This window comes from Vigna angularis, chromosome 7 (assembly GCF_016808095.1).
Source record: "Vigna angularis cultivar LongXiaoDou No.4 chromosome 7, ASM1680809v1, whole genome shotgun sequence".
Classification (NCBI taxonomy): Eukaryota; Viridiplantae; Streptophyta; class Magnoliopsida; order Fabales; family Fabaceae; genus Vigna; species Vigna angularis.
In genome coordinates, this window is record NC_068976.1 from 1284442 (window position 1) to 1356530 (window position 72089).

General features: G+C 35.2%; 4 protein-coding genes across 4 annotated transcripts in view; all 4 read left to right on the forward strand.

Moving 5' to 3' along the window:
• The window catches only part of LOC108336864 (uncharacterized), a 2083-nt gene extending 290 nt beyond the window's left edge, over window positions 1-1793 (forward strand). Inside the window, exons 1-3 of the mRNA XM_052880092.1 lie at window positions 1-933; window positions 1039-1141; window positions 1212-1793. The exon at window positions 1-933 is cut by the window's left edge and continues 290 nt beyond it. Coding sequence (XP_052736052.1) covers window positions 1-933; window positions 1039-1141; window positions 1212-1793 — 1618 coding nt within the window. The remainder of the gene's footprint in view (window positions 934-1038; window positions 1142-1211) is intronic.
• Window positions 1794-42449: 40656 nt separating this feature from the next.
• LOC108337434 (protein PHOSPHATE-INDUCED 1) lies at window positions 42450-43604 on the forward strand. Its single transcript, XM_017573963.2, has one exon. The coding sequence runs from the start codon at window positions 42525-42527 to the stop codon at window positions 43455-43457; it is 933 nt and encodes a 310-aa protein (XP_017429452.1). The 5' UTR covers window positions 42450-42524; the 3' UTR covers window positions 43458-43604.
• A 1234-nt stretch (window positions 43605-44838) lies between these two features.
• LOC128197712 (uncharacterized) lies at window positions 44839-47227 on the forward strand (the record flags this gene model as incomplete). Its single annotated transcript, XM_052880099.1, has 1 exon — window positions 44839-47227. A coding segment is annotated over exon 1 (969 nt), but the record flags the coding sequence as incomplete, so codon positions are not given.
• Window positions 47228-70139: 22912 nt separating this feature from the next.
• Window positions 70140-71283, forward strand: LOC108337528 (protein EXORDIUM-like 2). The gene has a single exon (XM_017574078.2). The coding sequence runs from the start codon at window positions 70236-70238 to the stop codon at window positions 71172-71174; it is 939 nt and encodes a 312-aa protein (XP_017429567.1). The 5' UTR covers window positions 70140-70235; the 3' UTR covers window positions 71175-71283.
• Window positions 71284-72089: the final 806 nt, after the last annotated feature.

Consider the following 72089-nt stretch of genomic DNA (forward strand, 5'->3'; position numbering starts at 1 on the left):
TGACCTTCCACCCTTCTATGGAAGAGACAATGTAGAAGAATACTTTGAGTGGGAGATGAAGGTCGAACAGATTTTTGAGTGCTACCACATAGATGATAGGAGGCGAGTGACCTTAGCTACTTTGACCTTTCAAGGAGCAGCCCTCTATTGGTGGACATCCATCATAAGAGATCAAAAGATGCATGGCGACTACACCATCCAATACTGGAATAAATTGAAAGCAGCCTTACACAGAAGGCATGTCCCAGCCTATTATGCTAGAGAAGTCATGGACAAGCTCCATCGACTTCAACAAAGAAACATGAGTGTTGAGGAATACTGGCAAAAGTTAGAATTACTCATGTTAAGAGCTGGGATAAAAGAAGAGGAGCAATTCACCATAGCTAGATTCCAGAGTGGATTAAACTATGAGATTAGAGATAAGGTAGAACTCTTACCTTACTTAGATCTAAATGACTTTGTCCAGCTATGTGTGCGAGTGGAAGAACAAAATAGAAGAAAAGCTTCCACAAATAGATCCTACCCTACCACATCTTCATATAGGAGAGATCTTAAGAGGGAGGGTAGTTTTCCAAGATATGAAGAATCAAAAGAGAGAGAGCGAGAACGAGAGAAAGATAAGATCAAAAGCAAGGATAGATATCTAAGAAAAGAAAAAGAGAACTCTAAAGGAATGGAACAACGACCTCCAAGAGAGCAAAAAAGAGATACCAAGGGTAGGGAGACTAGATGTTTTAAATGTGGGGCAGGAGGACACTATTCAAATGAGTGTCACTTCAAAAAGTCAACCTATATCCTTGAGCATGAAAATCATAGTGAGGTATCAACCTCCAGTGCATCTGAGTTGTCCTCATCTGAAGAGGAACATGAAGCTCCACCTTTTGATGGACATCTTGTTATGGTTAGGAGACTCCTTGAAGCAAAGCATGTTGAGTTAGAACAATCTCAGCGAGAAAACCTATTCCACACACGCTGCAAAGTTCTTGATAAAACTTGTTCTATGATTGTGGATAATGGTTCTTGTTGTAATTGTTGTAGCTGTAGAATGGTGGAAAAGCTAGGCTTAACTCCTACTCCTCATCCTAACCCTTACAAAGTTCAATGGATAAAAGAGGATGAAGGAATAGTTGTTAAGGAACAAGTAAGTGTACCCATTTCCATAGGCAAGTATGAAGATCAAATCATTTGTGATATTGTTCCAATGGAAGCAGGTCACATCTTACTTGGGCGACCCTGACAATTTGCATGATGGGGTCACCAACAAGATCACCATCCAACACAAAGGCAAAAAGTTTATCTTGAGCCCTCTTACACCATCACAAGTGCGAGAGGATCAAATAATACTTAAGAAAAAGTTTGATGGTGAGAAAAAGCTCAAAAATAAAACAATTTACAAAGAGAAGAATTTGAGTTTGGTAGAAAGTGCCTCAACCAATATAGTTGTCCCAACAAAACATTCTAAAAATCTTTTTTTTGGACAACCTCATTTTCTTCTCTATTGCAAAGAGGAACTTGTTTCCATAAATCATCCACTTGATTCTCTTCCAAAAGGGTTACAAAAGCTTTTGAAAGAATTTAATGATTTATTTCCTAAAGAGGTTCCAAGTGGTTTACCACCTCTTAGAGGAAATGAACATCAGATTGATTTGATCCCTGGAGCTAGTCTTCCCAATAGGCCAGCTTATAGGACTAACCCTACTGAATCCAAAGAGATAGAGAGGCAAGTCCATGATTTATTGGACAAAGGGTGGATACAAAAAAGTCTTAGCCCTTGTGCAGTGCCAGTGTTGTAAGTCCCAAAGAAAGATGGTTCTTGGCGAATGTGTACAGATTGTAGGGCTATCAACAACATTACACTCAAGTATCGGCACCCTATTCCTAGGTTGGACGATATGTTAGATGAGTTACATGGAGCAAACATGTTCACCAAGATTGATCTTAAAATTGGATATCATCAAATAAGAATTAAAGAAGGAGATGAATGGAAAACCGCTTTTAAGACCAAATTTGGCCTCTATGAATGGTTAGTCATGCCTTTTGGCTTAACCAATGCTCCTAGTACATTCATGCGACTAATGAATCATGTCCTTCAGGAATACATAGGCAGCTTTGTTGTAGTCTACTTTGATGACATCCTAATCTATAGCAAAGGTCTTAAAGAACATCTTCACCATGTAAGGAAAGTTTTGATTTTACTTAGACAACATCACTTATTTGCCAACTTTGACAAATGTACCTTTTGTCAAGAGAGTGTCATTTTTCTGGGATTCAAAGTTGGGAAAGAAGGTGTACATGTTGATCCTAGCAAAATCAACGCTATCCAAAAGTGGCCTGTCTTGAAAACAGTGGGAGAAGTAAGAAGTTTCTTAAGTCTAGTAGGTTTCTATAGACGATTTGTAGAAAATTTCTCTACTATTGTTGCTCCCCTCAATGAACTTTTAAAGAAAGATGTGCCATTCAAGTGGAATGAAAAGCAAAGTCTAGCCTTTGAGACCTTAAAGCATAAGTTAACACATGCACCCATTCTACATTTACCTGATTTTTCCAAAGCTTTTCAAGTAGAATGTGATGCATCTGGGGTAGGAATAGGAGCTGTCCTTATACAAGAAGGTCACCCCATAGCATATTTTAGTGAAAAACTCAGGGGACCTACATTGAATTATCCTACCTATGACAAAGAACTATATGCCTTTATTCGAGCATTAAAAACTTGGGAGCATTACTTGGTGTCTAGAGAATTTATTATCAATATTGACCATGAATCTCTCAAGTATATTAAAGGGCAAGGAAAGCTGAACCAAAGACATGCCAAGTGGATAGAATATCTCGAGCAGTTTCAATATGTCATCAAACATAAAAAGGGGAGTACTAATGTTGTTACGGATGCTCTGTCTAGACGTCATGCATCTTGTCTTAAGAAGCCATTCGACGGATTCTATATTTCTGAGGGGTATCTTTTTAATAAAGGAAAACTATGCATACCCCAAGGATCCATTCAAAAGCTTCTTATCAAGGAAAGTCATGGAGGATGACTCATGGGCCATCATGGAGTTGATAAAACTCTTCATACTTTAAAAAGTAAATTTTATTGGCCACACATGAGAATAGATGTCCAAAAGCATTGTTCTAGTTGCATAGCTTTTTTACAAGCTAAATCTAAAGTCATGCCTCATGGACTCTACCTTCGTCTTCCAATAGCTAGCGCCCCTTGGGAGGACATTAGTATGGACTTTGTCCTAGGTCTACCGAGAACTCAAAAGGGGTTTGATTCAATCTTTGTGGTGGTTGATAGATTTAGTAAAATTGCTCATTTCATACCTTGCCACAAAGTAGATGATGCTAGCTATATAGCAAGACTTTTGTTCAAAGAAGTAGTCAAATTACATGGCTTACCCAAAAATATAGTTTCTGATAGAGATGTTAAGTCCCTTAGCTACTTTTGGAAAACACTTTGGGCCAAGCTAGGAACTAAACTACTATTTTCTACTACATGTCACCCACAAACTGATGGGCAAACAGAAGTAGTAAATAGATCTCTATCCACTCTATTAAGGGTAATGTTAAAGGGCAATATTAAAAATAGGGATGATCATCTACCTCATATAGAGTTTGCTTATAATAGAGTAGTTCACAAGACTACTAAACTTTCTCCTTTTGAGGTTGTTTATGGTTTTAACCCTATCACACCTCTTGATTTACTTCCTCTTCCAGAATCATCTTCTTTTCTTCATAAAGAAGGTATTTTTAAAGCGAAATTTATCAAAAAGTTACATGAAAAGGTTAAAACCCATAATGAAAAACAAACTCAAAAATATTCTGACTACAACAACAAAGGGAGAAAAACAAGTAATCCTTAAAGAGGGAGACTCAGTTTGGCTTCACTTGAGAAAGGAAATATTTCCTTCTCAACGTAAATCCAAATTAAGCCCAAGAGGTGATGGTCCTTTCAAAGTGGTCAAGAAAATAAATGATAATGCATATCAATTAGACCTTCCTGAAAGTTATGGCGTCAGTCCTGCTTTTAACATTTGTGATTTAATTCCCTTCACAGGAGATGCCCAACAGGATTCCCAAGATCTGAGGACAAATCGTTTTCAAGAGGGAGGGATTGATGGAGGACCATCTAAGCTTAACATATGACCTTTAACAAGAGCCATGTCCAAGAGAATCCAAGAGGAAGAGGGAGCACTCACTACCTTACTCTTATGGAATATTACTTACTAAGTCCTCTTTCTCTTTGCTAAATACTTTTACATTGCTTTTTGTAGAATATTAATAAAAGGAAGGAACCATGTCTATGCAACTCAAGAAGGCTGCCACGTAAGAAAACCAAAGAAGCACAAATGGACGGTTGGTGCCCAGCGGCCTCTACACTACGTTCAGCGCCTAAAGACAACAATTCCATCTTCTTCAATTGCTTTGCTGAGTTGGCAACTATAGCTTGCTTCCCAAGCTTCTTCCATCTGTTTTACAGTATGTGCACCTTTATAATAACTTGCACAATACGTTTTAGAAGCTCTCCTTCTTCTATAAGTAGAGAGCTTCATCACTTGTAAATGTAACTTGAATTGAAGTAAAGAAATACTGCCAATTTCCAGCTATTACTCTCAAGTTCACCTCTTTGCTTTGTTATCTAGCACCTCCTCTAGCTCCTTTCCCCTTTGGAAATCCTACTGAGTTAGAAATCTACCAAAACACTCATCCAAACACCACCAGACAATTTCACGAACACCTTGAGTGCATTCAGACATCCACTGTCATCTTCCATCCGCTGCCATTATCTGCGTCTTGAATCATCCTTCTACGCGTCACGAAGCTGCTTCCATCAATTCTGAAGCGTTCACCCACGCTTTCCTCTAATTCAACTTGCACCTGTTGCCTGATGCTACTAACCATTTCCTCAGTCACGACTTTTGTGCTTCTTGGTTTAGGGCCAAAGTAGTCCCTTAATCCAATAGCTCCTCCAACAGCACACACACGACCTGGACGGTCTAGCCGACCTGTGGCTGCTACTAGGAGGTTGTATGGAAGTAAAACATCTTAAACATACCAAAATATCCTGCCTTAGTAGATTTTTGTCAACCTGTGGGACATCATCCTAACAGGTAGCGACAATAGGGACATGTGCTTTTGCCATCACACCCAAGTAACTTTTAAATGATGCTCCATGTGCCCTAATAGGCACAAATGTTCAGGGATCAAACTCCACCGTCACTAGTTTCTCATTAACCCGACGCGATGTGACATCAGGCATCCGAGTCACAGATCTACCCCCTCCTCCTATCGGACCTGATCTAGAGCTCGTCATACCTGTTTACAAAGTGTTAAAACATTATAGTTAGAATAAACAAAATAAATAAATTGTACAAGTAATTAAAACGATGTTAAGACACCTATTTATCTCATATGCCTTCTTCGTGATCACATCGAGTTGCATATATTTCATCGGGTACATCATTGATGACAAATTTATGAACACCGAAATACGGCGCCACAAACTTGTTGAACAATCGGAGAGTTTCACAAGACTACATTGATTCCCCAACAACAATACAAGGTTTAGTTCACCATATTCATGGTGAAACTAGATGAATAATAATGGAAGAATGAAAGATAAAACCCTAGAAAGGTGAAGAGGTAGCCTGAGCATCCAAGATCCTCCTTGAACAATCGGCAAGTGTGACCGAATCGTTTCAAGTAATAAACTCGGTAAGACCAAGTATCGTTCTCCCAAAGGACTCACGGCCTAGTTTAGTTATGTGATTCGTTGATTATTTAAGACTTAAGTACGAAATAAGTGGAATTTAATATGCAAAACAGAAAATAAACATGTATGCATGAGTTTTGATCAATGGCTAAAACAAAATACAACACTTTCAATGGAATATATGGATGAGTATGTTGTTGGGGTTATCAATTTCATCTTATCCACTCTCATATATTTTAGGAATTCAACATTCTTATCATCATTGTTAATGCCACTCTCTAAATTACCTTGCAAGAAGGCCTATCCCTAATTACGAGTTCATACAATTCCTAGCATTCCTAATAATTAGTTCTTTTAGTGCAGGAGCTTAACGACAACCAATATACTATTGGGAGAAATTCCCTGGATCTAGACTTCCCCGTACGTTTCCGTATCGACAAAATCAATAATCATGCATTGAATGAGTTAAACAAAGCAAGCATTGAGCAAACAGGAAAAACCCTAACTAATGATGAAAGAAAGCATAGGTCTTAAATATAAGATGTAAAAACAAATTCCATATACGAGAGTTTCACAAGACTACATTGATTCCCCAACAACAATACAAGGTTTAGTTCACCATATTCATGGTGAAACTAGATGAATAATAATGGAAGAATGAAAGATAAAACCCTAGAAAGGTGAAGAGGTAGCCTGAGCATCCAAGATCCTCCTTCAAAGGGGTGGAAGAGAGAGTGTTTGCTTCGTTTCTGCCAAAGATACAAACCCTAGGACGTCCTAAAGCTTATATACTATTCGTAATAATACAGAAAATTAGGCCCAAGCCCATAAGTGTGCCGCTCAGTGGTAAAGTGCCGCTCAGCGGTAAGTGCGTGAGTTATTTTCTCCCCTCAGCGGCCATTTTGCCCCTCAGCGGATCCACCGTGATCTCTTGAGTGCCGCTCAGCGGTAAACTGCCGCTGAGCGGAAGTTGCAGCTTCTCCTTTTTCACTTTTTGATGTCTTTTCTGATTCCATCTCTCTCCTTCTTCACTTCTTTCACCAAATTCACCTTAAAACCTGCACAAAAACACTGAAATCAAGCATAAACCTGTCCAGCTCTCTTATTTCTGAAAATATGAGCAAAAGCATGATTTCAAGCTAGTTTCTAAGTGTTAAAGGTTGCTTTTAGTATCAATTTTAAGCATGAAAATAACAGTTTTTCAACTGTTATCACAACCCCAAACTTAGAACTTTTCTTGTCCTCAAGCAAACAAGATGTAACTCAATCTTCTACCAATTCATATAATGGTTCACTCATTCAAAGATCTTCTTTTCAAGATAAGTAAAGGCTTCAATCAAACTTATGACCAAGATTTCAATCAAGACGTGCACATGCTTTGGTGTTCACAAAGTCACTTAATATCCAACAAATGCTATTTTTTTTTGAATGATCAATCAATTAAGCATGGATGTTCATGTGCTCATGGAATATTTCCTCACTAGGTAAAGTGTTTCACTCAAACACAAGTGTATAAGAGGTAATCACTCATTCAATCCACTATCACAATGTCACCTGAATCAACTTTGCCTTTCATTTAACCACAATCAAAAAAACATTCACAAGCATGCATCATCACAAGGACTTTTCAATGGCTTATAACGTGGTTGGGCTAACAAGAAAATTGGTTTTTCTGGATCACAAAATCCTTGAGTTAAGAGAATCATAACAACACAATTATTCTTATTTTTCCCAACTTGCCTTTGCATTGAGCTTTGCCTTTCTTTTCTTTTCTTTCTCTTTTTCTTTTCACTTTCTTATTTTTTAGCTTCTTAGCTCAATGCTTTTCCCTTTTTCTTTTTCATGCTTTCCCAACAACCCCAAACTTGAACATTTATTAATACCACATAAGATTTTCTACTTAACTCAAGGTAAAGCTTTTCAACAAGGTTTTTCAATTTATGTTCAAGGCTAAGGGTTCAAAGGATAGAACAAAAAGTGTTCTCTTTTAGTGGGCTAACTTCATGAATTTGGCCAATAAAAAGGGTTCCAACAAATGGCCTTGATCATATGATGCAAAACAAGCAATTGATTCAATCATAGAAAACCTGGGCAAAATCATTCATGCTTTCAAAGTAATAGCATTCAATCAATAAAAACTCTGGAGCTCAAAACCTCACATATAAGCTCATTCACATTTGACATACACATCCTGCTTAATCTCACAATCACAATCATAATATCCTGCATTTGTTCACAAAGCTTGTGAATCACCTGTATAAGCATTTTATGTGCACATCTCAACATCAATCAATCTCAAATCATCATCAAGCATTACTTATCACACAATCACAGTCAATAGCAAACCATCATAACAAACCAGGTTTCCAATAGAGTACATCAACCCTAATCTAAAACAAAAGTAAATAAGTTCAGAACACTAAACCAAACAAAAGCATAAGTTCTGCTCTAATTATGATAGCATTCATCAGTAAATGCTATCTCAATTTCCTCATCAATCTGAGCTATTCTCTGTATCCTCCTCTTCTTGGATCTTATAGTCTTGATTCTTTTTGCCCGATGAGGAGGCCATCCCTGCATCAAACATAATTCACAAAACCAAAAGATACATTGTTAAGCATTAGTAAACCACAATGAAGAAATCAGCCCCTTCAATGATGCTCTCTCCCAACCCCAAACTTAGATGGAAAACTAGTGAGAAAGTGAGTGAAAGGGAGATTTTCTCAAGAGGGAAGAGGGAAAAGATGTGGAGAACCTTTGAAAAGGTATGTAGGAGTGTGTGTGCAAAGAAGATTCTGAAAAGAAAACTAAAACGCAGCTTGGGGTATAAAAATACCCTAATGGGCTCGGGTTCCGCTAAGGGGCAACCTAAGCCCAGTTTGCGATACTACCGCTCAGCGGCACTTTCGGGAAGTTTTCTTCTTCTTTCTAGCTTAACCTAGGTGCCTCCTACTCATGCCCCTCACTGGTTCCCTGCAATTAAATTCTCATATCACTCATGCAAATTCCTATCATGCAACTAAAGCAGAACAAACAAAAATATAATCAATCAACTGGGTTGCCTCCCAGGTAGCGCTTGTTTAACGTCACGAGCCTGACCCAAAATCCACCAACACCTATCAGTAGGTGTTACAAACTTACCAACACCCATCAGTAGGTGCAAAATTTTCTCACCAACACCCATCAGTAAGTGTTACAATCTTACCAACACCCATCAATAGGTGTTACAAACTTAGCATCCTTCAGTAGATGCTATATCCAACTAACATCCTTCAGTAGATGCTATGTTCAACAAAATATTTACAAAATAATGTTCAACAGATTAAAAATTACAAACCAAAATAAAATTAAAAGTTTTTAAATCACTGGGTTGCCTCCCAGCAAGCGCTCTTTTAACGTCATTAGCTTGACCCAGTAAAGCTCAAGTTCCTTCTTCATAGTTGATGTTGTTATCCCACCAACTCCTCAGCTGTTTCCTGTGCACTGTTTTGAATCTTCTAAAATGTGAAGATTCAATCTCTATCATCTCCTTCTCTTTATAGCCTTTCACAACCCACAACTTGTTTTTGATTCTCACAGGTGTACCAAGTTGGGGTCTTCCTTTCTTCCAGTCATCAGGAACCTTTCCTCCTTTTCCAATCTTTTTTTCTTTATGCACCTGAAACAACAAACAATGGTTACCTGTGACCTTGGGCTTTTCCTCTTGATGGCTAGTCATTTGTGCATCTTGAAATGCAGCTTTATAACTAGCTTCTTCCTCTTGTGTTTGCCTCTCATCTTTAAAGACATCTACAACAACTCTTTCCTCTCGCTCCTGGAGCACCACTATACCTTCGTTAACATCAATAATGGCTTTGGCCGTTTTCATAAACGGTCTTCCAAGAATGATAGGTATCCTTTCTGTCTCCATCTTCATCACCACAAAGTCTGCCAAGAACTGGAGTTTACCCACACAAACTATAATGTCCTCTGCAATCCCACATGGTTCCTTTGAAGATCCATCGGCCATCACCAAATTAACCTTTACAGGTTTCACATTAACATTGTCGATTAACTCCAGTAAAGAGTAAGGTATCAAGTTAACACTTGAACCTAAATCAAGAAGAGCTTTTTTAATCCTTTTCTTCCCTATGGTACAAGGGATAGAAAAACCTCCTGGATCTGTCGCTTTAGGAGGGAATGGCTCCTTTTTAACAGTTTTACACTTCTTTGCCTCATCATCTCTACGTCTTTTCTTTGTAGAGACTTCTTCATCAGATTTAGTGTAAACTGTAATTTGTTGTAGAATCTGCTCCCAAGGTGCATCATTATCCACCATCTTGAATAATTCTGTGAAATCCAGTTGTTTCCCTTGATTTATTGGAAAAGGAAACGTATTTTTGCTTTCTATTTTTCTTTTCTCTTCTGTTTCTCCTCCTTCTAACTCAACTATCTCTTCATTAGTACTCTCTACCACCTTGCATTCTTCTCTGGGGTTAACCTCAGTATTAGCCCCAAAGTTTTTACCTGGCCTCTCTTCCACCTGCTTAGTAATCTGCGCCATCTGAATCTCCAAATTCTTTATAGCAGCTTCAGTGCTCTTTTGGGTAGACACAGTTTTCTGTATGAAGTTATTAAGAATTTCTTCCATCCTCATGGACCTTTCATTAAGCATAGAAATCTGCTGCCATAAGGTGGGTTGCTGCTGCTGCTTATTAAATTGACCAGCTTGCCCAGTTTGCCCTTGACCAATACTTGGGTGTGGTTTCCACCCTTGATTGTAGTTCCCTTGACGGTATTGATTGGTCATGTAGTTCACATCCTCTACGGCTTCTGCTGGAAAGGCACATTGACCATTGATATGGTCGCCTCCACATAATTCACACAACTGAGATTGTACCTGTGCAGCAGTTTTCAACTCTTTAGGCAATTGTGCAAGTGTTTTAGTAAGAGTCTCCAGCTGTTGAGTTAAAATTTTATTTTGTGCTAGCAAGGCATCATGCGTCTGTAATTGTAGAACTCCTTTCTGTTGCGTAGGAGCTCCTCTTTCACTGTGGAGCTCATTATCACTAGTAGCCATATTTTCAATAATTTCTGTTGCTTCCTCTGGAGTCTTCCATTTAATGTTTCCTCCTGCTGAGGCATCAAGCATCATCTTGGTTTGTGAACCAAGACCTCCAAGGAAGGTAAGGACTACTTCCACTTCATCGAATCCATGCGTGGGTGTTTTTCGTAGCAAGCTTTTGTATCTATCCCATGCATGACCCAGTGATTCTTCCATGCCTGCCTGAATGAAGAAATCTCTTGCTTGCCTTTGTTCACCTTTGATTGTGGGAAGTATTTATTTAGAAACTTGGTTACCACTACTTCCCACTCTGTGAAGCTTCCCTCTGGAAAAGAATTTAACCAAAGCTTAGCATTGCCTCCTAATGAGAAAGGAAACAAGCTAAGTTTGACCGCTTCATCTGGCACCCCATTGATTTTCACTGTGTTGCAGATCTCATTAAATGTAGTGAGGTGCTCATATGGGCTTTCATGAGATAACCCATTAAATTGATTGCTCTTCACCAATTGAATCAATGCTGGTTTGACCTCCATGTTAGCTGCATTGACTCTAGGTCTAGCTATATTGTTAAAGTGCTGAGGTCCAGCTGTATTGGTGTAATCAGCAAGAGTTCTTCTGATATTATTGTTCTCCATATTTTCTGTGCTATGGTCAGAACCTTGTGGTGATGGTTGCAACAGAGTTTCCGGAGGAGGGAAAAGTTCTCTAGATGTTCGGATTCTTCTCCTCCGTCTACTCTCGTCTAAACCTTCAAGAAGAGGTTCTGCAGTTATCTTGCTCCTTGTTCGAATTGCCTCCTGCATACACAAGAGAACAAAACCCTAGAATATTTGGTTAGCACAAAAAGATATAGGAGAAGATATAAGATTCAGAGAATAAAATAAAATAAAATAAAAAATAAAATAAAATAAAAACCGAAAAATTAAAACAGAAAAATAAAAACAGAAATTCAAAATTAAAGTCAAAGATAATCAATAATCAAACAAATTAACCAGTTAAACCACGAGTCCCCGACAACAGCGCCAAAAACTTGATGACAAATTTATGAACACCGAAATACGGCGCCACAAACTTGTTGAACAATCGGTAAGTGTGACCGAATCGTTTCAAGTAATAAACTCGGTAAGACCAAGTATCGTTCTCCCAAAGGACTCACGGCCTAGTTTAGTTATGTGATTCGTTGATTATTTAAGACTTAAGAACGAAATAAGTGGAATTTAATATGCAAAACAGAAAATAAACATGTATGCATGAGTTTTGATCAATGGCTAAAACAAAATACAACACTTTCAATGGAATATATGGATGAGTATGTTGTTGGGGTTATCAATTTCATCTTATCCACTCTCATATATTTTAGGAATTCAACATTCTTATCATCATTGTTAATGCCACTCTCTAAATTACCTTGCAAGAAGGCCTATCCCTAATTACGAGTTCATACAATTCCTAGCATTCCTAATCATTAGTTCTTTTAGTGCAGGAGCTTAACGACAACCAATATACTATTGGGAGAAATTCCCCGGATCTAGACTTCCCCGTACGTTTCCGTATCGACAAAATCAATAATCATGCATTGAATGAGTTAAACAAAGCAAGCATTGAGCAAAGAGGAAAAACCCTAACTAATGATGAAAGAAAGCATAGGTCTTAAATATAAGATGTAAAAACAAATTCCATATATGAGAGTTTCACAAGACTACATTGATTCCCCAACAACAATACAAGGTTTAATTCACCATATTCATGGTGAAACTAGATGAATAATAATGGAAGAATGAAAGATAAAACCCTAGAAAGGTGAAGAGGTAGCCTGAGCATCCAAGATCCTCCTTCAAAGGGGTGGAAGAGAGAGTGTTTGCTTCGTTTCTGCCAAAGATACAAACCCTAGGACGTCCTAAAGCTTATATATTATTCGTAATAATACAGAAAATTAGGCCCAAGCCCATAAGTGTGTCGCTCAGCGGTAAAGTGCCGCTCAGCGGTAAGTGCGTGAGTTATTTTCTCCCCTCAGCGGCCATTTTCCCCCTCAGCGGATCCACCGTGATCTCTTGAGTGTCGCTCAGCGGTAAACTGTCGCTGAGCAGCAGTTGCAGCTTCTCCTTTTGCACTTTTTGATGTCTTTTCTGATTCCATCTCTCTCCTTCTTCACTTCTTTCACCAAATTCACCTTAAAACCTGCACAAAAACACTGAAATCAAGCATAAACCTGTCCAGCTCTCTTATTTCTGAAAATATGAACAAAAGCATAATTTCAAGCTAGTTTCTAAGTGTTAAAGGTTGCTTTTAGTATCAATTTTAAGCATGAAAATAACAGTTTTTCAACTGTTATCAATCATCAACCTTATTTTCAATGGTTCTTGATGAGAAGGAGTTTGTCTCAAGCATATCTAGAGAGTCTTCATCATCAGTTGTGTGCATGGCTCTGCCGTCCAATACCACTGACCATTTATGATTCACTGGGTCAGTGACATAGAATATTTGTCTTGCTTGACTAGCCATAATAAATGGTTCATCTGTGTAACTCATTTTGTTAAGATCCACCAAGGTGAATCCGAGGTCTTGTGTCATCACACCAGAATTATTGTCAACCCATTTACACTTGAAAACTGGAACTCTAAAAGTGACAATCAATTTCCCAAATTTCATGTATTATTCCAAAATAACTAATTGATGTTGTAATTGGATTCTTATCCTTGGAACTGGAAAAGTGTACAGCCTCAGCTTGTAGGGTAACTCCACTATTTTGAACTCTACTTTTATCGTCTTCCTCCTTTGAATAGAACAAGTAATTGTTTATGTAATAGCCGCCGAAAGTGATCACATCAGTGTTAGGTCCACGAGCTAGTCTCAATAGATTTTCAGAAACATTCGGAGTCGCATAAATCTTTTTCTTAAACCAAGCTAAAAAGGATTTGTTATGTTCATTAAGTGTCCACTTTTCACTCATACGTGGATGTGCTGACTTAATTTCATCAATGTGTTGTGAAATGTAAGGAATAACATCCTCTGTGTTGTTTAAAATATACAAATGTGCTTGATTAACTTCTTTTCCACTAACACTTTCAATCCTTACTCCTCGGACTCCCTTTCCTTCACGTCTATTCTCATGTCTTTTCTTTGGAAGTCCTATTGGGTCACAACTTGGCATATAACTTGAGCAGAATTCAATGGCTTCCTCTGCAATGTAGCGCTCTATAATCGAAGCTTCCGGTCTCAATTGATTCTTAACATATCCCTTTAAGATCTTCATGTATCTTTCAACCGGGTACGTCCACCTCAAGAAAACCGGCCCACATATTCGAATGTCTCTCACTAGATGGACAATCAAATGAACCATGATATCAAAACATGAGGGTGGGAAATACATTTCCAATTGGCACAATAGTCTGATGGCCTCATTTTGCAAATCATCTAACTGTCGAGGATCAACAACTTTCTTGCAAATGACATTGAAAAACAAACTCAAACGTGTGAGAATACCTCTAACAGAGGCATGTAATATGGCTCGAATTAAGACATGACAATCATGAGACTTTAAACCAACCAACTTCAAATCTTTCATAGAAACAAGGCTACTAATATTCGACGAATAACCATGTGGAACCTTCACACCATGTAAACATTGACAAAAAAAATGTTTTTCTTTTGTTGAAAGAGTGTGACAAGCTGGAGGAAGATAGGTGTGTCTTCTTATGGATTGCAGATGTAACTCAGAACGGATTCCCATGTCGACCAACTGTTGTCGTGCTTTCACTCCATCTTTTGTCTTTCCTTTAACGTTTAGTAAAGTCCCAACAACACTATCACATACATTTTATTCAACATGCATCACGTCTATGCAATGTCGCACATGAAGTTTACACCAATATGGAAGATTGAAGAATATTGATCGCTTTTTCCAAATGTTTTTCTCAACGGTCTTCTTTTTATGTTTTCCGAAGACAACATCAATATTCCTCACCTGGTCGTATACTTCTTCCCCATTACGTGGTCTGCACACTACATCATCCTCACGACTTCCATCAAACGCTTTTTTCAATCTACGGTAAGGGTGATTTCGAGGAAGGAATCTTCGGTGTCTTGTGTACATAGTTTTCTACCCATGCTTCAATTGAAGATAACTAGTATTTTCTTCACAAATCAGACATGCAAAATGACCGTTAACATTGTAACCAATCAAGTTCCCATATGCTAGGAAATCATTTATGGTGCAAAACAACATTGCACGCAAACAAAAGTTTTCTTCTGAATATGAATCAAAGACCTCGACGCCCTCTTCCCACAACATTTTTAAATCGTCAATTAATGGTGTTAGATAAACATCAATGTCATTTCCAGGTTGTCTAGGACCCGATATCATCATAGACAACATCATGTATTTTCTCTTCATGCACAACATAGGAGATAGATTGTAAATCATCAAAATAACTGGCCATGAACTATGTTTGCTACTTAAGTTGCCATAAGGATTCATACCATCGGTAGCAAGTGCAAGTCTTAAGTTTCTCGGCTCTGCACTAAATTCAGGAAATGTGCCATCGATGTTCTTCCATTGTGGGGAATCAGCTAGGTGTCGAAGAAGATTATCACATTTTCTTCCATCAACGTGCCACATAAGATTCTTCGCATCTTCTTTAACAGAAAACAATCGTTTAAACCTAGGTATTATAGGTAAATACCACATGACCTTAGTCGGTGGACCTTCATTGTGTTCATCGTTATTTCAATCAAGTTTCTTCTTAAATCGTGACGAACCACACATCGGACACACCTTCATTGAAGCATACTGATCTCTATACAATACACAATCATTGGGACATGCATGTATCTTTTGGTATTCCAAACCCATTGGACATAGAATTTTCTTCGCATCGTAATTACGAATATGTAACGTGTTATTTTCTAGTAGCATCTCCTTCAGCAACTCCAACAATTCTGTGAAACTTTTATCAGTCCATCCGTTTCTTGCTTTCAAACAAAACAATTTCAAAGTAGCCGATAACCTTGTAAAATTGATGCATCCTGGATACAACTCTTGCTTCGAATTATTCTTAAGACTATCGCATAAATGAGCTCTTCCAATATTTTCTTCGCCAATGTCACGTACCATTTCGTCTAAATGATCACTCATTCATTCGTCGACGTAATCCGAACCTCTTAAAGTTGTTGGCTTATATAATACTTCCACATGCCAAGTCCAAATTGTATAACTTCTCATTATTCCATAGATGAACAGATGATCACGGATGTTGTGCAAGTCTTCATATACTTGATTGAGACAACAAACACAAGGGCAAAAATATGCCCCGTTCACTGGTTTTGCGTGTTCTTTAACATATTGTATGAACTTAGAAACCCCTCGCTCATACTCTTCACTAATACAACGCTGATGAATCCAGCTTCGATCCATACTACTACACCAAACGAAAAGAATCATAGAAAAAATAAAAACTAACTTGCGTAGAGAAACAAAAACAAATACCTATCATACGGTGAAGAAAGCCTACTCCTAATCACTAGTTTACAATGTCTTGTCTCCCTAGCAATTATTCATGCATTACATTCGCACAGAAGCTTAAAGGCAACCAATCCTCCTATCCCTATGTCTAGGCAATATTACTATTGGGAGAATTTCTTCATGTCTAGATTTATCTATATGTGTCCATACAAATAAAATCAATGATCATGCAATTGAATGAGTTAAACAAAGCATGCAAGAAAACCTTAACAATTAATGAAAGAAAGCATATAGATTAAAGAACCAATTCAATACATGAGAGTTTCAAAGGATTGCAACAGTTCCCCAACAACAATGAAGGTTTAGTTCACCATAGACATGGTGAAACTAGATGAAAAATAATGAAAGAATGAAAGATAGAACCCTAGAATTTGAAGAGTGGAGCTTGAGCATCCAAAATCCTCCTCCAAAGGGTGAAGAAAGTGTGATTTTTGCTTCGTTCTGGCCAAAGATACTAACCCTAATTCGGCCAAAACCTTATATAGCTTCCTAAAAATTATAGAAAATTGGCCCAAGGCACAATAAAATGGCGCTCAGCGGTAAGTGCGGTTCTTCTATTTGACGCTCAACTGCAGTTTTTCCCCTCAGCGTTGACTGCGAGACTTCAAAGTGCCGCTCAGCGGTAAAAGTGGTGTTGAGCGGTACTTGCGGCTCTTCTTTTGTGCACTTTTTCTTCCTTTTCTGAATCCAACTTCTGGCTACTTCACTTATTTCATTCAGTTCATCTTAAAATCTGCAAAAACAAGGAAAACCAAGCATAAAACTCATCCAACTCTCTTATTTCCAAAACATAAGCAAAAGCATGATTCCAAGCTAGTTTCTAAGTCATAAAGGTTGTTTTTGATATCAAAATTAAGTATAAAAATAACAGTTTTTCAACTGTTATCAATATCATACGTCCAGAATCGACAAACACGAACACATATATCATACGTAAGAGTTTGAAGGAAAAAAAACAAACTTGAAATGGTGTCACTAGAGAAGATAACGAAGTTCGCTGACAACGAACGAACACAAATATCATACGTTGGAGGAAAAAAAACTATCATAGTATCGTTATACATATAGATATCATACGTCAAGAATCGAAAAACACAACATAACACGAGCACATACAACATCCGTAAGAGTATTTTAAGAAAAAAAAACATACTTCAAATGGTGTCACTTGAGAAGATGATGAAGTTCGCTGACCCCGTACGAAAAACAGCCTAAAGATAAACCAAAAACAATCGGTGAAGCTTAGAAATGAGAACCAAATGAACTTACTAAGACAGAAACGACTTAAAAATAACCTTCTTTCTTTATCGCAGTCGTCCACCAAGAAGAAAGTTCAAGCAGAATTGGAACCGCGAACAAACAGTGAGACTGTGTTTTGTTTTTACATTCAACAAAAAAATTTCACGTCGAATACAACAAAAATTTACCGTTATGTTTAAAAACAACGCCGAAGTCCCAAACCAGTCGACGTTTTCTCTTAAAACAGCGCACCTTTTTTATTAATTTTTTCTTATAAATTGCAAAGGTTACGTCGAATTTGAAGGGGCTTAGACGTAGTATTGGAAGCCAAAAGTTAAAGTTTCTACCTTTTTAATTCTTTTTAGTTTTTTATTTTAAACACGAGAGCATTAATAGAACGTCGAGTTCTGTTGAAATTCGACGTTTTGTTCTTCCGCCAAAAAGTACCATACTTTCATATCTTTTTTCTTTTCTACCCTCCCATAAAACGTTGTAGGCTGTCGGGCTGGGACGTGAAGGGAATTGAAGTACTTGGAAGTATTAATTGTGTGCTTAATAGAACGGCGTATTTGATGGGTTTCTTATGATTCTTTTTTCTTTAAAATCACACATGAAATTTTTTTCTTTTTACTTCTTCCTTAATCGATTCAAGTTAGAAATGTACTGAAATTTGCACTTTTAAACCAGTGATAAGTTTTTGATCAATATAAGAACTGCATAATCTTATCTTCTCAACTAGATTGAGGGTTAGTCCACATACAATGCAATCAACATTCACAATTCACATATCGTTTACTAACATAAATCTTCAATTCATTTCAAAATAAAACCGAAGCAGTACATAAAACCAGAGGTGACTTAATGCCATGATTACAAAATATAAAAAATAAAATCCACATAGAAAAGTAGTCCCTATTCTTATGAAGAAGATTCCATTCAATCTTCATTAGTTGACTCATCATCAGAATCTTCAGTTTCAAAGCCAATGCCATTCTTGTTTCCTTTCTTCTCCCATCTGAAAAGAGTATCTTCAACTCTCTCATCCCTTTCAGACTTCTTCCTAAATTGATCAACAACATATTTCTCAAAATCAATTTGTGGAATGAAGGCAATATGATCTGCAGCAGGAGTAGGTGTACTTCCAACAGTTAGCTCATCTTTGAAGAACCATCCATTCACAATCCTTTCCAGCCCAATAGAAAACAAACTTCGTATACCAATTTCTTGTGACTTGTTGCACACAAGTCTGTCTTCTTGAGATACATCTACTCCTTGGAGTATCAACACCTGACTGATAAATACTCCATATGGCAATTTGTGTGCATATTTATCTCCTAAATCGATCATGTGGTCTTTTAGTACCGCAACCCAGTTGGTTGGGATTATAGTCTTGATAGCATTCAACAGAAATACATCTTCTGTTGACATTCTCTCCTTGAAAAATCTTCCAGGCAGCAGTAGCCAGGTCAGGACATAAGCAATCAGTTTCTCCTCCTTGTTTAAGCCATCATGTAGGTACTGTTTATCCACCGTGTACCTTCATGGATATCTTAAGCAGTTTATATATATAGCTCTCTTTGTTAGCCATCTGTTTGACTCAGAATCACGGATATGAGAATCCAAACCTTCAGCTTTCAGTCCCGCAATATCTAACCAAACATTATCGTCAATAGTAATGTTAACACCTTTGACCCTTGAGTGAATGACCCCATTTACAACCCTCAAGTTTGTGTAGAAAACCTCTACCAAATCTGGATAGCAATCTCCTTTCATCTGGACAAAATCAGTAAGCCCTTGATATGCAATCCATTCTTGAAAAAGGAACCCTTCTTTCTTGAACAATTGCAGGTCCAGATACTTGTGAGGAACTACATATTTTATTACTCTCAAGAATAAAAACTTTCCTCGGATCTCTTCATCACTTATCCATCCAGATGGGTTTGCGTTTCTTGTAACCCGGGCAACCTTCTCTTTTCTTCTAGATGATGATGATGAAGAATCCATGTCTGGATAGAATTCTTGGAACCTCTTTCACAATCTAGTAGTTTTTAACTTCTCAACTTCAAAGCTTAAACAATGGTTACGTCGAATTTTATTAGGCTTTGACGTACTAATTGTCAGCCAAAAGACAAAGAGTTTGACAAAAGAAAAAGGATACATCGTATTCTGCGGATATATGACGTTTTCTTCTTCATCCTCGTGCCTCTTTTTTCCTTTTTAAAACCTCTCATAATCTCCAAGTACCATTATATTTTCATATAAGATTTACATTTTAAGATAACCTCCCATTAGAAATGCAACGTTACGGATATTCGAGGTTTTCTTTTTTTTTCTGTGCTTTCGTCGGTGAAATTTAAAGAGAATAAAATTTTATTTGTTTAAAATATTAATTTAATTTCATATGGAAAATAATAATAATAATATTTTATGAGAATTGAATTTAGTTATAGATCACAATAATTAAAATCGTAATAAATATTATTATATTATTTAAAGTAATTTGAAATGAATGTTTTAGGTTAAATATAAGTATGATTATACTAAAAGACTTTGATTCATTTTCAAATTATAATACCATAAGTTTGAGAAAAAAATAAGTTGACTTATAAACTAAAGGTGTTAAGATAGAATATTTTGGACAAAAATGAAGATAGGTCAGTTAGAAAAAAATGTTGTTAAAAAAATGTTGTCAAAGTATAATTATCCAAAAATATTTAGACAAGTTAACAACAGAGATGCATCATACCAGGTCAAATATCGAGAAGAGACCGTAAGTAAAATTTAAAAAAGTCGAGACGTATGAGAAACGTCATGAAAGAGATTTGTCAGAATTCTAGGAGAAACAATTTTTTTTTAGGAACCAATTATATGTTAACAAATTTTTTGACAATATACTATGTCACTATTTTATTGGTCTGTACATTTGAAGCGGAGTGATCACGACTACCACATAAGCATTTATAAAAAACTCGAATTTAAAAAGTCAACGATGATCAAAGATCAAACGAACTCTCAGAACACTTTTTATTTACCACATTGAGATAAATTATTTTGAATAATTTAATAATTATAATTAGTTATTAGTATAAATGATTATGATATAAAAAAATAGTATGAATAACATTATTAGGAACATACTATGAATAACATTATTTGCATTTCTTAATTTATAACGCTTTGAATCGATTCTTTATTACTTAGAATCGATTATATTAACTTAGAAAAATTGAGAGTGGAATTTTATGAATATAGAGGGGCACATCAAACTTTTTCACTTCAAGCCCTCCAAATCTCACCTTCTTCGTGGGTGATTCAAAAGTAGACAATTTCTGGGGAGGGGGACGTCATTTTGTTTTTAAATGAATCAAACGAAATTTATTGAATGATGTTTGAACGTCGAATTTGGCGGGGCTTCGACGTTCATACAAGAAGGTGGAGTGTGGTAGTTACTAAGCATAATTACACGATGTACGTCATCAGTTCATCTATAAATATAACTTGCATTTCACATAATCCATGCCTCCTGTTTCCGTATTTGACATATTAGGATTCATGTTTTTTATCTCCTTTGCATTTTCTTTTTCTTATATGATAAGCGATGGATTGAGCTGAATCAGGAGACGACGTGAAATCTGGACTTGATCGAGCTAAAGGACCATGAAGCAGCTGAAGAAACGATTTGAACCGTGAATCCTTAGGTTCTGTATCGGAGAAACGGATGAAGTATCGGGAGAACTAGGAACCCTAGATTCGAGGATGGTTCGGTTGAAAACATAAGGTTTGATGCGGAAGCGGGTTTGCGCAAAGGAGTAGTGATTTAATGGGAGAAAGGATCTAATCGGTGGAGAATGGTCGGGAAGCAGAGACGAAGATGTGGTTCGGTGGATCTGATAGACATGAGGAGTGTGAGATTCTGAAGTGAAGAATCTCATGAGAAAAATGACTCGGAGGCTTCGCTCATGAGGAAGTTGTGAGAGCGAGATGTGAGGTTTGGCGAGAAGGAAACGTGGCTAATAAGGTTGACGACGCGACGAGAAGGCGTATGTCTGCGACGGAAGCTGATGCGTGCCAAGTGCATCAATTGGGTGGAGGAAAAGTGATTACACGGAGGAGCAAGAAACTGAGGATGGAAAATGAGAGAATGGAAGGTGGCTAGAGGAGATCCTTTGGGATTCTCTAACCTTGACTTTCAAGGGAACTAAATTCTGGAGTTCTCTCTACAGAAAGTTTAATTCATTATTCTCAAAAGTACCTTACAAGAGGTGGTGGCATGTCTATATATAGGACTAAAAGTCCCTCATATCTAGCACATGCCTAACATCTTTTACACATGCTTTAATAAAAGTAAAAGAAATACTACACTAGACTAATTAGGCTTGGGCCCCGTCTATCATTAGATATCTAAACATGTTTGTTCTTTAAATTGAAATTTGCTCACTTCAATGTGAAAGTGCCTCATTCATGTTCACATTGACAATGATGTCTGGTTTCAATTTGCTGGACTGAAAGCTAAAGGGTTATTCTCTCACTTACGGTACTCAGAAACAAACAGATGGCTGAAGAAAAAAGACGTGTACAGTAACTGGTTAAGGTTTCCTAGGAGATGCACAATTGAAAGATTATATGTGCATGAGGGACTGAATAAAGAAGAAAAGATAACAGCATGATTATATGTACATTCTTGCTTGGGTGATTTTACCTGCTAGACCTGTACAAGTACAAGACAGAATGACAACTGAAGCTGTTTTTCTGCTGTATGCCATCAAGAATGATGTTCCTACAAATTGGGTTGAAGTAATAAAAGATCATATGATTGATGCAGGAACCAAACATGCACGACATCTACCATATGTTGTGTTTATCAGCAAAATCCTGACCCTTCAAGGTGTGGATGTTAGTGGTGAAAAGAAATGCTCTTGTAACTGCTCAAATGTTATAAATTGAAACACCTTGACTTCCATTGGCCTTGTGAAGACCACAAAGGGATGGTGCTTCAAGGATGACGAGAATATGGTTCACAGTTCTGGAAGCACACCTACACTAAATGAAGATCGCACCAACTTCGTCCCTGAAACCAATTTTGAAAGATTTGTTGTTGAAAAACTCAAGAGACTCGAATAGAAGATAAACGCTCTGCATGAGAAAAAGAATAAAAATGATTCTCCAACTGACGATTCAAGTGAAGAGTCTAGTGAGGAGGATTCAATGGAAATATTTTGAATTAGAACAGAGGCTTCGAATTTTAGTTTGGAGTCGGTTTTGTGTTTTTGTTCTGTGTCTCTTTTGCTTCTAATCTGATTGTAATCATTATGAATATGAATGAAATTGTACTACTTGAAACGAAATCCAAATTGTTAACTTATTTCTTATGTTTTCTATAGCTCTTCCCTGCGTCACCCTAACTTTTGTGATGACCTAGGAAGAGCTATCAGGAAACATAAAAAATATGATATCAGAGTGACAAGTTACGACTAAATTTTATAAGTGGAGGACTAGATCAAGGATCCGCAAGTGTATTTGTAGAAATGGACTTTATCTTTGACGTTGGCTTTTACAATATGCAACGTAACATTCATTTTTTCCTATTTTTAACTTTTAAAACGTCGACGTTTTTAAGAATTCGACATAATAAAACTTCAAGGATTTAAAAAAAAATAACATTAAACAAAGGAAAAATATGAAAATATAACCACGAAAAGCACATATTAAAATTTCAAACAGAGTTCAAACATACAAAAATATACTAAAATATATTAAAATATTACATTAATTTCAGAAAAATAAACTAAAATGGACTCTTGTTCCTAATCTGAGTCAGATGTCTCCATAGACTCATCTTCTGTTGTGTCGTCTTCATCATCAATTTAACTTGCTGAGGGAGTTATTAGAGCATTGTCTTCATCTGATTTCGTGTGAATCATGATCAGAGAATTTTCGACTTTTGAAATTCTTCTTGAAAGCCTTCGAAATTGATCCACAACAAATCTTTCAAACTTATTTTGTGGAGTGAAGGTCGAAGGAGTTTCATCACAATCCTTGAACACCCAGCCATCTTTTGTTTTCTTTAGACCATTATGTCTCAATGCCGCTTTTCCTATTTCATTTGATTTGGTGCACCAATTTTTTTTTTCACCAGTAAGATCAACTTGATGATGCTTCAATACACGGTTGATAAAAACACCATATGACAGAATATGTCCATGACTACTTACAATTTCAATCATGTGCTCACTCATGATAGCAACCCAGTTGGTTGGTATCCGGGTTTCTACGGCATGAACCAAAAATAAATTTGCAGTAGTTAGACGATCAACATCTTCCAGGTAGTATTACCAAAGTAAGTACAAAAGCACACATTTTTTATTACATTTTCAAACCATCAAGTAGATACGCCTTGTTGGACTTCTCAAATATTCCTTATAAATTTTCTTCTTGTTGGTCTATTGGTTGAGTTCAGAATTTCTTTCATGAGACATGAAGCCTTCTGCTTTCAGACCAGTAAAAGATAGCCATATCTGGTCATCAATTTTAATATCGATACCTTTCACCCGAGAGCATATAACACCATCGACAACCTTCAGATTGTGGTAGAAGACCTATACCAGGTCAAGATAGCAATCACCGGTCATTTCTACAAATTTTAGAAGACCAACATCTACAAGCCATTCTTGAAAGATAAACCCCTCCCTTCTGAATAATTCCACATCCAAGAACTTGTGGGGGACCACCTTGAAGAGTTTTCTATAACATCCAAATTTGTATCGTTCTTCGTCATCACTGATCCACCCATTTGGACTAGCATTTCTTACAAGGTGTGCAGCCTTCTTTCCACGCCGTGAAGATGAAGAAGCCATTTGAGAACAGGATTTAGACATTTACAGGAAGGGTATAAGAATTTTGTTTCTGACAATCATACATGATAGATTTAATCAAACTATATGACGGCTTTAACATGAACAAGAAACTACATAAAAAAAAACACAGGAATTAAATAAAAAAAAAACCAGAAAAACAATGGAGAATGTTTTTGAAATTCATAAGTGTTAACATTTTCCTCAGGATTTCCACCGTGCCTTCATCGTTAACAAAGAAATGTCTTCGTTTAGTAGAGGAACTAATGGAAACCCTAAGGAAAAAGTTAACATGAATTTGGTTACGGAAGCTCTATAGTGTAGGTTTTCAAAGGGTAGTTCCAAAGGATCCAAAAACTGTATTTAAAGAAAATGCTGGGAGCCACTAATGCGCCCAACTACTCCAGTGCCCATCAATAATAAAACGTCGAACCCTCTAGAAATTCGTCGCCCATCAAGTCAATCCTTATATTGTCAGAGTTCAACTTCAACCGCATAATAAAACGTCGAACACTTTAGAAATTCGTCGTTGCTGAAATTATTTTATTGGGATATATAAGATTGAAAATTTTAGTTCGGCCTGAAACTGATAAGGTTTGATGCCCAACTTTATAAATACTAGATTTGAAAACGCACTCAGTGTTTTCTAAACTGAAGAGTTACAAACCCTAGAAATGTGAAAGATGTTCCAGAATTTGATCAGAAATGGCTTCTTCATCATCATCAAGAAGAAAATGAAAGGTTGCCCGGATTGCAAGGAATGCTAATCCTACAGGTTGGATTAATGATGAAGACATTCGATGAAAGCTTTTTAGTCTAGGGAAGATTAAAAATGTGGTTTCTCACAGATATCTGAAACTAGTGAGGGTGTTCTACTCCAACTTAAAGATGTTAATATTTTGTTTCACAGTCAAGCGGGTTGATATAAAGGTTTAGATTAGTCATCAACATCCCATCTCTGAATCTTGGAGTGCAAACAAAACATATTTGACAAAAACTGAAGAAGAGGAGTGGGCTAAATGGTATGCGGTGAAAATAGATTGTATGTTAGAATCCATAAAAAGATTCTTGGGGCTCAAGTAAATTGAAAGCTGACTATAACAGAAGAATATGGATTTTAGTTCTTTGATTTTAATTTTGTAATCAGTGGCTTCTTAAGCCATCTTTTGTTTTGCTGGTTGTAATCATCTTTTGTATGTTAGAATTGCTAAAAAGATTCTTGGGGCTCAAGTAAATTGAAAGTTGACTGCAACAGAAGAATATGGATTTTCGTTGTTTGATTTTAATTTTGTAATCAGTGGCTTCTTAAGCCATCTTTTGTTTTGCTGGTTGTAATCATCTTTTGAATATTAATAAAATTCTCTTTTGGCAATAACATTAGTGAATGGTGATTGAATTGTTTAAATTGATTAAATCACTTGTATGATTGTAATTGAAATTTTTAATGTTACATCATTACATTGAATATACCATTGCACTCTTTTTATTTTATTTTTCTTTTAGAACACCAATAATACGTCGATTAGTAAAGCTACTCGACGTAATATTAATAGAAAAGTTATCAAACGAAGAGGTTAACGTCATTCTTCAGACTTCAACGTATTATTGTTAGCCAGATTACTCCCTTTTTATTTCTTTTTCCTTTAAACCAAAAATAAACGTCCAATTTCAAACCCAAAGGTCGCTCCTTTTTTTTATTTATCCTTTTTAAATTCAAATAGAACGTCCAACTTTATATGGGAAAACACAGTTGGTTGGGCTTGATAAATGTTGTGTTAGAAACGAAGAGATCCACGTCCTATACTGACACCACTAGACGTTCAGGTATATGGGAAAAGACTGTTGGCAGGGCATAATAAATGCTACGTTAAAATGAAGAGATAAACGTCCAATATTGACACCACTCGACATCCAAGTTGTTTGGGAAATGCATAGGGACGTCATTTTTCCTTCAGTATTCGACGTAAAATTATTTGAAGAATTTCTAAAAGTAATCCATTATTACGTAGGTTATAAATGGAAACGAATAAAGGAAACACATAATAACACTAAACATACGAAAAAAAAAACATAATAACACTAAACATACCAAATCTTTCAACCTTTTTCTTTGTTAAAATATAGAAGGATTTTTTTTAATAGAGTCTGTTTTAAATTCATAAGTGTTAACATTTTCCTCTGGTTTGCTACCATGCCTTCATCGTTAACAAAGAAATTTCTTCATTTAGTAGAGGAATCGACAACAAACCAACGGAAAAAGTTAACATGAATTTGTTTACAGAAGTTCTGTAGTTTAGTGAAGGAGGAGTAGCATTTTGAAAGGATGCGAAATCCAAATCTATCAACCTTTTCCTTTGGTTTTATATATTCCTTCAAGCTATTTTGTGTCCTTGAAGGAGATAACAGAAAACACAAAGAAAAAAATTAACAGATGGAGTTCATAGCAGAAATTTTATAAATGGATGTCTATAGGTTATCTAAGGCTCCGAAACTGTATTTATAGAAAAATAGAATGACTGAGGTTATTTGTGGCCAAAAAACATCGAATTGGTGAAAGAGTTTGACATTATCGAATTGGTGAAAGAGTTTGACATTCTTTGGTTGGTTTAAAAGAATAAAGAAAAAAAGAAAAAAAAAGATGGACTAGGGTTATTGTTAACGTTGTTTGTTCTGTTATGGGACGTTGAACTTTGACGTTATACGTAAATACACATCAAATCCAAATCCCCCCATAAATTAAAAACATAATTTCTGAAAATACAACGTCCAACGCATAGAAGAACTCGATGTTATATGGTTGGTTTAAAAGAAAAAGACAAAATAATAAAAAAGGAACTAAATAACAAAACGTGTAAGCCAGTATAAAACTAACATTTTGTGGGTTGATTTAAATAAAAAATAAACAAATAACTGCTAGTTGTAATATACAACGTCCTTCTTTTGTTACGGTTGACGCCATATTAATTAAATCAATATTTAGTATTTATTTATTTTGTACTCGACGTCGACTGCTTCCTTATTAGCGTTATGTGATTACAACCATCACGTCAACCCTAACTTGTTCGAAGTTCTATATTGTTTTAAATGTCGACCCCATAAAGTTTGGGACGTTATGTTTGGTTTATAAGAGAAAAGAAATAAAGAATAAAAAAGGGATTTACACTTTGGCTTCATGGTGGCATATAAAACGTCGAATATTTGACAAGGTTGACGTCAAATGTGGGTAGGAGTATTACTATTGGAAGCAAACCATTATTTTGTTATTTTTTTATTTTAAGTTGAACGTCAAATGTTTCTTAAGTTGACGTTATGTGATTCTAAGGTCATTGTTTTACGTCGATGTTCGCCTTATTTGACGTTAATACATTTTAGATTACGTCGATATGTTTCTTGTTTGACGTTAATACATTTTAGACGGCGATCTATTTGAGTAATTGACGAGGAGCGAATCAATTTATTTACGAAAATGCCACCGGTCATTTTTAACGTTGCATATTTAGTGCTATGACGTTGAACGCGTGATGTTAAACGTTGTTTTTGCACTGGTGAGAAGACACTTCCTCCTAAGGGCAAAGATCCGGGAAGTTTTACTATTCCTTGCACTATTGGGAATTGTAGGCTAGAAAAGGCCCTAATTGATCTAGGGGCTGGCATCAACCTCATGCCCCTATCTATGCTTAAGAAGATTTGTGGTCTTGAGGTTAAACCTATAAGTATGATATTACAAATGGTGGATAAATCCATCAAGAATCCCTATGGTGTAGTGGAAGATGTTGTTGTTCAAATTGACAAACTTAAATTCCTAGTGGATTTCGTAGTGATGGAGATGGGGGAAAATGTGGAGATCCCACTCATTCTTGGAAGACCATTCATGAAGATAGCTAAGGTTGTCATTAATGTAGATGATGGAGTGTTGATGTTGAGAGATCAAGATGAGGAGGTGACTTTCAATGTCTTCAATGATGAGCAGCCGATTCAAGTGAAGAAGATTAGTTCTAAAACTGCAGATGAAGTTATACCACAATCTGGTCTATCTGAGCAAGCTGCCAAATCAGTTAAGAGGGGTCAAAATTGTTTCTTGTCACAGGTACAGGAACGGGAGAGAGATATTAAAGAGAAGCTAGTTGATCAAGACTCGATGCTTGAAACTGAAGAATTCAAACCTGGCAAACCAGTGAAATGCAGGAACAGGTTATGGGTTATTAAGGAGATTAAAGCAGATGGAGTTATTGAGATTGAAGCTCCGTGTTATAGTAGAGTCAAGTTGGTGACTAGGAAGCTGCTAAAGCTATGTTGGTGTGATGAAAGCAAGAGGAACACCAACATCAAAAATTCGAACTGAGCTTAATGGTGTCAAGCTAATGACGTTAAACGAGTGCTTGCTGGGAGGCAACCCAGTGTTTTGAAGACTTTTATTTTTAAGTTTGTTCATTTAATTTGTGTTTTGATGTAATTTAAATTGAGTTGGATTTAGTTTTTAGGGTTATTTGTTTGAAGTTAGTTGGTTTTTTTGGTTACTTATTGACCTAGTATGATATGGTGGGTGTTGGTGGATGAATGTTTGTGATGTGCATAGGGAGCTTTAATTGTTTTAATTTTGAGATGTTGAAGTTTGAGTTGGAGAAAAATTGCAAAAACCTGAAAAATTTGAGAGGACGTTGAGGGCCCCTGCCTACGGACGCCCAGGGTCAGCAGAACAGGGGAAGAGTACAGTATCGTCCAGCACTCAGCGCCCTAGGGTGGTGCCCAGCGCCGCCGCTGTGGGTTGAACAGTTTGGGCTTTTTGGGCTCAACGTAATTAGGCCCAACCAACCCCCCTAACCTTAAAAGACTCGACCAAACCCTCACTTTTCAATCTCACACTTTCCAGCCACTCAAATCCCTCACCCTAAGAGTCCTCTCTCACTCTCTTCTTTCTTCCCATCACCAAAAATCATTTTATGCACTCATATTTGGTTCCATACTTCAGATCTGACGTGGTTTCAAGTTGCTGCTACTCTTATCTAACTAAGCGCTAAGTTTTCCAACTCTTGTGTGCATCTTTCAAGCTTTGCATCTCCATTCAAGTAGGCATCTTTATTTTGCTCTTAAAGTTTTTGATTTGTAGATGATATTTGATTCTATGCATGATGTAATGTTGATATTGCTGATTAGACTGATTGGGATGGAGTTTTGACTGATAAATTTTTAGTAAAGCATTGCATTGAACGAAAGAATCGTCAAAAGACCATGTTAAGTTTTTTGTTATGACGGTGAGGGCCCCCTGAGTGGCGCTCAACATCGACGATTTTGTGTGTGCTCTGATTTTGGGGATTCTGCTGGTTTTACTAGAGTCCATGTGGCGTTGAAGATCCTTTGTGAGGGGCGCCCAACGCTAGCAAAGATGATTCTGTGATTTTTTAATTTTTTCTTTAATTTTCAAAGGCCTATGGTTGATGTTCTCTATTGATTTATTTGGGAGTATGAATTATGTTTTGGCATATGAAAGCATATTTGTGACCCTAGATGAGTAATTGGTATAGTTGGATTGTTATGTTGCTTTCTCATTAGTGTTTTGTGTTGTGTATATTTGTGGTGCAAATATGGCCTTATCATCAGGTTCTAAACGTATAAAGACTATTGTTGCACAAACAGAGAGAGGGAAGAAGAGGAAAGAACAAGCTTATTCCAACAAGTTCCTCTCACATATGCATGAAAGACATTTTGAAATGGTTCAAAACCGTAGGTTACTAATGGAGAGGAAGGTTGGGTTGATAGCTCCCATGGCTCCTCAATTTTAGAGGGAGTTAGGAAGAAGACAATGGGAGCAGGTGGCTTCCTATCCTGCACCTGCCAACATTGTAGTGGCGAAAGAGTTTTACACAAATGCAAGGTCCTTTAATGGTGATCAAGAGAGGTATACAATTTATGTGAGGGGCAAGAGGATTCCATATGATGCTGACACCATCAATACTTTTTTGGGTACTGAATGGACAGAAGAACAGTGTCAGTTTGCTTCTTCAATTGAGGAAGATATCAACTATGCTGAAATGGAGAGGACCTTGTGCATCCCAAGGGGTCATTTTCAGAGGAATAGGCAGGATGTGCCCATTCATAACAAGAGGTCATTCCTTACCCCCTTGGCTCAGTATTGGATGGCATTCACACATGCCAATATTCAGTTGTGCTCTCATGTGTCGGATATCACCACACATAGAGTTGTCTTCATCTATTGTGTCCTCAAACGGTTGAACATTAATGTGGGGTAGGTTATAGCCAATGAAATCAAACAGTGTGCCCATGCTGCAAGTAACAAATCGCCTTTGGGGCACCCATCTCTCATTACACATCTTTGTGAGTTAGCAGGTGTGAACATATATATTCCTCCATTTGAGAGATAGAGGAAGGAGATAAATGCTTCCTACTATACCTAGTATTGCATGCTGGATGAAGAGGAATTGTCGGTGCCAACATCTCAGCCTCCTAGGGTCCATAGGAGACCTCAGTAGGCCTAGTAGGATCAACCTCAAGATGTTGATCCTTTCCAAATAAGAGACATTTATATGGCATTAGTGGATGCAAAGATGGAGGAATTGTATAGAGGTGAACAATAATTACTGAGGAGCATGGCATCTGCTTTTCCGGATCGCCAGTTTATGTCTTAGGAAGACTTTCTAGATTATGTTGCATGGCCGAGTGATCAGGCCCAACCTAGTGGAGGAGCTGGAATGTTTGGAGTTGTAGTTATGAAGGAAGATGAGGAGGAAGATGATGAGGAAGATGAAGATGAAGATGACGATGAAGATAAGGAGGAAGATGATGAGGATGATGAAGACGAAGATGATAGCAGAGGCTGATGATTCAGATGACAGCATCTACTTATGGATGCTAGGATGATACTAAAACATGATTTTTTTTTACTTTCTCTAGTTTATGATTGTTTTAATTCTGTTTATGTTGATTTTAGTATGAGTGCGAGGATGTACTTAGTTTAAATGAATAGTGCTGCAATGGTTTGATTATGTGATGAATTGTTTGATGAATAATATTGTCTTGTGCTGCTTGATTGATTGATTGTGATTGTTGTTGAGATAATGGTTGGTTTAGCCCTTAAGACAGGTGGTTGCTCTTAATTGTTTAAAACAGATGAATTATTTAAATGATTGTGATTGATGTGCTGGGCAGGATTGTTATCATAATTGTGGGACTTGAGTTAACCTGTGAGAGGTTGGAATCCAGAGTTTTTGTTGATTAAATGTTATTGCTTTGCAATCATAAGTGATTTTGCCTGATTTTTTATGTTGAACCACTTGCTTGCTTATTACAAATGATCAAGGCCATTTGTTCTTATCCCATGTAAGCCAATGTCAATATGTTAGCCCAACAAAGAACAATTTTTGTTCTATCCTTTGAACCTTGACCTGAATATGTGAAAAACCTCTTGAAATTTTTGCCTTGAGTTGAGTTGAGAATGATTGTATGGTATAGGAGAATGGTTCAATGTTTGGGGTTGTTGGGAAATTGGAAAGAATTGCAGAAAAAAGTAATGAAAAAGAAAAAGAGCATTGAGCAAAGCAAAAGAAAAGAAAAGAGAAAAAGGAATAGATGGATAAGGAAAAGCTCAATGAATAAAAGTTGGGATTAAGTTAGGAGTGGTTTCTTAAGTGAAAAGTAGAAAGAGAGAGTAGTTTTGTATCATGAAATAAATTGTTGACTCTCTTAACTCAAGGAATTTTGTTGTCCAGAAAAACCAGTTTTATTCTTAGCCTAGCCATGTTACAAGACTTAAAAAGTCCTTGTGATGATAACTTGCTTGTGAGTGTGTTTGATGTTGGTTAAATGAAAGACAAAGTTGATTTATGTGACATTGTGATGGTAGAGTGAAAGAGTCACCACATTATACACTTTTTTGAGCTTGAGTGAAATACTTTCCTTGGTGAGGAATAGTTTCATCCACTATAGGATAACATTCGTGCTTGGTTGTTGATCATTCATAAGGTTTGCATCTGTTGTATATTCTTTGAGTATGTGAGCACCCTAGTTGAGCTTGAGGGGCTAAGTCATCATTACATCTTGACTAATATTTCTATGATGAGCAAACATGAGTAATTTACTTGTTTGAGAAGAAAATGCTTTTTGGTGTGTTAAACCATTATAGTGTTGTTATTTTGTTTAGGCTAAGTTACATTTTCTTTTGCTTGAGGACAAGCAAAGTTTCAAGTTTGGGGTTGTGGTAATGGTTGATTTTACCGTTATCTGTGATTCAATTTTGATACTAAATTAACTCTTTTTGACTTAGAAACTTGCTTAATCTCTCATTTTGAATTTAATTGTGTGAATAAGAGAGTTGAGGTTATACTTGATGATTTGTATCACTAATTCCCTTGATTTTGTAGGTTATTGCAATGATTTGGAAGAGGAGTTAAAGTATCAAGGAGTTAGAACCTAGAAAGGACAGAAAAAGCACCAAAAGAGTAGGCTACAGAAGGTCGCAAGACGCCTGGTCGCCCTTTTCTGGGGCCTTCAGCGCCAAGTAGCTTGCTTCAGCGCCTGCTTTCCCTCTGAGGGGCGCTGAGCGCCAGACTCCAAGTACCGCAGGACGCCTGGTTACCCCTTTCAAGGCCCTTAGCGCAAGTTCTCTCGCAAGCTCGCCCGATTGCCCTAAGTATGGGCGTTGAGCGCCAGCGTGTTGGGCCTTTGGACTTAGTTTTTTTATCTATTTAAGGATTTGCACGCCCTAGGGTTCACATCTTTGGGAGGCTGAAGCGTAGAAACACACTTTTCAACCCTTTGGAGTCATATTTGGATGCGGGATCTCTCCTCTTCGTTTTCTAGGAATTTTATCTCACTTTCATTCCATTGTACACCAAGGTCTCCATGACTATGGAGAACTAAAGATAGGCTTTTTACGTCGAGGGATCGGGATCTAAGTAATTTAGAGAGTGACGTTAACAATTTAATGAAGATGATGAGTTCTTATATGCATGAAAGTAAAGAAGGTGAAATCTAAACCCCAAAAACATAATCATCTCATATTATCAACACTATTCATTCTTGTGTTAAGCCTCAATTGATCAATTTGCATTCATATTTACTTTTGTTGCATTTGCATTTAAACACCAACAAAATAGTTTTTTTCAGTCTTAATTAGTTAAGTAATTACACGATTGTTTAGTGTCGTGAGTCTTCTGGGATACGATACTTGGTCTTACCATTTATTATTACTTGATACGATTCAGTACACTTTCCAAAGTCTTAACATTAAGCAAGCTTCACAATCAAAGAGAGTTGATTTAGTATCAAAATTACATCACAGATAACGGTAAAATCAACCGTTATCACAACCCCAAACTTGAAACTTTGCTTGTCCTCAAGTAAAATGTAACCTGGCTTAAACAAAATAGTCATACTACAATGGTCTAGCACACCAAAAATAATTTTCTTCTAAGACAAGTAATCACTCATGTCTGCCTATCGTAGAAAGATCATTCAAGATATAATGATGTCTTAGCCAATCAAGTTTCAACTATGGTGCTCACATAACAAAGAATACACAACTGATGCAAAGGCCTTATGAGTGATCAACAACCAAGCAAAATGTTATCCTATAGTGCATGGAACCATTCATCACCAAAGAAAGTGTTTCACTCAAGCTCAAATGTGTATAGTGAGGTGTCTCTTTCATTCTACCATCACATTGTCACATAAATCAACTTTGTCTTTCATTTACACACATCAAACACATTCACAAATAAGTTATCATCACAAGGACTTTTTAAGGCTTGTATTGTGGTTGGGCTAAGAAGAAAACTGGTTTTTCTGGACAACAAAGTTCCTTGAGTTTAGAGAGTGAACAATTTAGTTCATAATTTAACATTAATCTTTTTTTCTACTTTTCACTTGAGAAACCAGTTCTCAACTTAATCCCAACTTTTATTCATTGAGCTCATCCTTCTCTTCTTCTTGCTTTCTTCTTTTGCTTTACTCAATGCTCTTTTTCTCTTTTTCTATTTTTTTCAATTCCCAACAACCCCAAACTTGAACCATTCTCCTTTACCATACATGCATACTCTACTCAACTCAAGGCAAAGATTTCAAAGGTTTTTTTCACATTCAGCTCAAGGTTCAAAGGAAAAAATTTTGAAAGGTTAAAATTTTGTCATTGGCTTACAAGGGATAAGAACAGATGGCCTTGATCATTTGTTACAAGCAAGCAAATAGTTTGTCGGGAGAATCGATACCGTTATAGAGTTGCGTAGCAGAATAAATTAAGATAGCGGAAAGCGTGTTCGGTCAAACTCGTATTAAGATGGTCCATTTTAGAAAATCAATTTTCTTAGAGAAAATTTATCGAACAGTTGATATGCGCAAAATGTAAAGAGTATAGGGAGTAGAAAAATTCAACACAGAATTTTTATCCTGGTTCAAATCAAAAGATTCTACATCTAGTTGTTAATCACTATAAAAAGTGATTAACGTTTTCACTAAAAATTAGTTTCACAGATTACAATGGAGTGAAAGAATAGAATGATAAAACCTTCCTTTGACGAACGAACCGGAAGGGTATTTCCTTCGACCAATGAACCGGAAGCAGGAATCTGCACTTTCCTTCGACCAACAAACTTGAACAATGCAAATAAAATCTTCCTTCGACACACGAACCAGAAGATGACAGCCTTACCAACTCGAAGAGAACCGCTCCGACCTTTGACCCACAAAGCGCGAGCTTCTCCTATTCACGAGACCAAGCAAAGCACTTGAACTAGCTTCTTTCGAACTTCCTCAGACAGACTGTATTTTCAAAAAGCTCAGAGTTAACCCTCTAAGGGTTTTGGAACACTCATATATAGGCAACTGGTTTGAGTTTGAAAAGACAGATTACAACTGCCTATAATAATCGATTATTGTTAGTGATAATCGATTATTTAAGTTCGTTACAGGGTTTTTCAAAACATGATAATCGATTATCCTGAGGAACAATCGATTACTCCAGAGACTTGGGCAGTTCTCATCAGGACCAGTTGATAATCGATTATTTGAAGGAATAATCGATTTTCCAAAGCGAAATGTTTTTTCAAGAGTGCTCATGATAATCGATTATAGCTTCTTATAATCGATTAAATGCGTAACTTAACTAAAGATACGAGATTTTCTAAGATTTACATATTCAAAGACTTTCCTAATACATTTATATTCTACAAAGTTCTTTTACAACAATTATAACAGCTTCTTCAAGTCTATCTTCATGCAGCATCATCAAAATCGTTTATCTTCAAATTTACCAATGCTCCTCATTGGTAACAATCTCCCCCTTTTTGATGATGATCAAAAATACTTGTTTAAAAGCAACTTTGGTTAGTCTGCAAAAAAAATACAAGCTAATAGACACCAAGAAAGTTATCAGTAATTGCACGACTTCTCCCCCTTTTTGATCATAAGCAAAAAGATCAAAGAAAATGCTCCCCCTTAATATGATCTCCCCGTTAATTAAACAATGTATGAACTAAGATAAGAGATCATTTTATTCATGAAAAGAAAAGTTACATTTTTCATCATAAAGAAGAACTTTAAAACATAGAGTCAAAACAAACAATCATCAAGGTATACTAACATAAAATCCTAAATCTAAAACTCAAGACTGGGTGGTCTTTCTAGAGGTTGAAGATCAAAGTGATTTTCAATGTTTCCAAGACGAGTATCATAGTCATTGAACTGGTCGATCACATATTCTTCATGATTTTGTTGCCACTCATATATCTGTTCAAAGTGAGCTTGTTGAGCAATACGCATATCCTCCAGTTGTTTAGACAGGTTTGCAAAATACTCATCCATAGTTAGGGAGGAAGAGGAAGGCATTTGAGAAGGACCGGCATCTGCAGGATCAGCAACTTGGACTGGGTCAGCCATATGGGAATCCATATAGTCATTATCGTCATCTTGGTGATCATCATCCTTGTGAATGATCACGCGGCCACGAGCAACAAATCCCATTTGGCGAAATGTTGTCTCACAAATCTCAGTTCCAATTGCTTGAATGGCTTGAGTGAGTTCGCCTTCCACACTTACGCCTTTGTACTCTAAAATTCGAGAGATGAGAAGTGCATATGGAAGATGATAATTCGAGAGATGAGAAGTGTATCTCCAAATTTCTAATGGCAGCTTATGTGCTTTTATGATTGGAGATGGACACTTGCATGAATTGTTGAAGTGTGTCCTCTAGCTTTGCGGTCCTATTAGATAAGGAGGATTGTGGTTGGTATTGCTGCTGTGGTGGTCTATTAAATGGCCCAGCTTGCCCTTGACCCATGCTTGGGGTGAGGTTTCCACCCATGGTTATAGTTACCTTGGAAGCCCTGACTACCCATATAATGCACTTCTTCTTGAGCATTGGCTTGAATGACACACTGACCATTTGTATGATCTCTACCACATAGCTCACAACCCTGATGGTGAGCTTGAGAGACATTTTGAAGTTCTTTAGGTAGCTGAGAGATTTTATTCATTAAGGCTTCAAGTTGCTGAGTCATTATATTATTCTAAGCTAATAGAGCATCTTGAGATTGCAGTTGAAGAACTCCTTTTTGTTGGAGTTGAGCTCTTTCATTTTGTGTCTCATTATCATTTGCAGCCATATTCTCTATCAACTCATGAGTTTCATCTCGAGTCTTCCATCTAATGTTACCTCAAACTGAGGCATCCAACATCAATTTAGTTTGGATTTGAGTCCTCCAAGAAATAGAATGATCACTGGAGGTTCATCAAATCCATGAGTAGGAGTCTTCCGCAATAGGCCTTTGAATTTATCCCATGCTTGGCCTAAAGTCTCATCCATGCCCTGGTTGAAAGAAGATATTTCCTACTTCCCTTTATTTTTCTTGGACTAAGGGAAGTACTTGTTCAAAAACCTTGCTACCACATCTTCCCACACAGTGAAGCTATTTTCTGGGAATGAATTTAGCCACATCTTGGCATTGCCACCCAGAAAGAAAGGAAACAAACTGAGTCTGATGGCCTCATCTGGTACATCATGAATCTTCACAGTATTGCAAATCGCTATGAAGGTGGTCAGATGTTCATACGGATTCTCATGAGCTAGGTCGTTGAATTGATTGCTTTGCACCAAATGGATGAGGGCAGGTTTTATCTCCATGTTTGCAGCATTAACCTGTGGCCTAGCAATGCTATTGAAGTGGAGAGGTCTAATGAATGTTGAATAATCCTCTAGAGTGCCTCTTACTTGACCAATACCTCTGCCGCTACCGTTTTGATTATCTGTCATGTCTTCTATTTCCTTATCAGTTACTTGAGTAAAAGGTTATTCAAGAATCTCAGGAGGGGGAAAAAGTTCTCTATAAATCCTTTTTTGCCTTCTTCTTCTACTATTTTCTACTTTCAGACTTATAAGAAGAGGTTCAGATGATCTTGTGCTCCTAGTACGAATTTTTTCCTGCATACACTAAAGAACACCGCACTAGAGCACCCAATTAGCCCCAAAAGAATATAAAAACAAAAATTAAGAAACTCGTTATCACGCAAAAGTATAGTGTTACCACGAGTTCCCGGCAACGATGCCAAAAACTTGTTATCTCATTGGCAAGTGTACCAAATCGTATCAAGTAATATAAAATGGTTAGACCAAGTATCGTTTCCCAAGAAACTCGTGTCACTAAACAATCATATAATACCTTAACTAATTAAAAGACTAAAGACCGATTCTAATGATTGAAATTAAAATGCAATAAAAGTAAACATAATAACTTGAATGTAAATTTGATCTTTTGAAGCTAAAACAAGAATGAATGAATGATATTGAGATGATATGAGATGATGATGTTCTTGGGATTAGATTTCACCTACTTCACTTTCATGCATATTAGAACTCCTCTTCTTCATTGGAATGCTAATGTCACTTACAAAATTACTTAGAACCCAATCCCTTGGCGTAAAAAGCCTAGCCTTGATTATTAGACAACAATCCCTTGAAACCCTAATAACCAATTCCGCATTAGGAAAAGAAGCTTAAGACAATTAAACATCCTATTTTTATCCCTAGATAATATTTCCTTTAGGTGAAATCCTCCAGATCATGGCTCCTAAGTATTTCCCAATAACAAAGAAATCCAATCATCAAGCTATGAATGGCCAAAAACATAACAAGCATTAAGAATATGAGAAAATCACTAACATTCAATGAAAGAAGCATAAAATATTCAAAACATATTCAAATACATGAAGTTCAGAGGTTACATCTTCCCCAACAACAAATGAATTTAGCACTCCATTATCATGGAGAACCTTGGCTTACAATGGAAGAATGAAAATGAGATGGAAACCCTAGAAAGAGAAAAAGAAAGCTCTCGCATGCCCAATCTACCTCCAAAGGGTCGAAAATAGGGTTTCTGTGCTTCAACCGTCAAAAGATACGAACCCTAATGTGTAGAGAGCTTTAAATAGATCCAAAATTCCATATGGGCCAATGTTGCCAACGCTTAGCACCCTAACTAGGGGTAAGCAGGCAAAACTGCGCAAAGAGTGGCGCTCAACGCCTTGGCTGAGGGCAACCAGGCGTCCTACGGTGTAGCTGACTGGTGCTCAGCGCCCTAGAGAAGGGAAACCAGGCGTGCTTGCGTGAATTTCTCCGTTGAGCGTCCTAGAAGAGGGCAAGCAGGCGTGCTTGTGTGACCACTAGCGTTGAGGGCCCCTGAAGAGGGCAACCAAGCATGATTATGTGGCAACCAGTGTTGAGGGCCTCTAAAGAGGGCAACCAGGCGTGATTGTGTGGCAACCAGCGCCCATGGCCCCAGAAAAGGGCAACCAGGCGTCCTTGAGCCTTCTGCAGCCTTCTTTTCTAGTGCTTCTGCTGTCCTTCCTAGGTTCCAATTCCTTGATACTTTGCTCTTCTTCCAAAACATACTAATAACCTACAAAATTGAGGGAATTAGTGATAAAATCATTAAGTATAACTTCAACTAACTCATTCATAAAATTCAACTAAAAACAAGAGCTTAAACAAGATTCACAATCAAAGAGAATTGATTTAGTATCAAAATTACATCACAGATAACGGTAAAATCAACTGTTATCATTCATCAGTCATAATGCAAGAAAAAGGGAAAGATTTATAAGAAAACAAAAGAAAGGAAAAGAGTGATCAGAGTTGGTGCAACAGAGGTCACCAAAAGAAGAGCTCTGATACCATCATAGAAAAGTTGCGATGGAGGTGGCTACTGTTTTGCATTCACAAGAAAACCTGCAAACATACATGTTCTTGTACATGATGAAGAAACAAAGAGTAGTGGGTATGAATATGAAAAAGAATAAGAAGGGAAACAAAGGAACGAGAAAAGAACTATGTGTATTATGTGAATATTGTTGTTGCATACAAAGAAGAAGAAGATACATATATAGGGAGAAAGAAAAGGAGAAACGAAAAATATAAGAGAAACAAAAAACAAAAACGGATGATGGAGGTAAAGAAAGGTTAGGATATGTTATTCTGACATGAATTCTACTATTGCAAGAATTTTATTTAGTAACTAAAGATAAGAAAGGTTGTGAGAATCATGTAACACCACCTATCAAGACTCATAAATATAGAGGTAACAAATTAGGAAAAATAGATTATTAAAGAATTCCTTAATGGAAAGTTGTTCTAAATACAAACAAGACATTGGTTTGCTAATATGAAAATTTTCAACAATATATTAGGATGACTCTAAAGGAGTACAATTAGTGACAAAAAAGAACTTCCTTAAGGATGAAAGCAATTCATAGGGATGATCATCACATCTTCAAAATTAGAGCATATGGTTTACTTAGAAGATGCAAATTTTGTGAGCAAATCAAAGACATTTTGTAATGACCGAAATAATGTCATTACTAAATAATAATATTCGGTACAAAAATGTAAATTTATATGCTACATATTCACAATCCTTTAAAATTTCAAATTTTTTTTTTTGATAAGAACATTTCTTATTAACAAGGAGGCAATATCGAATACATGAACACATAAATGTATATATACGTCTATTCTTATTTACAACTTCATAAGTTTGTTGTCAATCATCACTACTACCTATGAAATGTCTACTCCCGTATGTATAAACATACATAACATATATATATATACAATAATTATAAATGGAAATCACAACAATAAAATATAAAGATAAGGAATTGACATTGAATTATAATACATATAACTTTATTATAAACAATTCATATTATATCAAACAATATACCAAAAATTCTAGATAAATTGATTGATTTCACTTTATAATATCTTTATATTAAAGAAAAATATTTTTATATTATAAATAGGAGGAAATGTGGAGAATATATTTTAACCATTTAGTTCCAAACAAAATATTCATTTATACAAATTATTACACCTTTCTATAGAAAAAAAATAATGATTTGTGATGTATTATCCATGTATTTGTAGAATAAAAATGTTCACCATAAAACAAATTTAATATTTAAATAGTAAGAAACAAGAATATAATCTTTAAACCTCTTAACGTAAAAAGATAGTTAAACTATAAAATTGATTTTCACGAAAAATTAAAAAATAAGGTAAAATGTAATATTTTTATATTTGGTTAGATAAAAATAAAATATATTTGTTGATAAAAGAGGAGATGTGAATGTAATAATATTCATTTCTAACAAGGGGCTGAGTAAAAGTATTTGTAAGTTGTTTACAATATAACTCATGTATATTATTTATGAAACCCTATTCAAAATAAGAACAAACAATTGTATTCAAAATATAATTAAACTGTAAGTATAATTTTTTAGTTAGATACATTAATCATTTTAGAAACTTCGTATAATTATACAACATTTTAAATATTTTTTCGATGTTATAATATGCTCGTTTCTGAATAATTAAAGAGAATTATTGTGTATTATAAACAGTTATAGAATTATTGTAAGAGTAGAAAAATTGGAAAAGTTCGTATAATATTTGAAAAGTGAAACAAATGATTGGTATCAAAGGAATAACTATTATTGTATCAAAGGAATTAATCCAACTGTATTAGATTTTTTTGAAAGTTAAACACATTTTACGATAAGGTTTGAATTCTTTACACCATTGGTTACATTCTACATGAAATATTAATTAGTTTAGAACAGAATTTAAACAGTTTAAAAAAATTATTGTCATTAAATTAGAAGAACTATATCCATTCAATTTCAAAGTTTTGAGGATCAAAATATATCAAAATTTAAAACATAAATGATTTTAATTTTGTATCCAAGCTTAAAAACTAAAAACAATATAATTTAATAATTATTAAAAACATGTTATTAAAAAATAGTCTTAATATTTTTATATTATAACTAGGAGAAAATGCGGAGAGTATATTTTAAACATTTAGCTCCGAACAAAATATTCGTAAATGAAAATTATTAAATCTTTTTAGAGAGAAAGAATAATGAATTGTGCTGTATTATTCATTTATTTGTAGAATAAAAACGTTCAGCATAAAAAAAATTTAATATTTATATAGTAAGAAATAAAAATATAATCTTTAAATTTAATGTCTAAAATATTAGTAAGGAAGTCACTTGTCTTTTAAGGACTATAATTTGAATGCTTAGGCTGAATAAGAAACAATTCCCATCTATCACGGGTCTATATTAGAAGTGATTTGTATCTTTACGTCACTTTTACATGACAGATTCTAAAAGATAAATTTCTGGCACACTTGAACAAGAGAGCGACCTTTAGAGAGTCAATGTATTCCATCTCAACCAATCAGACTTTTACTATAAAAAATAAAATAAAATTAAATTAAATTAAAAAGACGGATGTTGCCTTTCACAAATTACAAAATGAACACGGGTTTGTCTATTTGTCCCTTATAACAGCTGTTTATTACAGTTGCTTATGCTCCACTTAGCTATACATGCCCTGTCTCCGCTTAACTAACTTTGAGACCATACAAAAACCTTGTCCCACAATTTGCTTAATTATGACAGAACAGAAACGCGTTTTCAAGTTGCCACCTCCACCACTTAACTCCGCTCCTCACTTCACCGTTACGCCTTTCTCCCTTCAATCACGTATCTCATAACACTATAAATATCTCTACTACCACCTCTCTCTTTCCATCAATTCAGATCCTTTCTCACTCTTCTACCAATTTATTTCCTCTCTCTACAAAATACAAAATGGCCTCTTTTACATCCTTAAGCTTTCTCCTTAGTTTTTTTCTCGCTGTTTCAATTCTTCCTTTCACTTCAGCCAGGAAACTCACTGAGTCAGAACCCGGACTCAAGTTCCAATACCACAGAGGACCCCTCCTCACAGGCAATATCTCGGTCAACCTCATTTGGTATGGCAAATTCAAGCGTTACCAGACAGCCATACTCAATGACTTCATCATCTCCCTTTCATCTCCCGAATCCATCACGCCCCAACCATCGGTTGACACGTGGTGGAAAGCCACCGAAAAGTACTACAAAACCCCATCCCCCAAACTCGCCCTCTCTCCGGGTACCATAATCCTCGATGATAACTACTCCTTCGGCAAATCACTCACCACCGATCAAATCGTGAAACTCGCATCCAAGGGTCAACAGAGAAACGCCATTAACGTTGTTCTCACCTCCTCTGACGTTGCAGTGGAAGGATTCTGCTCCAGTAGGTGCGGGACTCACGGGTCCTCCGTGGGGGCGCGCATCAACGGAAAGAGGTACAAGTTCGCATACATTTGGGTGGGTAACTCTGAAACCCAGTGCCCGGGGCAATGCGCCTGGCCATTCCACCAACCCATTTACGGTCCCCAGAGCCCAGCTCTGGTTGCACCCAACAACGATGTTGGCATTGACGGCATGGTCATCAACGTGGCTAGCCTCTTGGCTGGCACTGTGACTAACCCTTTCGGGAACGGCTACTTCCAGGGACCCAAAGAGGCTCCGCTGGAAGCCGCCTCCGCCTGCACCGGCGTCTACGGTAAGGGCGCCTACCCTGGCTATGCAGGGAACCTCTTGGTGGACCCCACAACCGGTGCCAGCTACAATGCCAATGGGGTCGACGGAAGGAAGTATCTCTTGCCAGCTCTCGTCGACCCTAAAACCTCTGCCTGTTCAACCATCGTCTAAAACCGCCGCTCAACGTGTCGTCTACGTTTAGCTTTTAGTCAATATCAGAGATTCTTTTATTTGTTCGTTCCTTTTGTAAGAAAAAATTCCTATATGTTGTTAGCATTTTTATTAAATATACAATAAAAGATATTCTTTTGATACCAATCATCTCTTTCAGTTTTCAAATTAACAATGTATTAGTGATGATGATAAACTCCTAGCTAAGGGTCCAATCACAAGAAGCATGGCCAAACAAATTCAAGAAGAATTAAAATCATTTCCAAAAGAAGGAGCTAAACTCTTATTTACTTGGGCTATCATGAAGTATTTCTAGACCTTGTATTAAGGGTCAAGTAGTATAGGGTATATTTTTAGGCCTTGTATAATGGGCCAAGTATTGTATGGTTTGTAATATTAGCTTAAAAGAGTGTGTCCCACCATGGGACATGATGGCCACATGGCAAGCTCTTAGTGAAGACACTTCTTAAAAAGGAAGTGGTCATGTGTCACTTTCCAAGTGGAGAAACTCTTCCTAAAGTGGATTGCCACATGTCACTCTAAGAGTGGAAAGCTTTTGCAAAAGTGGATTGTCACATGGCACTTTAAGAGTGGAGGAACTTTGCAAAAGTGGATTACCACATGAGTGGAGAAGACTTTACAAAAGTGGATTGCCACATGGCACTCTAAGAGTGGAGAAACTTTGTAAAAGAGGATTGCCACATGTCTCTTTAAGAGTGGATAGTTTTTAGGGTTTCTTGTCTACTTAGGAGACACCTTTCTCTATAAATAGAAGGGTCTCCTTCCTTGTAAAATCACTTGATGAATTTGAATGTTATTATGCCAAAATGTGTGCAAACATATCTTGTCTCAAGTCAAGGCTAGAGCATCCCATGAGGTCCCTCTAACCACCCTTCTCTAGAGTTGGCCCAACCTCTCCGGAGATCCATCAAACACCTCCATCCTACCACAAATACTCACCAAAAACATCACCAAAATTGTGAGCCCACCACCATATTCATCGCTTCCGCACAAATTCCACCTCCATAGCTTCATCTTCGTGCTTTGGCCCAACCTAGCTCGAGGAGGACGCTATCATTTGGTATCAAGAGCTTTGGGTCTACAAGAGCTAAGTATCTTGGTCCTTTACCTATCTTTGTGTATTTCTTGTTGTTATTGTGTTGTTCTTTATTGTCTTCCATAGTCTACTTTCATACATGTTATTTTTATGGTTCTAGTTTGTTCTTTTGCGGAACCATTCGGTTTTTACCACTAAGTTTCCATATACATGTGTTGTGGCGTGCTTTTATATTTTTTTTGAGTCTTTCTTCATATATTTGGTTCTGTTTTAATGTCATTTTTGGGTTATTTTTTATTTTTAATTCCATCCTTGTTGTCTAGAGTCATGTGTAGTCATTTTTATGTCATTTTCTCTTAGTTCGGGCTTTGCAAAAATCATAAAAAAATATGTCCCATTGGGATTTCGAAATTACAGTATATACATCCATTTGAGTGCTTTTTTATTTCATATTTGAGTTCATGCTTGTCATTAGATCATTGTCAAGTTCTTAGAGTTAAGTTTCTCTTGTGTTTCTTTGAGTTTCATGCTCTATTTTTGATTCTAGTAAGATTTCTTCCATTTTTTTTTTCTTTGAGTCATGAACTTTGAGCTACCCAAACAAATTGTCCAGATCTAATTTGTGTTGAAAAACAAAAGTGTAGACAAAAGTAAAAAGTCAAAGTAAAAAAAAAAAAAAGTAAAAGTACAAGCAAAAGCAAAAGTGAAAAAAAAAAAGTTACTTTGACTTGAGACTTTGACATGAGACTTTACCATGACACTTGGAGATGATACTTGGACATAATACCTTGACATGACACTTGGACATGACCCTTGGATATGAGACTTGGACATGACACTTTTGACAAAATATTGTCTCTGCCTACATTGCACCATTAGCTCAGTGTTTGTAAAGATAAGAAGTAATAATTCTCTATTCTAATTGTTTTTTGTTTTATTCATCTATTCTAGTGCCTTTCTTTAGGTAATTCTTTTGAGTGCCTAGCCTTTGTTTTTAAGCTTTATTTTCTTGATTGTCTTGTTCATTACTCTTTGTTTTGTCTCAACATAACTCCTTTTGAAGAGCTATTGTTCAAATTGGCCCTTGATTTGCATTCTCTTTGGATTCCTACCTTTCGGATTTGGTTTGATATTTGGTGTAGGATATTCTTTGGAGGAAAAACGAAATTGGACATAGTATATTGGGTGATCGGAGACCTCTTTGGACCTTGAAACCTTGAGGAAGAGACAAGAAGAAAAGGAGTGAAACACTTAAGAGAGGAACACACATTATTTATTTGTATTACGCATTTTTGAGTTGTAAAATTGTATTGCTTTTGGATTTGTAACTCATAACCTTGTTAGGTATCTTGGGGTAGTCTGTGATACTCAATCCCATATCCTAACAAAGACTTGTAAACCATATTGAAAACGTTTTTAGTTGGTTAAAGTTTGAAGGTTCCAAAGTGCCTTCTAACTTTACCATTAGGCCGCATAGTCTAGTTTAATTGTTGTCTTTAACTGCTTATAATTTATTGTGTGTCTACTTGTGTATCAAACCTAATTCCATTTGAGAAGTTTGGTGCAAGAGAACTTGAGGTAAACTTTGGCTAGGAAAGGCTTGGATTTTAAGTGATCCTTAGTGATTCTCCTCTCTTTCCTGGAAGTGAACTTGAGATTATTTTGCCTCCTTAAATCTCTAAAGGAATTTACTTTTGAAATACAAGTTTGTGTGTGCATTACATATTTTGAATTTTTTTTAAGAATGTCTAAGGAACCTTCTTACCAAATTGATAGTGATTATAGTGAAGAGGCCCAACCAAATTTAGAACAAATGGCCAAGGAACTAAAATCACTAAAACTTTGGCAAAAGCAAGAATCCATTTTGAAAGAAAAAGAAAGAGTTGAAAGAGAACAATATCTTGAAACCTTAGAAGAAGAACTTAGAGTTCTAGCCCAAAAACAAGAAAAGGTCCAAGAAGAGATAAAGAAAAGTAGGAGTAGGAGTCACTCAAGGAGAAGTTCAAAAACTCCCACAGAAAACACATACCCTGAACAAGATAGTAGGACTGCTGCACAATTCTACCAACATCCTCCACCTAGAAGGTATAGAAGGGAGAGTGAACAACCACCAAGAGAGATTAGGATAGACCTTCCTCATTTCCATGGGAAAGAAGATGTTGAGGCATACCTAGATTGGGAAATGAAAGTAGAACAACTTTTTGAGTGTCATCAAATAATAGAGGAAAGGAAAGTTTCCCTAGCCACCTTAAGCTTTCAAGGGAATGCCATGTATTGGTGGACTGCCCTAGTGAGAGAAAGAAGACTCTCCAATTCCCCTCAAGTCCAATATTGGAATGACTTGAAGAGTGCTCTAAGAAGAAGACACATACCTTCCTACTACCATAGAGAGCTTATGGATAAACTCCAAAGGCTCCAACAAAGAACCATGAGTGTGGAAGAGTATAGGCAAAAGATGGAACTCTACATGATGAGGGCGGGAATTAGGGAAGAAGAAGGAACCACAATTTCTAGATTTCTAAGTGGTCTTAATCTTGATATTAGAGATAGAGTGGAATTGTTGCCCTATCAAGATCTTAATGATTTGGTACAAATTTGCATAAAGGTAGAGCAACAACATTTGAGAAAAGGTTTGAAAATTGACCACTCAAACTCATATGTTAAGAAAGACTACAAGAGGGACGGAAAACAAGTGAGAAGAGAGGAACCCCCTAGGAAATTTGAGAAAGAGAAAGAGAAGCCCAATCAAGGATCATCATCATCCATGCGCACTAGTGAAATTAAATGTTTTAAGTGTCAAGGTAGAGGTCATATTGCATCACAATGTCCCACCAAAAGGATCATAATCTTAAGGGGTGTTGACTCATATAGTAGTGAAGAAGAAGAAGAGAAAGGTGCAAGTGAGGAGGAGAATGAAGGAGAAGATTCCTACCCTTGTGATGGAGATCTCCTCATGATGAGAAGAGTTCTCAAGAATCAACCCAATCCCCAAGTCTTAACCCAAAGAGAAAACATCTTTCATACAAGATGTAGAGTTTCAAACAAAACATGTTCTCTCATTGTAGATAGTGGCTCATGTTGTAATTGTTGTAGCACTAGGTTGGTGGAAAAGTTAGGTCTCACCATCAAACCCCATCCTAAACCTTACAAACTTCAATGGCTAAATGAAGGAGAGGATTTGAATGTGAACCAACAAGTGGAGGTCAAGCTCTCAATAGGAAACTATGAAGATAAAGTACTTTGTGACATAATTCCTATGGAAGCTTGCCACATTCTATTAGGAAGACCATGGCAATTTGACAAGAAAACTATACACAATGGTCATACTAATGAGATTACTCTCCACCATAAGGAAAAGAAGTTTATTCTTCATCCCCTACCACCTTCTAAAGTGTTTGAGGATCAATTACAAATGAAGAAACTAAGGAATGAAGAGAGAAATGAAGAGAGCACGCATAAGGATTTAAGGGAGCAAATTCCCAACTCTTGCATTCATGAAGAAGGGGAAAGTAGTGCTCTTACCAAGGTCACTCAAAAGGAGAAAAATTTGTCTAAGAAAACATTGAAGAAAACTCTCCTTTGTGAGCAACCTTCCTATCTCCTTTTTTGTAAAGGAGCACTTTCATGCATTACTGCAAATCTAGAACCCAAGTGTCTATCTCCTTTGGATAAACTTTTGAAAGAATTTAGTGATGTGTTTCCCAAAGAAGATCCCAAAGATCTTCCACCAATCAGGGGTATAGAACATCAAATAGATTTTGTTCTTGGGGCAAGTTTACCAAATAGGCCAGCCTATAGAACCAATCCTCAAGAAACTAAGGAGATTGAAACTCAAGTTCAAGAATTATTAGACAAAGGTTGGGTTCAAAAGAGTTTGAGTCCATGTGCTGTGCCCGTGTTGTTAGTTCCTAAGAAAGATGGAAAATGGAGAATGTGTTGTGATTGTAGGGCTATCAACAACATCACCATTAAGTATAGGCACCCAATTCCTAGGCTTGATGACATGTTAGATGAGTTGCATGGATCCATGATATTTTCCAAAATAGATCTTAAAAGTGGTTATCACCAAATAAGAATAAGAGAGGGTGATGAGTGGAAAACTGCATTTAAGACTAAATTTGGTCTATATGAATGGTTAGTGATGCCATTTGGCTTAACTAATGCACCTAGCACCTTCATGAGATTAATGAACCATGTCCTTAGGGATTGCATTGGAAAATTTGTGGTTGTGTACTTTGATGACATCTTAGTATATAGCAAGAGTCTTCATGATCATTTAGGACATTTGCAAGTTGTTCTCTCCACCTTGAGGGACAACCATCTTTTTGCAAACAAAGAAAAATGCACATTTTGTGAAGATAGTGTGGTATTTCTAGGATTCATAGTGAACAAGCATGGTGTGCATGTTGATCCCACCAAAGTCCAAGCCATTCAAGATTGGCCAACTCCCCAAAATATAGGAGAAGTTAGGAGTTTTCATGGTCTAGCATCTTTCTATAGGAGATTTGTCCCTAACTTCTCAAGTATAGCTTCACCTCTCAATGAGCTAGTAAAAAAAGATGTGAAATTTGTGTGGGGAGAGAAACAAGAGTTGGCTTTCAAGCAACTCAAAGAAAAACTTACCAATGCACCCATTTTATCTCTTCCAAACTTTTCAAAAACTTTTGAGATAGAATGTGATGCAAGTGGTGTAGGAATAGGTGGAGTTTTGTTACAAGAAGGACACCCCATTGCCTATTTTAGTGAAAAACTAAATGGTGCCACTCTCAACTATCCCACCTATGATAAGGAGTTGTATGCTCTTGTAAGGTCCCTTCAAACTTGGGAACATTATCTAGTTTCCAAGGAGTTTGTCATTCATAGTGACCATGAGTCACTTAAATATTTAAGGGGACAACACAAGCTAAACAAGAGACATGCAAAATGGATGGAATATCTAGAACAATTTCCTTATGTGATCAAATACAAGAAAGGAAAATCTAATGTTGTGGCTGATGCTCTTTCTAGAAGGCGCAATCTCTTTTCAAAACTTGGAGCACAAATTCTTGGCTTTGATCACATGGGAGAGTTGTATGAACAAGATGACTTCTTTTCCTCCATCTTTTCAAATTGTCAAAAGAAGGCTCAAGGAGGTTACTATGTGTCCAAAGGGTATTTGTTTAAGGAGGGTAAGTTGTGTGTGCCTCAAGGTTCCCATAGGAAACTCCTCATTAAGGAGTCGCATGAAGGAGGTCTCATGGGCCATTTTGGAGTTGATAAAACTCTAAACATTCTTCAAGAGAAATTTTATTGGCCCCACATGAGAAAGGAAGTTCAAAGGTATTGTCATAAGTGCATTGCTTGTTTACAAGCCAAGGCTAAAACTATGCCTCATGGTGTGTACACCCCTCTCCCTATTGCTTCATCCCCATGGGAAGACATTAGCATGGACTTTATACTTGGTCTACCTAAGACTCAAAGGGGATTTGACTCTATCTTTGTGGTTGTAGATAGGTTTAGCAAAATGGCTCATTTCATACCATGCCACAAGGTAGATGATGCAAGTTACATAGCAAAACTCTTCTTTAGAGATGTGGTAAAATTCCATGGGTTGCCTAGGACCATTGTCTCAGATAGAGATCCTAAGTTTCTTAGTCACTTTTGGAAAACACTTTGGTCTAGACTAGGAACCAAGCTTCAATTTTCAACCTCTAGTCACCCACAAACTGATGGACAAACCGAGGTTGTGAATAGGTCTTTAGGAACCATGTTGAGGGCTATCTTGAAAGGAAACCACAAATCTTGGGATGAGTACCTTCCTCACATTGAGTTTGCATACAATAGGGTGGTTCACAAAACTACCAAAATGTCTCCTTTCGAGGTTGTGTATGGTTTTAATCCTCTCACTCCTTTAGACCTCATACCTCTCCCAAATCCTAGTGATTTCATTCATAAGGAAGGAGTGTCTAAGTCTGAGTTTGTGAAGAAAATGCATGAGAGGGTAAAGTCACAAATACAACATCAAACTGAGAGATATGCCAAGTATATTAACAAGGGCAAGAGAGAAGTGATCTTTGAAGAAGGAGATTGGGTTTGGCTCCACTTAAGTAAAAATAGATTTCCAACACAAAGGAAGTCCAAACTCAACTCTCGTGGTGATGGACCTTTTAGAGTAGTTCAAAGGATTAACAATAATGCATATAGGCTAGAGTTGCCTTGTGAGTATGATGTAAGTGCTACTTTCAATGTTTGTGATCTAACCCCTTTTGTAGGAGATTTGGAGCAAGATGAAGATGAAAAGCCTCAAGATTTGAAGACAAATCCTTCTCAAGAGGGAGGGGATGATGATAAACTCCTAGCTAAGGGTCCAATCACAAGAAGCATGGCCAAACAAATTCAAGAAGAATTAAAATCATTTCCAAAAGAAGGAGCTAAACTCTTATTTACTTGGGCTATCATGAAGTATTTCTAGACCTTGTATTAAGGGTCAAGTAGTATAGGGTATATTTTTAGGCCTTGTATAATGGGCCAAGTATTGTATGGTTTGTAATATTAGCTTAAAAGAGTGTGTCCCACCATGGGACATGATGGCCACATGGCAAGCTCTTAGTGAAGACACTTCTTAAAAAGGAAGTGGCCATGTGTCACTTTCCAAGTGGAGAAACTCTTCCTAAAGTGGATTGCCACATGTCACTCTAAGAGTGGAAAGCTTTTGGAAAAGTGGATTGTCACATGGCACTTTAAGAGTGGAGGAACTTTGCAAAAGTGGATTACCACATGAGTGGAGAAGACTTTACAAAAGTGGATTGCCACATGGCACTCTAAGAGTGGAGAAACTTTGTAAAAGAGGATTGCCACATGTCTCTTTAAGAGTGGATAGTTTTTAGGGTTTCTTGTCTACTTAGGAGACACCTTTCTCTATAAATAGAAGGGTCTCCTTCCTTGTAAAATCACTTGATGAATTTGAATGTTATTATGCCAAAATGTGTGCAAACATATCTTGTCTCAAGTCAAGGCTAGAGCATCCCATGAGGTCCCTCTAACCACCCTTCTCTAGAGTTGGCCCAACCTCTCCGGAGATCCATCAAACACCTCCATCCTACCACAAATACTCACCAAAAACATCACCAAAATTGTGAGCCCACCACCATATCCATCGCTTCCGCACAAATTCCACCTCCATAGCTTCATCTTCGTGCTTTGGCCCAACCTAGCTCGAGGAGGACGCTATCAAGTGATATATAAAATGTCAAGTATTGAGACAAGGAATTATAAAATGGGTAATTATACTTTTTACAAGTGATTTCTCCATTAATATTTATGATTATTATAATTGATATTTATGATTATTATAATTGATTGTGTAATAAGGATGAGAAATTGACCACCACCATCATTTTTGGACTAAATTGATGAGCTCGGCCATATTTTATGGACAGCAGTTGCTCCCTCCACCGCCACCGAATGCTTCCTGCACCACTCCATACCAATTTTACCCCTCTCTAAAACGGATGTCAACATCCGTTTCACCTTCAACGGATGTTGACATCCGTCCGTTCATATATTTTATATTTTAATTTATTTATTTCTTTTAAAAAGAAAAAAAAATCTTCAACGGATGTGGCGACATCCGTTAACGGATTGCCACATCCGTTTTAATAATGTTTTTAAAACTATTTGATTATTATTTAAATACTAATATATAAAATAAATTAATAATTATTATTTTATTAAATAAAATAAAATTAATTCATAAATAATTAAATAATAATTTTAAATTAATTAAATAATATTTATATATTAATTTAAAATATAATAAATTAAAAACTAAAAATTTAAAAAGAAAAAACTTCATGTTACGACTGTTTTAATAAATTTTTAAAAACTATTTTATTATTTAAATAATAATACATAAATTAAATTAATAATAATTATTTTATTAAATAAAATAAAATTAATTTATAATTAATTAAATAATAATTTTAACAAAATTAAATAATATTTATATATTAATTTAAAATATAATAAAATAAAAAACTAAAAACTTTAAAAAAAAAACTTCATGGATTTAATAAATTTTTAAAAAGTATTTTAATTATTATTTAAAATAATAATATATAAATTAAATTAATAATAATTATTTTATTAAATAAAATAAAATTAATTTATAAATAATTAAGTAATAATTTTAATAAAATAAAATAAAATTAATTTATAAATAATTAAGTAATAGTTTTAAAAAAATTAAATAAAATTTATATATTAATTTAAAAACTTAAAAAAAAAAACTTAAAAAAAAAAAAAAAAAAACTAAACGGATGTGGCACATCCGTTGAAGAATTTTTTTCTTCAACGGATGTCGACATCCGTGCAAGAGAAAAGGAGGAGGTGTAGGATATTTTAAAATATAAAGGATAGTTTTGGAATTTAAAAAAAATGTGATGGTGTAGGGAACAATGTGTGGTGGTGTAAGGAGTAACCCCCTTTATGGACAACACACATCATGTCGGCCAGATTTTACAGAGAACAGTGAAGATGATGTTAAGCTCAACAAGATTCCATCAAACTCCATTATAAATTGTGGAACCTACAATCTCATACCTGACATCAAAGGCAATATGAATTTCAAAAAAGGGTTCAGGAAGAAGATGATTGGAGTAGCAAAAGACCGTTAAAAGAGAAAGGAAATCAGGAGGAGGAGAAAATTCCTACCAATAGAAGTTCTTTCATCCTCTTGTGCATTCTTTTGCTCTTTTCATCGCTTAACACATGACTATTTTTCTCTATATACAGAGAACCTTCCTCTGTATTGGTTACATTACTCTTTCTTTTATAGCAACTTTGTCTTCAAGGTTGACCTTTTTGGTAACCAACAATGAATTCCACTGCACCAAAACCTTTGAAATCTCCTTCCCATTTCTATTCATCATACAAACATTCAGAATCTTGTAAGATAACATCACATAACCAAATTCATTTGTGATCAGAAGTAAAGGGAAGTATGGTTATTTAGGATCACCCTCAAACTTTTTAAACAAAGAAATGTAAAATACTAAATGTAAAATATAAACAATTCAAACCTCATCATATAATGTGTTTAAAATTCAAATTCGATTAATTCGCGTCTAAATTTAAAACTAAAAATATAATTAATCCATAATTCACTTTAACTTTTCATACACAAAATAAAGAAAAATCATACACATGTTACGTTTTAGAGCAATTTAGTTAAATTAACTCCACTTTCTCAACAAATACATTACTGGTAGTCATTGTTAACTCAAATCCCTGCACGTGGATAACTTCTTTGTAAGTGAATTATATGTACAATAATATATGTAATGTTGCTAGCATGTTTATTAAAGATACTATAATAGTTATTCCTTTGATACCAATCATTTGTTTCACTTTTCAAATTATACGAACTTTTCCAATTTTTCTACTCTTACAATAATTCCATATTTATAATACACAATAATTCTCTTTAATTATTCAGAATTATAACATCAAAAAAAATATTTAAAATGTTATATAGTTATACGAAGTTTCTAAAATGATTAATGTATCTAACTAAAAAATTATACTTACAGTTTAATTATATTTTGAATACAATTGTTTGTTCTTATTTTGAATAGGATTTCATAAATAATACATGATTTATATTAACAACTTACAAATACTTTTACTCAGCCTTCCCTTTTTAGAAATGAATATTATTACATTCACATCTCCTCTTTTATCAACAAATAGATTTTATTTTTATCTAACCAAATGTAAATATATTACATTTTACCTTATTTTTTAATTTTTCGTGAAAATCAATTCTATAGTTTAACTATCTTTTTTTACGTTAAGAGGTTTAAATATTATATTTTTGTTTCTTACTATTTAAATATTAATTTTGTTTAATGGTGATCGTACTAGTGAAAAAAAAGATTTTATAACAATTTATTACACCATAGGAAATATGAAATTCATTTGTCATAATAAATTGACTGATGACATTTTTGTAATAAAAGTAAAAGTTATTATAACTTATTTTAGAAAACCTGTCATAATAGGTAGATATAATGATAAAATTGAAATTATGTTCAAAACATATTATGATAGGTATAAGAAGATTTGTCATCTTGTCTGAGATTTCTACTCCTCTCAACACTTGACTGTCAATGGTCCCACCATTCACTTACATGTTCTAGAAATGCATAAACTAAGGATATAATATTTACTATGCTTAACAAAGAATGGATGAAGCTCTTGTATCTTTTTCTCCTAAGCTAAATATGACAATGCACTAATACTCTCACCAAAGAATAAAATGTCACTCTCATAATGTAGCTCATCCTCACTATGACTTAAATGCAAACTAATATAAAAAATCATTTTTTTTTTCAAAAAAAAACATGTTATGTATAAATAATTACTTAGTAATTCAAAAGAGATTCCTTAAGAGACTTAAGGAACTAAAAAAATACCCAAGTTCACTTCCAAGAAAGGGAGGTGAATCACAAATGATTGCTTAAGAACCAAGTATTTCCTAGCCAAAGTTTACCTTAGGTACTCTTACTCCAAACCTCTCAAAGGGAATTAAAATTGAAATAAAAGTAGACACACACACTAAGTTATCAAAATTAAAGAAAGCAATAAACTAAGTATGCGATCTAACGACTAAGTTAGAAGAACTTTGGTTTCCTTCAATCTAATCAACTAAAAAAACGCAATTCACTAAGGTTTAGAGGTTCATGTTAGGAGGTGGGATTGAGTACCAAAGACTCCTCCAAGACAACTAACAAGGTCGAAAGTTACAAGGCAAAAAGGAAGCAAATACAAAGCAAAGAAATACAAATAAATTGTTCTTCTTTCCAAATGTTTCTCTCTTTTCTTTTTGGCTACCACTCTAGACTTCAAGCTCCCCTTAGGTCTCCACCACCTAGGATGATACCTCCAAGATATTGGATCACCACAAAAATAGAACCTACACCAAAAATAATGCACAAAACCAAGAAGATGGAGTCCAAAGGGAAAAGCAAAATAAGGTTTAAAAACAATAAAGGCTTTGCAAAAGGAGTTTGTGTATGACAAAACCAAGAAAAATAAGAAGGCAATCAAGAAATTAAATGGTAAGAAAAGAAGGTTAAGCAATCAAAAGAAGTCCTAAAGAAAGATACTAGAGTACATGCACAAAAACAAAAAGTACTAGAATATCAAGTGGGTGCTTCTTGTCTTTGGAAAGCTTTTAGCAAATGGGACACTAAGACCACTCTTTTAGCATCATTGGCCAAGACTTAAGTTGTTGGGAAATGAAATAAAATGCTCAAAACAGTGAGCAAAACATTCCCAAACATATTCATAACAAAAATAATGGTAGTGGTCAATGCACTCAATTTTTCAGCACTTTTCTAAGCTCTCTTTGGTACTCTTTTTGAGGTCTTTGCTTAAAAGTTTTTAGTACTTATTTATCCATTATGTTTAAGTGAAAAACAAGACTACCACACACTAGAAACAAAGGTGAAATATTGGTTTTGAAAGCCCAAAGAACAAAAAACACAATCGAAGAAAACTTACTCGAATCAAAATAAAGTTTGAAACTTCAACAAGATAATAGAATTTTTTTTATGAACTTGTCAATGATCTAATGACAAGTATCAACCAAAAACTTCAAAGATAATGTTGGAAGTCTCACATCGACTAGAGATAAGGCCAATTTATAGTTTATAATTGGGTGCAAACCTCACCCTACAAGCCGGTTCTGTGGGGATGAGTTAGGCTTAAAAACTCACTTTCTAATATGGTATCAGAGCCATGATTAGAGCCTATCCTAGCGAGTTCTAAGTGGACACTCTATTCTTCTCTTCCACCCGCTATCGAGCCATTATCGGACCACCCAATTTCTGCTATCACGCACGAGATGTCTATACCTCAACGTGAAGGGGGTGTGTTGGAAGTCCCACATCGACTAGAGATAAGGCCAATTCATAGTTTATAATTTGGTGCAAACCTCACCCTACAAGTCGGTTTTGTGGGGATGAGTTAGGCTTAAAACTCACTTTCTACTATGGTATCAGAGCCATGGTTAGAGCCTATCCTAGCGAGTTCTAAGTGGGCATTCTATTTTTCTATTCTACCCGCTATCAGGTCGTTATCGGACCACCCAATTTCTACTATCACGCACGAGATGTCTATACCTCGGCGTGAAGAAGGTGTGTTGGAAGTCCCACAACGACTAGAGATAAGGCCAAATTATAATATATAAGTGAGGTGCAAACCTCACCTTACAAGCCAGTTTTGTGGGGTTGAGTTAGGCTTAAAAACCCACTTTCTAATAGATAAGGTACTCAAAAGGTTGTATATGGTGCAATTTTGAAATCCAAGTTATATATATATATATTTGATGGTTTCTCAAGTACTACTAGAAGAAAAAGACAATAAAAGGAGTATACAACATGGATGGATTAGAAAATCAAAATCACTCAAAATATTGAAAATGACCAAACATATATGAAGAAAAAACTTAACAAAAAATTTAAAAGCACATAAATAGTAGCCTAAATTTCTAAAACAAAACCTGGAAAATGTTGATGACAACATTTTGGCAGTTCTGACCTTTGCTGATTATTTTGATCACAACTTTCGACATAGAAATCCAAATGAAATCATTTTTTTGTTGGAATTAAGACTCAAAGAGCTTTAATTTTACTATAAATACATATTTTTTTGACCTCTAAGCTAGCTGCAGTTTAATTTTGAAAATCGTGAACGTTAACTAGAGAGTAAACGAGGTTGATTTGGACCATTTCAAGATAGATACAATAAGACAATAAGGAGAAAACATGAACAACACGAAATTTAAACACAAAGATAGAGACCAAGATACTTATATCTTGAAGAACCTAAGCTCTTAATACAAAATGATGATAATCTCCTAGCTAGGTTGGGCCAAAACTAGAAGAAAAGCCATGGAGATGGGTGAAGGATGATATGGTGTGGAAGCTTTGATGGACAAGGGAGCTAAGCTCACGGTTTTGTGATGTTTTATGGATGATGGAGGTGGTGTTCAGTTATGCTCTAAGAAGGTTGGGCCAACTCTTGGAGGAAGGAGGCTGGAGAAGGCCACTTGGGTTGCTCTAGCTTAGGGTGACCTTACTAGAGTTTATGTGCACAAAATGACATAATAACTTTACTTTATTTCAAAGGTAAATACAAAAGTGTCAGACACCTCTATTTATAGACTAAGGGTGTCTCTTAATTTGTAGAAGCTAGACCTAAAAACCCTACATTGGCTAACTTAGAGAGTAAAGAGAAAATCCTCTTCATTCCTAGAGTGACATGTTGTCACTAACTAGGAGGAAAAACTCTCCAAAGGGAGGAGGACACATGGCATGGACGACCTACTCTCCTTGTCCACTAAGTTAGATAAAAACTTTGACCCCTTGGTCAACTAAGTCAAATTTGCATCCCACTTTGGTCAAGGGCCTTGGCCTTTGTTGACTTGAGTGGTCAAAACTTTATTCTACTTGGCATGGACGACCCACTCTTCTTGTCCACCAAGTTAGATGAAAACTTTGACCCCTTGGTCAACTAAGCCAAATTTGTATCCCATTTTGGTCAATATTGGGTCTGGGCCCTTTGTCACTTGAGTGGTCAAAACTCTATTTTACTTGGCCCAAAATACAAGTCCCAAAATAAATTCTATACTGCTAGACCCATAATACAAAGCATAAATAAATCTTAGACTACTTGACTCAAAATACAAGTCTCAAAATTATTCTTACTCTGAAAGCTTCATGATAATCGTAGAAATAGAGTCTAGACTCATATTCCACAAAAGACTTCAACTTTTCTTGAAAGTGTTTGGACCATGACTAGGAAGTATGATATCACAATAAATATAGGATTTTAGGTTACGAAGAAGGCTAACAATAGTGACAAATTTAAAGCACAAACTTTTCTACATTGTCATGCATGATTTGTCGTTATGACCTATGTCATCTCCACTCTCATTCTTGAGAATTTAAGAACTTTTTATTGTAATGAGAAGAGAGACAGAAGAATGAGAGGAAACTTGTTAATTTTCATTTATTGGCAAAGATATTTTATATTCTTTTATAAAATATAGAGACAAAATTGGTACCCATTTTAAAACAGGATGAAATACAATTTTAATAAATAGTTTAGAGAAAAAGAATCATATTTAACAAAAAAATAATAATCTAACTAAATAAGTCACAATAATATTGTGATTATTAAAAACTGTTTTTATTTAAAATGCCAATGAGAGTAAAAGATAATTAAATTACTTGAAATAGTAAAAAATGTTCTATTTAGAGGAAATATGATAACTTAATATTGTTATTTTAAAAAACTGGGAAGTTTATTTCCTAAGATGGTTAACTTGTGATTTAGTACCAACACAACAGAGGGAATCCAAATTAGTGAGGGTACAACTGTATGCCCGAAATTTCAACAGGGTCGGTTGCCTTGGCTCACCCATTACCTTCCCAATTTCCCAAAGCAAAAATGGCAAAGGCCCATCGATGCATTTTCACATGCTACGTGTTGAATCAGTTTGTATTGTGGCACCGTTTTTATTTGAACACACCAACACACAGCACACACAACGCAACACGGGGTTGGGTTCCCCAAATCTCACGAACACAACAGTGTTTCACATTCATTGTTTATTGTTCACCGACCAAACCAGAGTTGGAATCAGTGTTGGTCAGAGTAATCTTTCCAATATCATAGGTTTGTGTGTACCTTCTTTGGCTTTGCCAACCCCACTTACTTACAATTACCACCACCCAAAACTCTGCTCTTACCAACCGCACTTTCAATGCTCTCTTCTTCATCTTCATCAGGAAACTCAAATACGTGTCGTTTAATTCATTTCATTTGAAATTGTTTAGCTCAATTTCGGAAATACAAAAGTCATTTTACTTTTTTAATTTACTAAACTTTAGCCCATGTCATATACTTTTGGAACGTGATGGGAGGTATTATTAAACCTACGCACCTCATCACAGAATCAACCTAACCTCATGTCATGTGAGCAATTTAGATTCATTGTTAGAGTTTTGGTGTTTGATGTTTTAAAATATGTTTAGTGTTAAGCAGAAGATAGTATCAAAAGACCAGAAAAAATATTGGACCCTTTTCTATATTAAAAGTTTTAGTAATATAAAATTGGGACTAAGACGGGTATTTTGTTCTCGTATCCAAATTAAAAAATCAAATCTAATATATATTTATGTTCATATTTAATCATGTAAGATTTTTCATATTCACAAAATCGGTTTATTTTAAAAAGATAAATAAATAAAATAATTTATTGAATTAAAATGTATTGTTTATAAAAAGTGATAATTACATATAGTAACAAAACATACTAACAAATTGAGAAAAACAGAAAACATAATAATTGATTATATATAATATTTAGAATATTTATTTATAATATCTATTTATATATCCTAATATCCCTTCAAGTTGGATAACAGATGTTGATAATTCTTAACTTACTAATGAAATTAAAAGTGGTAGCAAGAAGGACCTAGGTAAATATATCAAGTATTTGATGTTCAGTTCTAATATTAATGAGTGTCAAGAGTTGTTTTGAACAAGTTCACAAATGAAGTGACAGTCAATCCATATGTTTGAACCTCTCCTGGTGATAGGGATTAAAAGTAAGATGCATATCTTGTAAAAGTATAGTTGTGTCAATTGCAACTTCAAAATGTTTGAGTAATTATTATAGCTAAACTACTCCACTTGCCATTTAAGACAAAGTAAGATATTCTAATTCTATTGAAGATTTGGACATAGTATCTTAATTGACAAACTTTAATAAATTAAAGAAGCACCAAGAAAAATGTAAAACTCAGTAGTTGATTTTCTAGTATATAAAAAAATATTATCTCCATCTTAATCAAGATATTCTAAAAGTTGAAGTTTGTTATTAGACAAAAAAAATTAGACGATTAATTGTAACTAAATATATGATTAATAGATTTTCTCTAATTGTAAAAATCAATATTTTCTCTAATTGTAAAACTTCAAAAAATGATATTTTACAAATGATGATAGTTTAAAAATAGTTAGACTCAATTATTTTAATATTAAATGTATGTTTCATCATCTCTAGAAACTACTTTTCTAGAGTTTTCTACATTCTCTCTAAGAGTTCTAACTCCTGAGTCATCTCTTAGACGATCAGGAGATGCCTAATCGACCACGGCGACGAGTTTATACAATAGAGTAAGTAAGTTTCGACTCCTTTTTTCCTTTCGTTCCAAATCTATTTTAGAAGAATTTGGTACTATTGCATGTGTAATCATGCCTCTCCTTCTCTTTCTTGGTTCATCTAGAATTCTAAGGACTCTGTCTGTTTTCCATTTGATATTTCGTAGGTTCCTCTAGGTATTCCTTGCGATTCAAGTAATTGGCAGAGCGTTATTTGAGTTGGAGTTGTTTCTAGTGAGGTAAGGGAAGCTACACCTTGTCTTAGTTGTAATTGTAGAGTAAATTTAGTGTTTCTATAATTTATAGACGTTTTAGTAAAAATTGGTTTATTTGAGTAAAATTAATGTATGTTAAATTGGTGTTTTGATTATATGGTGTTAGTTTAGTATGATGAAATGATTGTTGTTGGATATTGTTGTAATTGTGTGTAATAAGGGTATTTTATTGTTGAAACAGAATTCTAGTAGTTGTTGAAATTATTGATCAAGTTACTTAGATTTCAAGCTTAAAAAGGAGGGGTTTTGGTTAGTGAAAATTAAAAATGGGTATGGAAATGTTATGGGAATTGTTTTGGTATTGTCATGAGGTAATTTGAAACTTGTCTAAGTTCTTAGTTAATGGAAATATGAGATAAAAGGAATTAGTAGTTGAAATGTTGAGTTTTACCTGGTAACAGATTCAATTTTAAAGGTTTTGAATAGCAAAAGCCTAAAGGAAAGGAATAAGATATAAACTGAACCTTTGAATATGTTGTTGGGGGTATTTAAAACTTGTTTGCACCTTGAGAATGGTAGAAAATCTTATATAAGATCATTTGATAGTTAATAGGTTGAATTTGACTTGATTTAGCCTACTTTTAGGGGTTTTGACAAGTGAGATTCTAAATTAAAAGTTTTGGGCTATATGTGATGATTTATAATGTATTATTAACTTAATTAGGACTTGTTCAAATGGTTAGGTTGTAGAAATTTGGTGTAGAAGGTGAAAATCCAAGTTTAAGTGCTTTTAGAGTGTCAAAAATGGTTTAATACACCTAATCTTGGGTTTAATGATCAAATGGATGCTTACTTCTACTTATAAATGTGTTTACCCATCAATTCTAATGTTTAGAAAAACCCCTTTGATCATTATAACAAGTTCCAAGTGCATCAAAAGCCAATTTGAAAGTTGTCGTCAACGGGTATGGGGCTTAGGCACCCCTCGTTTCTGTGCGGCTCACGCCCTTGTGCCCCCTAAGCGCCCTTGGGCGCCCCTAAGCACCAATGCAATAGTTTTAGGGAGTTTTGAGGGTTTGAGATGTCAGTTTTGGACTTTCTTTAGGTCGTTTTGGGAGTTTTGGACCCTTCCGAAGTTGTTGGTGAGGGTTTCAAAGTTGTTTTCTTTACCTAAATGTGAGTAATAAGATCCCTTAAAGAAATTGTGTTATTGTGTGATTTCTGATGACTTGTATAGGTGTTGTTATTTCTTTAATGTATGATCAGTAGTCTCATGTATTGGTGTACTATGTAAAGGTGAAGTGATCTCAATGGTTTCAAAGGTATGGAAGAGAATTCCAAGGAGGAACTTCTCAGTGGTGGTTTCAAGTATTGTAAGTATGAATATGGAAAGCTTGGTCTTGGAGTTCATCTTGACATTCTAATGGTCACTAATTCTCTAGTAGTTAAGGGTGAGGCATGTTGTGAGAATAGTAGGAGGTCCTAGTCTAGGAGTTTTACCTTGGCCTAAGGCAAGTGATAACGAACTAACCTTGTACGTTAGCTTGGGGTAGGCCAGTTGTTTCACCCGAACAAGTGCATGAACTGCCATAGCTCAATATTCGTATTAATCTGGATGGTAAAGTCAAAGTGTGGTCATACATAAAGTGTTTGCTTGGTTTGATGTGTTGTGTATATCTTAGGTGAATGTTTAACATGTATTAATATATCTTTAATTATTTGTATTCTAGTTTATCCTTACTTTTGTGTTGTATGTTGTGTGATGTTTTCTCTTTGTGATGATCACCTTAATGGTGTGAACTTAGGAAGACAATCTTTTCAATTGTTTATGTAAGAGGTGGGTGAAGCAGTTGGAAAGTTAGATGATTCTACAGGTATAAATCTTATTCTTCGTAGATTTATTTTCTTATAGAGGTTCAATTTTCATATATGTAATATCTCATTTTAGTAGTATTTTACTATTAAAAACTGGATGTTGCATATACTTTTGTTGGATTTAACAATTTTCAAGTTTAAGAGGTTTTTTTTTAAAAAAAATCTTTAATTTTAAAAAATAACTCAATATTGTCAGAGCCCATTTATAACGCACTCAGGGCTCGTTTTGGTGGAGTTCACGTGTCAAGAGGGGGGCTCGACACTCAGATGACGGACGCCAAGTGTCAAGCGAAGAGGATCCAGAAATCAGATAGTGGAAGGCAGGTGTCAGCAGATGAGCGGACGCTCGTTTTTGACGTTGGAAGGAAAACTTTGAGTTTCATAAATCCATGCCATTCTTTGCATGCAACCTCTCCTCCAAACTCTGGAACTTCATTTTCTCCTCCTCCTCTCTAAATCTCCTTCATCTTCTCTCTACGAAATCTTCACCGTTTCTTCTCCGATCTCCGTTCAGACACCGTAGAAGCACTTCCAGCGTCAAGAGCTTCCAGATAAATCGTTCGATTTGTGAAGCTGAGCTGGTAAGTCCTTCTCTTCACTCTATCGTTCATTTTCCTAGACATGCAAACCCAGTTCTGGTTTCATGTGTTGATCACCATTCTCCAAATGAGTGATTCTGAGAGTGTTTTGGTTTTACTTGGTTTAGTTGGATAATTGTCGAACGTTGAAGATAGAAGAACTGATAGTGGTGAACTGTATTCTGCCTCTGTGAACGCCCGGTCACGCTCAGAGGTAAGGGAAGGTTATCTAATTTAATTTGTATGTTGTTGTATTGCATGAACGTTCGTTGAGTTGCTAAATTAAAATGAAGCATGATTGTTGAGATGTTTGACTATAGGAAATATGATGGTTGCTATGTTATGATGTATGAAGTATATGAAATTTACGATGATATGAATGTATGAAATTATGAAGATATATGGTGAGAATTGAATTGAGATAAATGATTTCTAAGTATGAAATTTCCTCTATGAAAGTGTACGTTCGTCACTGAACGGTCCTTGACCGTTCAGTCTTTCTAGTGAACTTGGTTGGAATTGGATTCTTTCATTTGGGAAGAATCCTAGTTGAGGACGAGCTTCTTCGTTTCGTAATACTATGCATGAGCGTTCGGCCAAGCATAGTTGCTTCTTGGTATTCGGTTATAAACATAAGTATATATATATATATATATATATATATATATATATATATATATATATATATATATGTGTGTGTGTGTGTGTGTGTGTGTGTGTGTGTGTATTTGTATATTTTCGTTTGTTATTAAACACTACTCCAATAGTATCTTATTATACTTATCAATCTTTCTAATATAAGTTTAGTAGTGCTCGGTCTTACACCAAGCGCTCGTACTGAGTAGTGCTCGGTCTTACACCAAGCGCTCGTACTGAGTAGTGCTCGGTCTTACACCAAGCGCTCGTACTCATTTCTTTTATAATCTATCTTGATGAAAATAGCATTCGTCCAACTTCAATAGAGTTTTTCTTTACCGTGCTCGGTCATTGACTAACATTCGGATTTCTGGATATAAATTCAAATAAGTTAAGTATTTATAAGCGTACGGTTTAATCATGTGAATTCTTCTAAGTATTATTCTTTGAAGTGTCCGTATTCATTGGTTTTAGCCTAGAGTCTTAGCACTTGGCATGGACTTTGAGGTGTTCGGTTTGAGCTCTCAAGAGTTAGTTCATTTAATTGGCTCACTTTTTAAGTAACGTTCGTTCTAGTCGTTCTTGTGATATATAGTTGTACTCGGTTTCTTTCTCAACCAGACAGTAACCCTCTCGGTCTTAATCTATTTTGGAACTGGAGACCTCTCTGTCTCGTTCCAAGTGTTCGTTCTCGTTCTGAGTTAGGATTGAACGTTCGATATTTGTTGTCCTTAATAATTTTTGTACAAAGATGAAATAGAAATGATTGATAATGAAAGATGAAATTGAGATGATTGATAATGAAAGATGAAATTGAGATGATTGATAATGAAAGATGAAATTGAGATGATTGATAATGAAAGATGAAGAGAATATGATATAGATGAAATGTTTTGGATTATGGACAAGCGTTCCGGGGAGGAATGACTCATGAATGAATATTGAAATTGGTAAAGTATGAATGTGGGCATGCTAAGCTGGCGGTTCATCCCGATGTTCCGTGAGTACTCGTCCTCACGTAGAGGAGGGTAGGTCATGTGTGGGAACGACAAGAGGTCCTAGTCCTTATGGTTAATTTGGACAGATAGGACTAACCTTGGGTGGCAGCTGTTGAGGGTATCCAGTTACTACATCACCCGGGTGCACGAACGTTGTAGCTACACAGATTTCATACAGTCCGGACAATCAGTCTAGTATTAGGTTTTGTATGAACGAATGATAAATTTATCTTGTTTGGTTGATTGTGTGAAATATATGTTTATACATGAATTAAATTATATAAGCTTACCATATTTCCTGTCTTGTCATGTATCCACATTCGTTCGTCTTTGTCATTGCGATGATCACCCTGTGGGTGGGAACAGAAGGAGAAGAGTTGTTGGAAGAAGCATTGGAAGAGGCGCTGGAGGAAGATAATTTAGTATAGTTAGAAGTTAAGACCGAGTAGTAGAACCGTTCGGTCAATAGTAGTATGATAGTAAGGTGGTCGCTCGATCACCTTTTTCCCTTTGTTTTTGTTTTGACCGTTCGATATAGGCTTTTGTAAACCGTTCGGTCAGAATTATTTATGACGTTCGGTTTTTAATTTTCTAGTCTTTTTGTAAGGTCGTTCGGCCTTAATCGTACGTCCTATCTTTTGTAAGAACTGAGCTGTAATATTATTATATGAAATCATTCTATTATATGGTTTTACACTGTATTTTTGGGATGTTACAAATATCAATTATATCTTATATACATAATTTTTTTATGTCAATCCATCTATAATATCTAATTATATTTTATTCTAATAAAAACAAATTTTTTCTTTGAATAACTAGTTAATCCAAAGTTAATTTTTCACTCAAAGTTTCTCAATTCACTCTTCTTAAATTTAGTCAATATTTCTAACAGGAATGACTTCTATTCAATCCAAAAGTTATACCATCCATCACTATAAAGCCGAAATCGAAATGGCATAAAAACAAACAAGTGGAGTGAATGAAGCAGCTGTCCAAAGGGTGCACTTAGTCATAAAATATTTGAAGTTTTATACCATGATCGACTTATCTGCATCTACAACATATAAACTAAGTTCTTGAATATTATAGTCTCAATGCATCCATCATTTCAACCTGCACTATACAATGCCGAGGGGACCATGATCCCTAGATGATAGATACGTGTAAACCGCCATAGTAGAACCATGACTACACCATACTACATCCATTGGCATTCACACGGTTTATTCTATCTCCCAGCAAACGCAACCAAATACAATTTGGACTGTCATCACCAAACGTTGCTCCACACAATACCTCACATTTATGGTTTAGGTCGTATTTATCATCACCAAAAATATAATTGTATACGCCTCTAAATATGCCCCATACTTTTCCAATCTTTCTCTCTTTGCTTTTTCTATCACGGCTAATACGACACAACTGGGAGGAATACATGTATATAATTTATTTATTCTTATACTTTTACTAATTCATCTCTTCTTTTTTAGTTATTTGTACTTATTATTGTATTACAATATAGAAGAATCTCCTAACAAATCTCATAAAATAAAAGTTTTTCAATTATTTCTTTAAAATATTACGGATTACAAATAGTTGTTTGAAATTTTGGAGATAAAATTTAAAAATATTTTATGGGACTGAAATTTAAAATTTATATATTTATAAGAACTAAAAAAATTATTTCAACATTTATAGAGATCAAAATTAATTAGGAGTTCAAAACTAAGCAAATGTTCAGTGAACGTATATTTTAAATATGATCTGTAAATGTTTTTATTCACTTTATAATTTTGAACTTAGATTGTAACTCTGGTATGATATGATGAAAACTTTAGCATTTGAAGACGTAATTTCAACTAAAAGAGATTTAAAAGAAATAATAAAGATAAAGTAAATATATTGGAAAAGATTCATATAAATTTGTTGGATGGTAGAGATGATCGAGTTGTAGTGATGAGAATAGGTTTGTTGTGAGGTCACAATTAATCATGAACACCGTTTGGATGATTTTAAAAATGTTGATATTGGAGTCCACTCTCCTTAACACCAACGTTTACGAGTCTTTCTTCAATTTGGTGGAGAACACTGCTTCTTTTATGTTTAATGAAAATTCGCGGTAGATATTGGTGTCCTTTGATTTCTCAGCGGCACTAGTGCTATGAGGTGTTGGAGATATCTTTACTGACGTTAGATCCACTAACCTAGTTGCTTTAATAGCGTTTCAAATAATAAATTTAATAAATAATAAATTTTATTAGAATTACAATAATAAAGAGTTAGTTTTCGTAAGGATAATATAATACTAATATTCAATTCACTTAAAAATATTTATTATTTATTATCTTACTTGTTTTATTATTAGTTGATACATGAAAATATATCCACGATTTTTTTTATATACGTGATTATACATGATACTCTCAAATATTTTTATATATCTTTAAAATAGAAAATTAAATAAAAATATTTTTAAAGTACATTTTAAATCAAATTACTTATTAAAATTTTAATATAATGTAAATTTGAATGGGGTTTACCAAATTATAAATTTTAAAAAATTAATCTTCTTAAAAATAGTTTCAATTTTATAGGTCTAAATAAAAATGAAAATATATGAAATCAAATTTTAAATAATTATTCAATAATGCATTTTTCACGAGTAGTTTTGTTTTGATAACTTCATTTTAAGAAAAAAATATTAAAATAAAATTCACTAATAATTATTTTTTAAGAAAAATATAAAAGAAACTCATACCATAATATTCGTACTTATATATTAACAAATAAATAATTAAATACATACATACATATATATATATATATATATATATATATATATATATATATATATTCGTGGATATCTATTTAGTCTTCATGCCATCTTTTATTTACAGATTTTTAAGATACAAATTTCTTTGTCATTCTAAATTAGGATAAACTTTAATTCATAATTTTAATAAAATTTAAATTTAATTCAATTTTACAAATTAATTTATAAAATAAAATTTATATTTATATATTATATAAATTAACTTTATCTTTAACGAATCGAGAAACGACGAAAATTAAATTCTGTGTATCATAGAAGAAAACATATAGAATTTAACGTGGTCATCATTATTGTATACTTTTTCTTTTTAACACGCAAATAATATAAGTCAATGTATGCATGGGAAGGTTGCTATGCCTCAAGGAGGATATAATTAGTGGTAATTTATTAATCCGCGTTGCAATAATCATAAATAGTGGGGCAAATTTATTTTCTGCTATATCATCAATTTCATTTATTTAGTGTGTTTTTGCGTAGTTGCAGTAAGACGTGTAACTCGATCACGAGACCGAATAGTTGGGTACTTATGCCTTGTCAAAGTAATTTAGTAAGCTATAATCAATAAGACCAAACTAATTCTTAATCTTTTCTCTTCGTTTGGTACCAATCAATTTAAACCTATACTCATTCATCATCATCTTTGTTCTATTTATTCCTAGCCACCCAAAAATTAACCTTCCAATTATTAATTATGATAAAAAAAAAAGTATGTTGTACGACTAACTTTTATTTTTTTACTTTTTTTCATATATTGGTACAAGCGCATTTTAATAACAAATATCATGCATCACTAAAATGGTATATTTTATTTTCTAAAATATGTTTATAATATTTTTTGTATTTTTTAATTAATACCTTGATGATGGGATAAATGAATTAAAAGGTTTCAAATAATTTGAGTCAAAATGGTATTAAATCTTAGTAACATCGGCGGATGAGAATGATACATCGTGCCAGCAGGCTGCCAACAACACGTTCAGAAACTTCCATCCGCTCATACGTCAATTAACTTTTATAATTGCAAATATTTATTCTTTAAATTGTTAAATATAAATTCCTTTTATGGTGGTAATTTTTGCAGCCTAAATAATCGTCATTGTATAAATTGTATGGATTAAAAAGTTATCTTTCAGAATTTTAATTATTTTATCAGGACACTTATGTTCTACTTGATGTTTAGAAAAATAAAGAAATACATACATACACATATAATAACTGATATAGTAAGAAAATTTTGATTTAGTTATTTTGGGTTAAAAAACACTTTTAGTATTTACTAATTTGGTAATTATTAACAAAAGTGAATTTTTATACTTAAAACTTAATCTTTAATTTCTAATTAAAGATAACATGCCACCCAAGAATAGAATCCGGTCTGACTTCAATTTGTCTCATAATATTTTACCAATTTAAAAAAAATAATAATAATATTAAATCAAATCAAAGTGATGATTTTATGGTTTGTTTGACAAAGAGAAAAAATAAGAAATTAATAAATAAATATAAAAATTACTGTTTAATTGAAATAATTAGTAAAAAGAGTGAACTTAAAAAAAATGTATAATTAATTATGAGTGTCATAAAAGTCTAAAAATACATTTCAATCCATCATATTCTAATTACATAACAAACTTTCTCATTTTTCTTAGCATTTTTAATGGAAACTATAACTGGAACCCACCATCTCTTTTCTCTTCTTTTTCTCATCATTTACTCCAACTAACCACTGTACTTTCTCCCATTTCTCTTCTTTTCTTTCCTCCTCTCCCTCTCTCTTCCACATTACCAAAGACTAATTAGACTCAAATTTTCATCGTCTAACATATCAAAACCAACTAAATTAATCCATTTTTATTTAAACTTGGATTAAACTTCATGTTTTCACATTTTTTTTTCTGCAACCACTTATAATCCAAAACCAAACACACAACAGAAAAAGATTATTCGCGTTAAGGAGATATTTATGACAGAAAAGTATTGGTGTATCATTTATCTAAAATATACATCTAACCATTAATTAAGCATTACAGGGCAATACATATTTATATAGCATATTTATTTACGTTAAAGAGATATTTATAATAGAAAAGGGTGGATAGTGTTGCTCTAAAATCTCCATCGAAACATTAACTATTTAATTATTAGATGACAATATATACCAGAAGATAAAGCATGCACGTAGAAGGATATATATTAGCACCTGACAGAGACAGTGGTGCTTGAAAAAACACGCTTTCTATTAACTAACATAACATAACACAAAACAAAACCGTATCCAAAATCAAATCACACTCCATCTTCATCGTACCTATATAAACAACACAAACCCTTTCTCAAACTCCCAAACTCTCACAAGAACACTAAAATGCCTCTTCTCAACCCATTTTCCTTTCTCCTCTTCTTCATCCTCTCAACATGCGGCGTTCTAAACCTTTCCAATGCCACTTCTCGTGCCCCTAATCGCATGTTAGCTTTGGTTCAGGACCAGCCACTTGTGTTAAAGTACCACAAAGGTACCCTCCTCAAGGGTAACATCACCCTCCATTTACTCTGGTACGGTACATTCACCTCCACCCAACGCTCCATACTCATCGACTTTGTCGAATCGCTAGGCTCCACGTCATCGTCTCCTACCCCTTCTTCCGTCTCTTCGTGGTGGCGAACCACCGAGAGCTACAGGGGAGGTCCCTGCACCCTCGTCGTAGGGAGACAAACCCTTGACGGTAACTACTCCCTCGGCAAGTCGCTGAACACGGACAAACTCCTCGCGTTGGCGTCGAAGGCCAACTACGAGGCTCACGTGGTGCACGTGATCATGACATCCGCTGACGTCGCGGTGGAGGACTTCTGCATGAACCAGTGTGGGACCCACGGGTGGGGGAAGAGGAAAGACGGCGAGAGGGTGGCGTACGCCTGGGTGGGGAACCCAATCACGCAGTGTCCGGGGCAGTGCGCGTGGCCCTTCCACCAACCCATTTACGGTCCCCAAACACCGCCGTTAGTGGCGCCTAACGTAGACGTTGGCGTTGACGGCATGGTGATAAATTTGGCCACGGTTCTCGCGGGGTTGGTGACGAACCCGTTCGAGGATGGGTACTACCAGGGGCCGCCAAGCGCTCCGCTGGAGGCGGTGTCGGCGTGCACCGGAATCTTTGGGAAGGGGGCGTATCCTGGTTACCCCGGGAACGTTCTGGTGGACAAGACGACGGGGGCTAGCTATAACGCCGTGGGGGTGCGCGGGCGGAAGTTTTTGCTGCCGGCTATGTGGGACCCCCTCAGCTCCAGCTGCAAGCCAATGGTGTGAAAAGTAATAAGGGATGTGTGGATATAGTATTTGGGTTTTTTAAATGTGTTTGTAAGAGAAGAATGATTTGTAAGTTTTCCTGAGGATTATCATTCTTTTTTTTGTTTTATTTTGAATCTTAGTTTATTTCTGAAAATAACTATAGAGTAAATTACAGCAAGATATTAATATTTTCTCTAATTATAATTATAATATCCTTCGTTAGGTATATGTAAAACATATAATTATGTAATATTTTAAAATTTTAAAGAGATTTATTTTTAATGTAAAAAAAGAGTCAATATATTTCTAAAATAAAAAAGAGGTTATCTCAAATTTTAAAGAAACTTGACTGTCAATATAGTTCCTGAAAATATTAGAAGATATTGATGTAATTTATACTGTACAATATTAGTTGAACTTCGTACTTTAAGAAAATATATGACATAATTAGATATTAATTTGATCTTAATCTCAATATAAAGATCTTTCATAATAGAAATTATAAAATGAATGAGTTTAACTTTTGATTCTTGTTATCTTTATTGTATAAAATTTGAAATTATTATTTTAAGTACATGTGAGAAAAATTTTACTTAATTTTTGCAAAATTCTTTTTGGCTTTTATTTTTTAAAGTTTAGTTATTAAGATCCATTCTATGATAAATAACAAATATATATTTTAAAAGGACTGATCTTATCCTTTTCGATGAATGAAATTAAGGAAAATATTTCATGAAGACAAAACTTAAAGCTATTAAAATACTAAAAAAAGGGAGAAATTTTTATATTATTAATTAATTAAAATTATTATATAGTATAAAGGAAGTACTCTGATTTTACATGATAAAGTAATCTGTTATAATTAAATTCAAATAACTTTGTTATATTTTGTTTAAAAATATGTCTTACAGTCTTAACATTATTTGAAAATCA

Coding starts and splice junctions, on each gene's coding strand:
- LOC108337434 (XM_017573963.2), top strand. CDS start 42,525: ATGGCCTCTTTTACATCCTTAAGCTTTCTCCTTAGTTTTTTTCTCGCT.
- LOC108337528 (XM_017574078.2), top strand. CDS start 70,236: ATGCCTCTTCTCAACCCATTTTCCTTTCTCCTCTTCTTCATCCTCTCA.